General features: G+C 35.5%; 6 protein-coding genes across 6 annotated transcripts; 2 read left to right on the top strand and 4 right to left on the bottom strand.

The window, feature by feature from the left end:
- Positions 1 to 1,455: 1,455 nt before the first annotated feature.
- Positions 1,456 to 2,388, bottom strand: LOC130042607 (olfactory receptor 4C11-like). The gene has a single exon (XM_056134766.1). The coding sequence runs from the start codon at positions 2,386 to 2,388 to the stop codon at positions 1,456 to 1,458; it is 933 nt and encodes a 310-aa protein (XP_055990741.1).
- Positions 2,389 to 15,417: 13,029 nt separating this feature from the next.
- Positions 15,418 to 16,347, top strand: LOC130044787 (olfactory receptor 4P4-like). The gene has a single exon (XM_056137420.1). The coding sequence runs from the start codon at positions 15,418 to 15,420 to the stop codon at positions 16,345 to 16,347; it is 930 nt and encodes a 309-aa protein (XP_055993395.1).
- A 12,630-nt stretch (positions 16,348 to 28,977) lies between these two features.
- On the top strand, positions 28,978 to 29,913 carry LOC130044837 (olfactory receptor 4C46-like). The gene has a single exon (XM_056137494.1). The coding sequence runs from the start codon at positions 28,984 to 28,986 to the stop codon at positions 29,911 to 29,913; it is 930 nt and encodes a 309-aa protein (XP_055993469.1). The 5' UTR covers positions 28,978 to 28,983.
- Positions 29,914 to 37,928: 8,015 nt separating this feature from the next.
- LOC130042599 (olfactory receptor 4P4-like) lies at positions 37,929 to 38,858 on the bottom strand. Its single transcript, XM_056134759.1, has one exon. It carries the CDS (start codon positions 38,856 to 38,858, stop codon positions 37,929 to 37,931), a length of 930 nt encoding a protein of 309 aa, XP_055990734.1.
- Positions 38,859 to 49,567: 10,709 nt separating this feature from the next.
- On the bottom strand, positions 49,568 to 50,503 carry LOC130044694 (olfactory receptor 4P4-like). Its single transcript, XM_056137328.1, has one exon. It carries the CDS (start codon positions 50,501 to 50,503, stop codon positions 49,568 to 49,570), a length of 936 nt encoding a protein of 311 aa, XP_055993303.1.
- Positions 50,504 to 65,741: 15,238 nt separating this feature from the next.
- On the bottom strand, positions 65,742 to 66,677 carry LOC130042587 (olfactory receptor 4P4-like). Its single transcript, XM_056134751.1, has one exon. The coding sequence runs from the start codon at positions 66,675 to 66,677 to the stop codon at positions 65,742 to 65,744; it is 936 nt and encodes a 311-aa protein (XP_055990726.1).
- Between the last annotated feature and the right edge of the window lie 5,412 nt (positions 66,678 to 72,089).

Genomic DNA, 72,089 nt, shown 5'->3' with positions numbered 1-72,089 from the left:
AAATGAAACAGAAGTATTTACATTTTGAATGTTTTGATGCTTCCACTTGTCTATAGTTTCTTCATTTATAAAATAGGCCTAATATAGCACCTGAAACTTTATACAGGCATAGATATCATTGTCAGTACCAAAAATTATTAGTTATTACATATTTATTATATATAAATATATAGAGAGAATATATGTTTTAATATATAAATATATATAAAACAGCGTCAGGCTGTTTTCACTTAGGTCACCCCAGAGGGAGGAGGGTGAGAACCCTCCCCACTCCAAGGAACCCAGCCCCAGCAGCCGACCTCCACTACCCAACAGCTGCCATGCTTTAGGCAGATTTCTGGATGCTTGGGTCAAACCTCACACAGGAGTGAAGTTCCACAGAACCCAGGTAATGTGAAAGTTTGTGACCTTGGACTCTGGACTCAATGACTGACTCAGGAGCAGTGATCTCTGCCTGTTTTCCCCAGTCTCCAGCGACCCAAGGGTCACACCCATAAACCATATCCTGCCCAAACAAGATAATCTCCTCACCATCACCCTCCAGAACTCATGGCTGCTCCTCCCAGATGGGAGTATAAAAGGAGACCCCCATAAGCATGTCACTGGACTCCATACCAGGCTGTTTTCACTTGGGGCGCCTCAGAGGGGGACAGGTGAGAGCCCTACCCACCCCAAGGGACCCAGCCCTAGCAGCTGACCTCCACCACCCAATCGCCACCACACTCCAGGCAGTTTTCTGGATCGCGACACATCACAAGACACCTCTTACCCATTTTCCATAATTACTATACCATGTTTGATGGAGTTCAGACAGTAGGCAACTATATATATATATATATATATATATATATATATATATATATATATATATCGGAGAGTATCCTGCATGCATGGGCAGAGCCCTGCAAGCTACCCATGGCATATTCGATAGGCCAAAACTAATAACTATAACAGTTCTCATTTTTCAGACCTTGAAAGAGCCTCCAATTGTTGGGGAAGATGAGTAAGAAGAGGCTGCTAAAATCTCAGGGCTGGGATGAATAGAGATATTACTGGCGCACACTCAAGTAAATCGATGAACAATGGGATGACGGCGATACAGTGATACATTTATTAAAGTAAAAGCATATGTTTTAACACACATAGATGAAACAGGTAGAATTTAGTTTTGAGCTTTTTAAAAATATTTCAAGCACACAATATGTATTTCATAAAACTTGTCCAATTTACTTAACCTATTTCTGCTTTATTAAATGCATCAATATTTATATCAGTCACCATAAGTAGTTTTTGCTGAAATGATAAAATTATACTGTTTTGCTCTCCTTCAGATTAACTGAACTCACAGAAATGCAAGAAATACATGTGTATTCTATTAAGTTGCAGGAGGATTCCGAATTTAAATAGCCATATTTGAAACCCATACCTTCATGATTAATGAACAAGATCCTTTATTCATTCTTTACTTGCTGAGGTAGTTTCAACGAGCCATAGCTTTCTCATGGCGTTTTTCACCTCTGCGTTCCTCAGTGTGTAAATGAGTGGGTTGAGAAAGGGTGTTCCGATAGTATAAAAGACTTCTACCATCTTGTCCGCAGCAAAAGTGATGGGAGGACGTGTATATATAAATATACACGGACCAAAAGATAATATCACTACAGTGACGTGGGAAGTACAAGTGGAAAGAGCCTTTTTCCTCCCTTCTGCACTGTGGTTTCTCAGTGAATGCAAGATAACAAAATATGAGAACAAAAGAAACACAAGTCCAATTGTGCAAAGTGCCCCACTGTTAGACACCAACAGAAGGTTTATCTCATATGTATCCATGCATGCAAGTTTCAGCAAGGGTTGCAAATCACAGCAATAATGATCAATCTCATTAGGTCCACAAAAAGGCAATTTCAAGGCCAGTATAATCTGAGCTATAGAATGTATAAAAGAACCTATCCATGAAAGAATAATCAGGATGATGCAGACCTGCCGCCTCATAATGGTTGGATAATGCAAGGGTTTACAGATGGCCACATAGCGATCAACAGCCATGAGAACCAGGACAAAGATTTCCATGGCACCAAACAAATGAAGTGCAAAGACTTGAGTCAAGCACTCATTATAAGATATGAACTTTTTGGTCGACAGAGAATCCACAAGAAGTCTTGGGGCAATAGAAGTTGAAAAGCAAAAATCAACCAGGGACAAATAAAATAAGAAGAAGTACATGGGGCTCCCAAGTGTTCGACTAAACTTTATAGTCAGAATAATAAGCAAATTGCCTATTACAGTTCCCACATAGAAAATGAAGAAGATTGCAAATACCATCTTCTGTCTTACAGGATCTTGGGTCAATCCTAATAGTATAAATTTATTTACACTGCTGTTTTGTTTCATTGTTTCACTTGATGATAAAGGAAGTACAGGATACAAATAGTTAATCCTGAAAAGAAAAAAAATGGAAGAATGCTAAGTTTGGAATTTATTTTTGCATCATACCCAGTAATGCACAGGAGTTACTCCTGCTCTGCGTTCAGGAATTAATCCTGGCGGTGCTCAGGACACCATATGGGATCTTGGGAATCGAACCAAGGTCAGCTGCATGCAAGGCAAACACCATACCCACTGTACTATAGCCCCAGCCCCAAGATTGCTACTTGGAGATCCAATACATATGCACAATCATAAAAGCATCATTTGCCAACAGTAATCACTGAACACCTGTGTTGATTTTTTTAGTACGATGGATATTATAATATATGTTTGATTTATTTACCTGTTATTAAACAATTATTAAGATATTAAAACAATTACACATATAAACATTCAAAAGAGAAATTATTCTGCAGACTGTCTAAACATTACTTCTGGATATTAGGCATGAGTGGTTAATATCTTGAGCTGTACATTTTTGGTTTTTAATAAGAACCCTTTGATGTATTAGAAAAATAGAATTTTCTATACATAAATTGCTAGTTTGTTTTTTACTTAACATTACTTGAATCTGGTAGTTCATTTATAAAGTATCTTCTAATGAATTTAGAACACTTAAGGAATAGAAGTAGTAATATTTGAAAATTTGTAGTGTGTTTTGTAATGAAATCTCACTACATACCCGCAATCAGATGAGAAAATATGAAAAGGAGAGGGAGAGAGAGCAAGAAGGAGAAAGGGAGATAACAAGTTGCTTATTTCATAAATCTTTTTTCAAACTATTTAGAGTTTCTTCTTTCCATTTTACCCCTCTAGTATTTTCAGTTGCTTGCAATTATAAAGTTAGATTACATTCTTAAAAGCCTTGTATTTTTAAAATTATACTGTGGTTGTCATAGTTAAATTATTACTTTATTTATTATATTTTAGTTTTTCAACTTATTGGAGTGGGAAGTCATGCCTAGCTGTGCTCAGGGCTTACTCCTAGCTCTGTGCTCAGGGATTAAGCCAGACATTACTGATGCAAGGGATGTGATATTCCACTGAGTTATATTATAGCCCCTAGAAGATTATTTTATATACCTACTTTAGATATTTCTCCAAATAATATCTTCCTTGAAAGCATAAGTGCTGAAATAATGACATGCATACATGTGTCAACACACATGTGCATAAATAGCTATCAGATAAAGATATTCTTTAAACAAAAATATTTACATAGATTAATTTATAACAAAGTGACATAAATAAGGTGAAAACTGAAATTAAATGAAATATTTATTTTAAAAGGGAAGAAAGTATGCACCAATAATAAATTTTACTTATCAATGATAAATTTTACTTATAATTAAATATATGTAATTTATAGTTAGATTTTTTCATCTGTCATATTAATAAAGCGATCTTTGTGCTAAATGTGCTTTAATATTGAATAAATGGTGAAGCAAATCATGTGGCAAACTATAATTCCCACAAATATTTTCTGTAAATTTAGAAAGGTACAGTTCCTTGTGGTGAGTGATTTGGAAACAATAAAATTGCAACTAGATACAGGTTGATTGAATTACAGCAAGAAACAGATAAATTGCATCTAGATTACAAAAGAATCAAAGGTTTAGTGATTCCATTTGTTACAGATAATTTTAATCAGAGTCATAAAAACCATCACTAAAATCTTTATTTGTCATCAAAAGATAAGAAACAACTTCAGGGCTAAACATATACTACACAGGTAAGGTGTTCGCCTTGCTCATAGCCAACCTGGGTTCAGTCCCTAGCATCCCATATGGTCCTTTCAACATTACTAGGAGTAACCCCTGAGCATCATCGGATGTGTCCTCCAAACAAACAAACAAACAAAAACCAATAGAAGTCAAATAAACAAACAAACAACAAAAAACCCTCAATAATAACGAGCAACTTCAGTGTCTAACATGTTTAAATCTGAGGTGGTACTTTAACATCATTAATAAAATTCCCGTGATGTATTAGATATGCCAAACACAGTAACAACAAGTCTCACGATAGAGACGTTACTGGGCCCACTCGAGCAAATTGGTGAACAACGGGAGGACCGTGACCGTGACCGTGGAATAAAACTGAAGCAAATACATATGCAATTGCTTCTAGTTTTGGGTGGTTGCACATTTAGTAGTGCTCAGGTCTTAGTCCTGCCTCTTTGCTCAGCAGGGGATCAAACTAGGATATTCGATAAGCAAAGTAAGACCTATATCAACTTTCAGGCCTAGTAAATTGCTTCTAAGTTTCTTTTCAGTTTGTTGCAAAATAAAACAGTTCATAATTGAACACTAAGGAAAGAAATATTTCATTAATAGAGAATAATACACATCACTGACGCATATAATTTATAAAATAAATGGTTTCATGAGATAACAAAGATAGAATATTTGTGTCTCCAATATGTTAAATGAAAATTTTGGTTATAGAGTTGGGAGGATGACTTACCTTATATTTCTTTTGAAGGATATTTGAAAGATGTCATAATCACATTGCCTTAACCATAGGGCTTTTTAAAGCCTTGTACTTGATCAATTACTCATCTTGACAATTTATTGATTCTTAGCACAAAAATTTTGAACTAGACTGTAGAGAAAACAAAATTTTTACAGCACATCATCTTTTAAGAATTTGAGTAAAATAATGTCAACTATAGAAAGAGTACTGGAACTCAGTAATCTTGATGATCTTAAGTACACCAACATACTTCAATTAACTACAGATTAAAAGGCAATCTTAAAATTTTTCCAAATGTGATCTTTGACAAAACTCATTCAAACAGAACTAACAGCTCCATCTTTTCTAGCAATTTAATTAGTACCAAAGGTTTGTCTTTTTTATCTATAGATATTCATCACCATCTTTCTAATTATAATCTCACTTATAAAAAAAATCAAATAAATTGAAATAAAGGCACTTTCTAACTTAAAATTTCTATAGAAATGTAGTTGTTTGACAAGAATGGTCAATTGAGTTACTGTAGTTTTTAGGAAAATATCTCAATCTATATAATTCAATGGTATTACAACTAGTAAATTCTCACTAACAAAGAAAATAATCATTGAAAAGAGAAGCCTGCATCCTACTACATCTCAGAAAGACCATTGCCCATGGAACATATATAGTGGAACACTCAGATATTTTCATTTTCCTGTTGTTCACATCCCCATCTACTAGTTACTCTTATGTAGCTGTGACCGTCTTACCAGGATCTGCTGTGAAAGTCTTTTCTTTCCATCTTCTCAATGTTGCAAAACATTACTGGAAAATTCTCCACTCTCTTCCTTTTCTGTGTTAGATGCATACCTTACTACTGATAAGATTTAGTTTCTCCAAGTTAAATATAACTAAGCTAATTGCTAATATAAATCTTATCACTTTTAGTTAGAATTCTTGCAAAGTTTAGGGTGTTCAGTTGATTTTCTCCCTAAGATATTCTGGACACGCTTTACCCAAGGTGATTATAATATTGTTTAATTATTGAGATCCATGAAATCTTTCATCCCACAAAGAGGCTTGAATTCTTATGTGCAGGCTAGACATTATGTTAAGAAGTTCCCAGAATCACCACATATAGTTTCTTTTAACCTACCCTCATAAAGGAATTTAACTGGAATGTGCTTCTCTTTGCCTTCCCTGGAGAAGTACTTAAGGTTGAATGATGCAGAATATAGGAGTCTGGGGAAGATCATTCCCTAAAGTATCTCTTCCCTTCCAATTAACAATCATAAGCAGATGTGATAAATAATTTAATCTTTAATTTGTCATTATATTATTAAAGAAGTGGCTATTTCTTGCAATTAGAGATGTTCATATGAGCCCTAAGACACACTACAGTTCACTTTACTTTTGAAAAGGTGATGCTTATCTAAATCCTTTTTCCAATGAAATAAATCAGGACTTCTTGAAGAAATAATTGATTTTATCATTTATTTATTCAGGTCTTGGGTGTTGAATGGATAAAACAAACAAGAGACTCCAGCATTACTAGACAGTAAGGGAGTAATAACAGACACAGCACATACAAAGTGATGAGATTATACTAAAAAATATAGGCCACTCAAAAGAGCCATCAAAACTCAAAGCTGAAAATTGAACAGTGAGTTATAAACACAGAATGGATGACATAAAACAAAGGAAAAAATTAAATGACCCTAAGTTATCATGTATTATTAATTGTGGAAATCACTAGAGGGGGCTAGACTAAAATCTTCCAAACATATATGTGTATATATGTATATATATGTGTATATATATTTATGTGCTCTCAAAATGTTCACATATGTATATATATGTGCTCTTAAAATATTTTCATCTTAATTATAGACTAATATTTTCTAAATATCACAATATGGTGTGGGGTTAGGTTTTAGTAAATTAAAAATGTCACCTGACTAAGCTTATATCATCAGTGATAAGTTACTAAGTTATATCATAGCATGTATCCACAAATAAGATATGATGAAAATGGCACTTCATTCCTGTGATTTTTTTCCCAGTGACACAAAATAATTTTGAGTCAAATGTCAGATAAAACCAAATGAGACATTTCATACAAAATATCCTTCTAGACCTCAAAAACATAAGGCTAGAAAAAGAGGAAACATTAAAGCTTTCAGTATTTTGGGTTGACAAAGAAAATGTGAAGGCCCAATGCAATGTGACACCTATATCAGATACAGAAAAGAGTAAAAAACTTTCATAGAAACGTTTGTCAGTGCATCTGAAATTTTTTCAATGTCATATTGCTTTAACTGATGTTGACTTTTAAATTTTATTACTATAACAGTTGTTTCAGGCATTCAACTTCCAAACATCAATCCCAAAACAAATGAGACCTTCTGTTCCTACCTACTGCCCCAGCTTGTCCCCTTAGCAGGTACAAAAAAATTTACTTCATACTGCTTGTGACAGTACAAGGGAGAGTGGAATTATAAAACGATTGATCAACAAAAGTTAATATGTGATGTTGTAGTTCAAAATATTACTAAAGCCATCGTCTGAGAATTTACTAGGCTAGCTGTTGCCAGTTTAATCTTTTTTTGTAACTGTTTATCTCATAGAGCTTGGGGGACTTCTATTCAACCTTCCTTCATATTTGCTGTGGTTCTACTGGGAGAGCAGTATTATGAAATTTTGAAGTGTCATGGAGCTGGAATGATTTGGTGGACTGATGAAACTTACTTGTGACACTTGGCTGTTTCTAAGGCAAAAGGTGTCAGGTGTGGTTGCTGCTTTTAAATGAAGCTTGAAATCTGGAAGCATGATATTTCATTTTCTTTTGTTCACTAAAAATTGAACAAATTGTTGCCATTTTGGACACTGGAGAAGAATCGTTCCTTGGAACATGCAATAAAAGAGGTGTCGGAGGCGTCGGTGTCCTTGTCAACACAAACTTGGCCATGAGCATTGATTGTTTCGAATGCCTAACAACTGGAATCAGACGTTTACATTTGAATAGATGTGGCTCGCTGCTGGCAGTTTCTATCTATCTACGCACCAACATCCAATTATGATGAAGGAGAAATTGAGAAGTTCTACATGGAGCTGGAGAAGTTCTATAAAGAAGACCCACCTTTTACAAGATTATTGGGGGTGATTTTAATGCCAAGATAGGACCGAGAAGATCAGCCAAAGAACTTCACATCGGGACCCATGGCCTAGAATGGAACAAACAGGATGAGAGACTGTCTGAGTTTATCATGTCGACCAAGACCATCCATGTTAACTCACAGTTCCAGAAGGCCGAGTCTAAACGTTGGACATGGGAGTCTCCCTGTGGATGGTTCCACAATGGAATAATAGACCATATCATATTCAATCGACAGTTTTGCCTGACTGATGTTGCTGTTGTCCCAAAATTCCAAAAGGGATCAGACCACCAACTCCTTCGTGCAAAATTCTACTTCACAGATCGGGGTGAAAGGCCTGCAAAGTTTAAGAAGAGAACTCCCAGAACGACCACCAACTGGGAGCTCTTTGCACTTTTGCTGCAACATGGGAAGATGCCATTGTTGACAACATTGATGAGGAATACGATCAACTGGTTCAATAACAAACTGGTTCAATAATCAACTGGTTTAATAACACCAAACATTAGCCAAGTGGCACAAATGCTGGCCGACTTTGAACGTGAGTGTGGAAAGGTCGGACTACAGCTGAATCTTACCAAGACAATGTTTATGAGAAACAGCCTCGTTCCTGACACTCCATTCGCTCTCAACGGAACGACCATCTCTGAATGCTACGGTTATGTGTACCTAGTCAAGTAGTCAACATGATGAATGACCTGGCACCTGAGCTGCGCAAGAGGAAGAGAGCGGCTTGGAACACCTTCAAGAGCGTCAAAGAAATAGCTAAGAGGACGAAGAACCTCCAGCTCTGGGCACATCTCTTTGATTCCACTGTTCTTCCTGCATTATATACGTCTCAGAGACCTGTGCCCTAAGCAAACAGGATGAGAACACTATTTCGGTCTCCCAAAGAGGAATTGAAAGAACTATGCTTGTAGTATCATGTTTCACTCAAATGAGAGATAGAATCCGGAGTTTTGACCTCCATTGACGATCAACAATCAGAAATGCTGTCTCGTTTGCCAAGGCATCAAAAATCAGATGGGCTGATCATGTAATGAGATTTAGAGATGACTGCTGGACTAGAGCTGTTACAACTGGATTCCACAGGACGTCAAAAGACCACGTGGCTGCCCACCTACCAGATGGTCGGACTTCTTCATCAAGATCATGAATGATCGGTTTGAAGCTCTTCGTGGTCCTAGAATGAACAGATGTCATTGGGCTACACTAGCACGTGACAGGGACATATGGAGATGTTACTGGTGCCCGCTTTAGCAAATCGACGATTAACAGGAAGTCAAGTGATCAAGTGATTACTAAAACTTTTTATTGTGTGGGTATTTGTAGCCCCTCATTGGTCATGGTCACTGTCCTCCCGTTGTTGATCGGTTTTGCTTGAGCGGGCCCAGAAACATCTCCATCGTGAGACTTATTATTACCGTGTTTGGCATATTGAATACATCATGGGTAGCTTGCCAGGCTTTCTGAGAGGGGCGGAGGAATCGAACCCCACTCGGCCAGCCCAGCTGCGTGCAAGGCAAATGCTCTACGATAGCACAGTGGATAGGATGTTTGCTTTGCATGTGACCGACCTGGCCAACCCGAGTTCGATTCCTCCACCCCTCTTGGAGAGTCTGGCAAGCTACCGAGAGTATATTGCCCACACAGCAAAGCTGGCAAGCTACTCGTGATGTATTTAATATGCCAAACCCAGTAACAACAAATTCTCACAATGGAGATGTTACTGGGCCTGCTTGAGCAAATCAATGAACAACAGGAGGACGGTGCTTACAGTAGCCCCACATAGTTTTATGATATTTTGCTTTATTTCTTTAAAAATTCCGTTATAATTTTGATAGTTTGAGTAGTGGGTAGGGCGTTTGCCTTGCATGTGGCCAACATGGCTGACCTGAATTCGGTTCCTCTGCCCCTCTTGGAGATCCTGGCAAGCTACCGAGAATATCTCACCCGAACGGCAAAGCCTGGCAACCTACCTGTGACATATTTGATATGCCAAACACAGTAACAAGTCTCACAGTGTTATTGTGCCTGGTTGAGCTAGTCGATGAACAACGGGAGGACAGTGTCAGTGACAGTGAGTAGCAATCCAATTTTAAAAATTAACAAATTACCTAATTAGACAATTCCCCAAAGAAGATATCCACATATCCATAGATAGAATACAGATTAGAATAATTTATTATTAGAGACATGCCAATCAAAGCCATAATGAGATTATCTCTGGTGACAAAGGTCTATGTCAACAAGTTTTAAATACTAAGTGTTGTTTAGGATGTGAAAAAAAAATAAATCTAGCACATTATTGGTAATGTGAATTGGTGGAGCCTCTGTGGAAAACTGTGTAGATTTTCCACAAAAATTCCAGAAATGAAGAGCTGTATGTCATAAGAAATATCATGCATATATAACACCCCAGGTTTGATATTCATACCCATATCACACCAAGTAATTCCTGTCATGGCCTTGAATGCCCCTTAGTAAATCAGCAAAGAAATTCTGCTTGTTTCCATAATAATTCTGTTTAAAAAACAGTATCAGTCTTATGTACTTTTCCAAAACATAATGAAAACACTAAATTGAAAGGATACCTTTATCCCTAGATTCATAACAGCATTGTTCACAATAGCCAAAATATGAGATACCTAAATAGTCATTGCAAACTACAGGATAAAATATTGTGGAATTGTGGCATATATGTGTGTATGTATAAATATAATTTTTAAATATAATAATGTTATGAATTTAAATTTGAAATTGTGTCTTTAGGGACAAGTATGGAATAAGATTATGAAAAGGGGAAAACTTGACTGTTGTGGATGTTATTTATTGGTTGAGCTAGAGTGTAGAAAGATCTTGTTGAGTCCTGCCTTTCATAACTGGGAGATAGAGAACTATAATTGGAAGCGTTGGCTTAAAAATAAATCTACTTTAAAACAGGTATGTTTTATGGTGACTTTTAAAATCACTGGCAATTAGGTCCTGCTGCTACTTCTTGTGACTTCCCACTGGAGCACGGTTGACCGACTTTGACACTCAACAGCCAATCCATGCTCCTCCTTCATCTTGCTCTCTCCCAATTTCAGCCTCAAGCCACTGCTGTGCTCTCTCATACCAGTGCCTTTGTGACTAGTAATCTGCACAGCCAATGTTATGGCAGCAAGACGCTGAACACAGATCTAATTTCATGGAAAATCTGTGTAGACATGCCTTTGACACACTCTTGTCACAGACATAGTATTTATGTGCCTTAATATCTAGGCACTAGTATTTCCAGAATCACTTGATCATAGATAGACCCAGAATCTCAGAGCACACAAAATCACATGGCAAGAGGAATCCCTTAGTAATCATCTTTCCCATGGACCAAAAAGAACAAGAAAGCCAATTGACCTTGCTTCAAAATAGAACTTAATTATCATTGTTACCCAAAAGATTTCTGTTGTTTTGGACACATAAATCTCCTATGTGACTTTGATGCCAGCGATGGAGCTCCATGGAGCCTATGCTGTGATTTCATGGGATATCTGCCTTATCGGGTACGTGAGGCCTTATAACATATAAAAGACATTGTTTCTCACTAAGTCAGTACTTTTGGCATGCATCTTTTTTGCTATAATTGACATTAGAAGTATCTCCTCTATTGGTGATTGGATAGATACTTGACAGTAATATCACCAAACAATTTGAACAGCACAAAAAATAAGATAATTTTCGATCTATTATGACCTGTTATGCAATTTATGAAATTAAATACATTGAATCTTGATGTAGTAGTTACACTCAATATTATAAAGGTTCTACTTATGAAGAAAAATCATACATATTCTTTGTTGTATGTTTCATTATACATATATATGTGTATTTATACATATATATGTATAATATATATGTATATATGTATGTACCTGTGTACCACTGTCCCCAAAGAAAAGTCTGTCCTCCTGTTGTTCAATGATTTGCTCAAGCAGGCCCAGTAATTTCTCCATTGTGAGACTTGTTACTGTGTTTGGCATATCAAATACGTCACGGGGAGCTTGCCAGTCTTTGCCGTGTGGGCGAGATACTCTCGGTAACTTGTCAGGCTCTCCGAGAGGGGCAGAGGAATCGAACTCATTGCTGGCCAAAGAAAAGTATATTATGAAAAAGTTGGGGATAGTACTCAGTGGTCAGGTGCACATTTTGCATGTATGAGAAACGCGTTTGGTCTTCTGCACTATAAAACCAAATTTAAAAATAAAACTTTAAAGGAAATTTTTATGGGGTCATGAGGATCATGTGCTATGAACTAAATGTCACAATTTATTAGGTTCAGTTTAGTTTCCATTGACTCTCCTCTCCTCTTTCTGAAGGAAAAATTAGACAAAAAAGAAAAACACAGAAAAGAAAAATATATCAGTATTATTATTTATGTGGCATGTTCAAATTTAAATCAGTACCATTATACCAAGCAAGATGTTATAACACAAAATAGATAATGATAGTCTAAATGTTCACCATACATTAAGTATATAATATGTAGACTGATAAACTTCAACAATTTTATTTGTAGAAGAAATTATTTTAGAAGTGAGTGTTAGACAAATAAACAACAAATAGCATTTCTGTTATTAAGAAGTATTGAATAACTCGGTTGATAATTCTCAAGAGACACATTATATAATAAGAAAGTATCAAACTAGTATAAGTGATCTTTGGAAGAATATTAGTTTTATTTCTATAATTATAACTGTATACACACTGCTGCCATAACTTTCCTGTGGGAGTTGTTCCCTCTGTGACCTGGGTCTTTCTATTCAAGTTATTGCCACTGACTTATACCTAAAAGCTTCTTATAGGTGTAAAATCCATCAGAGTATCAAAGACTCTCTCCATCGATTTGCTGTTCAGATGTACAGATGCAGGAAAACATAAGAAAGAAACCAGTGTGGAGTTTGGACTTAGCATTTTTAAGAAATGTAAAATTCTACAGTGAGCTCTGTGCTATATGTGGAGGGGGTTAGGACATGTTTGAGATTATTAAAAACACATATATAGAAACAAATGATGTTGGTGAAGTAAAATCTTGTTTAAATTATGCTTAATAATTTTCCTTATGCCAATTTTCCAAAAAATATTTTTGAAAAATATGATGGATGGTAATTAGAAGATACAGTAATAGTTCTAAGCCAAATCTGGCATTATGTGAAAAGTCATTTAATATAGTGAGATAAGTCTAAAGTTCCCAAATTATACAAAATAAATTATATACAAACTTAATGTTAGACTTGCAAAATTTCCAGTGACAGTTTCTAACTTGCAGAACTAGAACAGTAATAAATAATATCTACTTATTCAGGCAATATTAAAGATTAACTGGCTGATACTGAAAAGTTTTTAGTAAATGACTGGAATATATAATTATTTAGTGTGTTATCTTAACATTGCACTCTAAACATGATTCAAAAAACAAAAACCATATCAATGGGCCTTGAAGTTTTTGTACTATGTTTTTATTCTATCTCATGTTCTTAGTCTGTTTAAATGTCTATGAAAAATGTAGTTTCTTATGTCTGTCCAAACAATTCTAATTTTTTTCCTTAGAGCTTAAAGTTTAAGGAAGATATTCTCAAGAGAAAATCTATCATAAAGGTATGTAAAAATATTGACTCAAATTTAGTAATTAAAATTTTTCCCTAAATGTATATTTCTGAGATTATATGAGTGTTGTATATGTGACACACACACGGAGAGAGAGAGCAAGAGAGAGAACAAGAGAGAGAGAGAGAGAGACTGAGAGAGAGCAAGAGAGCACAAGAGAGAGAGCAAGAGAGAGAGAAGAGAGAAGTAAAAGAGAGGAGTCAGGCACAGTTATTATGTTTTTCTTTAAAAATTAAGCCAAAGGAAGAAAAAATGATTTATGAATAAGATGGGCAGGAGATATTTCTTCATGAGGCTTTTTGATATTTTTTGCATGTAGAATTCACAAGATTCTATAGTTACTGACTTGAAAGTTTTTACCTTTGGTTCATTCATTATAGTTAGAATAGCACTATACTAATGTTTAAGATTCTAAGACTTGCACAATATTCCAGAAATATTTTAAACCAAGAATTTGTATATTTTAGTTTTCTAGCACTTTAGAAATTATGTTTCTATACTATTTAAACAAAAATTATTCTCATTAGAATCTTTTTCTCCTATTGACTGATCCTATTTCACATAAATATGATTGCAATTTGATAATACCAATGCATATTAAAACTATTTTTTTGCAATCTATTTTGAACCCTCAACAGACATTGCAACACACATTTTATCATTTATATAGTTTATGTGTGCCTAATAGGTTATTCATTCTTCATTATCATGCTCAGAACATATAATCCACAGGTAAAACCATGTATTACTAAAAATGTTAGCATCTATTTCATAGAACAATTTCTCTGCAAAAATTTTTGAGAATGTGAATTTGATAAGGTAAAATCATAGTCCTTTCTACAGTAAATATCATGATGTATACATTTTTCATAAATTGACTTGGTCATAGAATAGGCAAGTAGATCTCTATTACTAATTACACTTACCTGGCTACAAAAATTGATCAGGGACTCATAGGTCTGAGCCAGGGTTTGATCCCTGACATCAATGTCCCCCCCAAGTAGCTTAACAAAAGAAGGAAATGGAAAGAATGAAGGACTTAATGATAACCAAAAGGAAAGTTGCTTAAAATAATATGAACTCATTAAAACATTTCCGTGCCTTGATTTGGAGCCTTGCTTTTGCTTTTTCTTTGATTCAATATTTAGTTCCACTGCACATTTATAATATATCTATGCGATTTCAAACTTCATTGAAGTTCTCATATTCATAAGAGGGATATGTTGTGCAGGATATTATTCAGATAATGAAATGGTAGAACATTGTAAAACATGGTATCTTTTAGAGAAAAGACACAAAGAAAAGTCTCTTAGAAATAACAGTGAAAAACATCGGGAATGCAATCAGATACAGATATATATTTAGCTTAATACTTGATAATGTAATTATTATTACACTATATTTGATTTGTATATATCTATGAAATATAAAATGAGTACTAGAACTCCTACAAGATTTTATGTGTTGAATGCAGGTAAAACTTTCAAAAATTACATACAAAAAGCACGTTCCCATTAAAATACCATTTGTTACATAACAACTTCTTTACTCTAAAATAAAATAGGTTTGTAATAATGTGATCTTCAGTAAAACAGGTTTGTAAAACATAAATCCTACATGATCCATACTTTTTTGTTGTGCTAATATTCTAAAACTTAAGATTTGCTCTTGAACATGGATTGCTTTCTATATAATTTCAGATGAACTGAATTTTTGCTGTCTTCCAACTCACCTGTATCTTATGGAAAACACGACCAATGTCACGGAATTTATTTTTATTGGACTGTGGGAAAACAAGCAAATTGAGCTCCTGTTCTTTTTCTTCTTCCTGCTGTGTTACCTGGCTGTCTTGCTGGGAAACATCATTGTCTTACTGACAATCATTTGCAGTCACCTAATCCAACAACCAATGTATTATTTTCTCTGCCACCTCTCCCTCATGGATCTCAGCTACACTTCCAGTGTGGTCCCCAGGCTAATCAGGGACTTAGCTGCCACGAGGAAAAACATTTCCTATGGTGGCTGTATGACCCAGCTCTTCACTCTCCACTTGCTGGCTGGGGTTGAGGTATTCATCTTGGTGTCCATGGCTTTTGACCGTTATGCGGCTATTGTCAAACCCTTGCACTACATGGTCATTATGAACAGGCAGCGGTGTAACCTGTTGATCTTTATGGCCTGGGTTTTGGGTTTCTGGCACTCGGTTGCTCTCCTGTTGACATTACTCAGTTTACCTTTCTGTGGTCCGAATCACATAGACCACTACCTTTGTGATGTGAAACCTCTTTTGAAACTGGTGTGCAGAGATATTCGCGTTATTAACATCTTAATGATTGCAAACTCGGGGATAGTGTCGATTGTTGTTTTTCTTGTCCTCGTTGCTTCTTACATAGTCATATTATATCATTTAAGGAACCACTCCTCGGCAGGGCGCCGCAAAGCTCTCTCAACCTGCAGTTCCCATGTAATGGTGGTAGTTCTCTTCTTTGTCCCTTGTATCTATGTGTATGTTCTACCTGCAGGCGGGGAGAACATGGATAAAGAAATCTCCGTGTTTTACACAGTGATCTCCCCTATGCTGAATCCTCTCATCTACACCCTGAGAAATGTGGAGATGAAAGTCGCCATTCAGAAGGTCTGGTCGAAGATAACACACACTGAATTAAAGTGAATAAGATAAACACTTTCATTCGTGGGTTCTATGTATCCTTTCAGATGTTAGAGTAAAATCTGTAATTTTCCTTGGGGGACTGGAGCCAATGACCATGTGTTAGATGAACTAAGAAGAAAGTGACATTGATTCAGATTGCCCTGCGCGAACTTAAAGAGTTTTAAAGTTCACTTTATTTCTTTTGTGTGTGTGGTGCTTAGAATAACTGGATGAGAAATGCAGTTTTATTTCTTTATTTCTTATATTTTGTAAATTGAATCACTGTGAGATAGACTTACAGAGTTGGTCGTTTTTGAGTCTCAGTCATACAATGTTCCAATACCCATCCCTTCACCTTTGTACATTTCCCACCATCATTGTTCCCAGTTTTCCTCCTACTACCCTACCCATTCCCCCAACCTCTCTCCGCCTCCCCTGACATACATACTTTTAAGAATTGATCTAGTTCCAGGTGACATCTGAAATTTGATGATTGCAGATAAACCCTTCAAGACTAGTTCTCTGATTATAACACTCTTCTCTCCAAAAAAAAATTGTGGAAGCCTATTTTCCTTTAAATAAAATTTGATCTCTTCCTTAATTTACCAGATATGTCCTCTAATTGGTCCAACTTGAATATGCTAATCTTACAATTTGCTCTTTAAATAAAAATATTGTGTTACAGTGTAAATTTTTGACTCAGTAATTTTTAGGTAATAAGTGACTCTATGTTTTTATTAGTGTGGATATATTTTTTTTAACAATGTGCACTTGCATTTTCCAAAATCTACAAAATGAGTAATATTATACATAATACATATGTGCCACACAATACTTTAGCTCATAGATGTAAAATTTTAGGCTGGCACATGATAACAAGCTCCTCATATTAGGTATTAATTCTCTTTTTCTTCTTTTTACTTCTGTCACTGCCTGCATCCTTTCATCTTGCTAAACTGGGTCATAAACATTCCTAATACATACTGAAAATTCTTTCTTGTGTTTTATGATCCACATGAAAATATCACTGCTTAAGTGCATTTATGCCTGAGTAGGTTCTTGCGTAGAACATGACAACTCTGCTTACCATACTCCAGATGTTATAAAGTTATAATTATTAATTTGACAACATTAAGAGGATAGTTTTGGATCACTGAGGTTTATGTTCAGGTCTCACACTGGTTTCATGCTGGTTACACACTTCCCATTTACATCATCCTTCTTAGTCCATTATCCTCTCTAGATGCTCTGTCACTGGTGTTCTGCAGTCAGTCACTGGTACTGCGTAGCCTCCCCTTGCGGCCTATGACCCAGCGACTCTCTGTCCTCTCATCTATGATTAGGCTTCATCCACATCCATTTGGGTATGGGAGAGAACTGCCTCACTTATTTTCTTTCAGAGCATAGATAAAGGGCAAAGAAAGACTGCCTTCCATCGATTATGCAAATGGGGTAAAAGAGGTAGTTGCTTAACTAGGGTCTTCTTTATATGATACCCCATTTTCCACCCAAGTCATCCCATTATTTATTTTGGCTGAGACCTCTTCATTGAAATATAAAAAGACTGATTTAATTAGATTACCTGCTACCTCCCATTTGCTCCCATCTCAACATCCTCTGCAGATCCACTGACAAAATCAGTATTTCTAATCCTTCCCCGACTTCTAATTTTGATTCAACAGTATGACCTTATTTCAGTCATCTCAATGTTTGTGCTTCTTCTTGTGTAATTATTTCAATATGCCACTGTCATAAAACTAAAGGGGATAATGGCTTTGTTATTTGTATACTTATGTCAGCAATAAAATGAAGACGTAGTTAATTAATATAATTTAAATATGTTCTTTTTTGTTTGACTGCATACATTATTATCCCATATTTAGCAATTTATTTTTGTACACAATAAACAGGAATAAGGAATAAAATCAGTGGGCTGGAAAGATAGTACAGGGATTAAAGACCAGTTTGCATGTTTCTGATCTTGGTTGGATCTCCAGTACCAAATAGGTAAAGGTAAAGGTAAAGGCCCTCCCGTTGATCGTCGATTTGCTCGAGCGGGCCCAGTAACGTCTCCATTGGAGACTTTGTTGTTACTGTGTCTGGCATATCGAATACTCTCGGTAGCTTGCCGGGCTCTCCGAGAGGGGCGGAGGAATTGAACTCGGGTCGGCCATGTTGGCCGCTTGTAAGGCGAACGCCCTACCGCTGTGCTATCACTCCAGTACCAAATATTTTCTCCAAAGCGTCACCAAATGCTGTCTTGAAGGCCCCTAAGACCTCTGGGTTGGCCTATGTGGCCCCAAGTGCCATAGGGCTCATATTGGCGCCTTTGTACTGATACAGTATCCAAGCTATATGAGAATTGTTGGGAGGGACCACCAGGCTTCCTAAGCACTGCTTAAGAGCCATCTTCTACCAAATAATAAAATGAATAAAATCAGAAAGGGCAAAACTTGAGCTTATATCATCATGTATATATGAGAAAGAGAAAATCTGGAGAGTCTCAATTCCCTATAATTTATTTTACTTATTTATTTTCTGCAGTAAGGTAATTAAGGATTGCAAATCTAAGTGTCAATTCTGTCTCTCTCTATATGTGTGTGGAAATATGTATACAAATATGTACATAAACAGATATGCATACATATACTTGATATTTGAATCTTGGGAATGTATAAATAAATACTTAATGTTTTATAAGTTTCATAAATGACAAATAGAATTTTAAGAAACTCATTCTTTTAGATTGAGTGAAAGAAATTTGAACTCTACAAAACATGAGGCGAAAGATGGTTTAGAGATAGAGACGTAATCTAATTCCAGCACAGTTTTTAGTAAGTAGTTGAAGGGAAAATTAACATTAAAAACATAAATATGCTGGCATAATTTGAGAATTTATCAAAGAATGGCGTACACAGTGACTAAGATGTGAAAATATTATGAAGGAATTGGAGAAAATGTAGCTCAGTGACACAGTTTATATCTGAAGTTCCAGAGGTCTAGATTCAATTGTTGACTAAATCCAATAACCTCAAACAAACAAAAGCACACTGGCTTTCCATTTCTGTATTCTCTCGTATAGAATAATAATAATATTAGTCATAACAATAATAAGTGTGAGTATACATTACAGTTTAATATAAATATGTAAATATATACCAAGAAAACATGGAGTACCAATATAGGAGTATATTATGAGCTGAAAGAAAATAAATACACATTTACATTAAAAAGTAAACTGCTAAAAAGCAACTTTTTAAGATAATAAAATATGCAATTCTTATAGGAAAAAGATTGATCTTGTGTTAAAAATATTAGAAAAATAAACCAAATAAAAATGTATAATCATTTTTAAAATTACAAGAAATTTAAATTTTTATTTCTATAGAGATCCTGGGCTGGAGCGATAGCACAGTGGGTAGGGCGTTTGCCTTGCACGCAGCCAACATGGCCGACCCGAGTTCGATTCCTCCGCCCCTCTCGGAGAGCCCGGCAAGCTACCAAGAGTATTCGATATACTAGACACAGTAACAACAAAAGTCTCTAATGGAGACGTTACTGGGCCCACTCGAGCAATTTACCAAGAAAGGTTAAAAATAAAGAGAATGAGGGGCTAAAGAGATAGTAAAGAGGGCAGGAAATTTATTTTGCACATGCCTGACCTGAGTTTGATCCTTGAACAACCCATGTGGTTCTCTGAGCCCCATTAGGGGTTATGTCTGATTGCAGATGTAGGAGAAAGCCTAGAACATTTAGAAAAAGAAAAATACTCCCAAAAGAAAATATAAATAAGCTCAGATCACATTTTGTATAAGAAATAGCATAGCTGTATATGCAATCATGAGGAAATTTCTAAGGCCCATAAAATCCAAATGGAGCACAAATTCTTCAGATTCAACATGGAGAAATTAAAAGTAAAAACAAAAATATCAAAAATAGTTTAAAAAACAGATACTTACTTTGCTAAATATACAGAAATAATGGTTCACATACAGAAAGCTGAATATTATTATAATGTGAATTCTAACCAAAAATAAAACATGTTAAACCAATTAACAGAAATAACAAGTACATGTTTTTTTATAACTGTCCTCCCGTTTTTCATTGATTTGCTCGAGCAGGCCCAGTAACGTCTCCATTTTTGAGACTTGTTGTTACTGTGTTTGGCATACTGTATACATCACGGGTAGCTTGCCTTGCAGGTGATATACTCTCAGTAGTTTGCCAGGCTCTCTGAGAGGGGCAGAGGCATCGAACCTGGCTGGGCAAGGCTGGCTGCATGCAAGGCAAATGCCCTACTGCAATGCTATGGCTCCACTGGTCTAAAACTAATATGTAAATTCAAGGACCTAAATTATTTTTTTATTTTTAAGAACCTCAATTTCCATTTTCTAATCACCTTCCAAGAACCCAAATTACTTTTTAATTTTAAGAAATAATAAAATGGGAGAATACCTGGAGCAATAGCACAGTAGGTAGGGTATTTGCCTTGCACACAGCCCACCTGGCTTTGATCCCCAGCATCCCATATAGTTCCATGAGCACTGCCAGGACTAATTCCTGAGTTCAGAGCCAGGAGCATACCCTGTGCATCACTGGGTGTGACTCAAAAAGCAAAAAAATTTAAAAATAAATAAATAAATAATGAATAAAATGGGAGCATTTAAACTGAAATAAAGACATACATACTATGAAGATTTCTATTAAAAATGATAAGATAGTTTTTAAATATATACATTTTCTGTACTCTTATATTCACCATTGACCTGATTATGCTATCAAGATGTGTACATTATAAATATAAAAAAATTCATACGATTAAATCATCAAAATTTTTTTAATGTATTCTTGTTAGTTATTTCACAAGGAATTATTATTTTTTATTTTTATTAGTGAGACATCATGAGGTACAGTTGTAGACTTACAAGTTTTGTGCTTGGGTTTCAATTATACTATGATCAAATACCCATCCCTCCACCAGTGCCCATTTCACACCACCACGGATCCCAGTATCCCTACCAACCCCCATCCCCCCCCATCCCAACCTGCCTCTATGGCAGGGTATTCCCCTCTGTTCTCTCTCTCTCTCCTTTTGTTTGGTTTGCAAAAGAGGCATTGAGTGGCAATCATGTTTGGTCTACTTTCAGCATGCTTTTCCCATCCTGGGAGGAGGATCCTAACAACACCCTTTATTTGGTGTTCCCTTCTCTATCTGAGCTGCCTTTTCCCCTAGCATGTGTGGCTGGCCTCCAAGCCATGGAGCAAAATTCCTGGTACTAATCTCAGCCATTCTTGGGTGTTGGTCTCCTATTTTGTTACTTTATGTTTCCCCGATGAATGCAATCTTTCTATGTCTATCCCTCTCTTTCTGACTCATTTCGCTTAACATGATACTTTTCATGTAGTACCACGTGTATGTAAATTTCATGACTTCATCTTTTCTAACGGCTACATAGTACTCCATTGTGTAATTGTACTAAAGTTTCTTTAACCAGTCATCTGTTCTCGGGCATTCAGGTTTTTTCCAGATTCTGGCTATTATAAAGAGTGCTGCAATGAACAAACAAGTGCAGATGTCATTTCGACTGTACTTTTTTTCTTCTCTGGGATATATTCCCAGGAGTGGAATTGCTGGGTCAAATGAGAGCTCAATTTCTAATTTTTTTGAGAATCATTCACACTGTTTTCCAAAAGGGCTAAAACAGTCAGCATTTCCAACAGCAGAAAGAGGATCCCTTTCATGCCACATCTGCGCCAGCACTGGTTGTTTTTGTTCTTGTGGTTGTGGGCCAGTCTCTGTGGTGTGAAATGATCTCTCATTGTGGTTTTGTTCTGCATCTCCCTGATGATTAATGATGTGGAGCATTTTCTCATGTGCCTTTTAGCCATTCGAATTTCTTCTTTGAGAAAGTTTTTGTTCATTTCATCGCCCCATTTTTTTTATGGGGTTGGATGTTTTCTTCTTGTGGAGTTCAACCAGTACTTTGTATATCCTTGATACCAACCCCTTGTCGGATGTGTATTGGGCGAATATCCTTTCCCATTCTGTAGACTGTCTTTGTATTTTGGTCACTGTTTCTTTTGAGGTGCAGAAGCTTCTTAATTTAAGATAGTCCCATTTGTCTATCTCTGTTTTCACTTGCTTGGCCAGTGGCATGACATCTTTGAAGATACCATTAACTTCAATATCATGGAGGGTTTTGCCAACCTTGTCTTCAATGTACCTTATGGATTCTGGTCTGATGTTGAGGTCTTTAATCCACTTTGATCTTTCTTTTGTACATGGCATTAGGCAGAGATCTGAGCCCACTTTTTTGCATGTAGCCGTCCAGTTTTGCCAGCACAATTTGTTAAAGAGGCTTTCCTTGCTCCACTTCACTTTTCTTGCCCCCTTATTGAAGATTAGATGATCATATGCTTGAGGGGAGATGTCAGTATATTCAACCCTGTTCCATTGGTCTACAGCTCTGCCTTTGTTCCAGTACCATGCTGTTTTAATTATTACTGCTTTGTAGTAGAGTTTGAAGTTAGGAGGTTGATTCCTCCCATTTTCTTTTCCCCAAGAGTTGCTTTAGCTATTCGTGGGGGCTTATTGTTCCATATAAATTTCAGGAGTGTTTGCTCCATTTCTTTGAAGAATGTCATGCGTATCCCAATAGGGATTACATTAAATTTGTACAGTGCTTTAGGGAATATTGCCATTTTGACAATGTTAATTCTTTCTATCCATGAACAGGGGATATTTTTCCATTTCCTCGCATCCTCTTTTATTTCCTGAAGTAGCGTTTTGTAGTTTTCTTTGTATAGGTCACTTACTTACTTAGTTAAGCTGATTCCTAGGTACTTGATTCTCTGGGACACAATTGTGAAAGGGATTGTTTTCTTCATGTCACTTTCTTCTTTTTCACTATTTGCGTATAGTAAAGCCACGGACTTTTGGGTATTGATTTTGTAGCTTGCAACTTTACTATACAAGTCTATTGTTTCTAGGAGTTTCTTGGTAGAGGTTGTAGGGTTCTCTAAGTATAGTATCATATCATCTGCAAATAGTGAGAGCTTGATTTCTTCCTTTCCTACCTGGATGCCCTTAATATCTTTTTCTTGCCTAATAGCTATTGCAAGTACTTCCAGTACTATATTGAACAGCACTGGAGAGAATGGACATCCTTGTCTCGTCCCTGATCTTCGAGGGAAGGCTCTCAGTTTTTCCCCATTGAGGATGTAGGCTTGTGGTAGATGGCTTTAATTATATTGAATAAAGTCCCCTCTACCCCCATTTTGGCGAGGTTTTTTTATCATTAAAGGGTGCTGGATCTTGTCACATGCTTTCTCTGCATCTAATGATATGGTCATATGATTTTTATCTTTTCTTTTGTTAATATGATGGATTATGTTGATTGATTTTCGACTGTTAAGCCATCCTTTCATCCCCGGGATGAATCCCACTTGGTCATGGTGTATGATCTTTTTGATGAGTAGTTGAATTCTATTTGTTAGTATAGTTCAGTTAGGGGGACGAAGAGGAAGAGGCAGATGCTCAGAGCTGTTTTGTCTCTTAATGTCCGAGAGGATGCCTGGGGGGCTGGCATGGAGAAATCCAAGTCTTGGGTTCGAGAAGCAGAAGATAAATTGACCTGGGTGGGGGAGAGAAGACCAGCTCAGCTTGGGAGATGAAGAGGAAGAGCTCACAAGGAATTTTGATCTGGCAGTCAGGTTTATAGTTCAAAGACCTGAGACAAACTTTGCATAAGAGACCTTGGTTTTGATGTTCAGCAATGACTCCTATAAGCACCACAGAATGTAACTCTGGTAGCCCCCAGAAGCACGAGACTGGAGTCGTACAGGGTCAATGGTCTAAGCACTAAACCATCCATTTCAGTTCTGAACACTAAACCATGTATTTCAGTTGTCTGAGCACTAAATCATCCATTCTGGTTGTCTGAGCATCACTAGGAATGGTTCCTGGTCCCCTAATCATTGCTTGTTAGCCCCCACCCCCATTTTTCTGTGTTGAGAATTTCTAAGATTTATTCCTTTACAACTTTCACATATTCATTTATGGTACTATTAGTTATAGTCATTAACATGAATTTATTACATTACTAGGAATTATTTATTTTATTTTATTTATTTATTTGTTCAATTTTTTTTTTTGCTTTTTGTGGCCACATCTAGTTGTGTAAGGGTTTACTTCTGACTCTCCATCTGTGATCACTCCTAGAAAGTCTCAGATCATATATGATGCTTGGAATAGAACCCACGTTGGCTGCATGCAAGGGAAGCACTCTACTCACTGTACTGCATCTTTTGCCCTAGAAATTATTTTATATTTATCTATTTGTACCATTAGTTGACCTTTTCATTCCCTACCTCCCTTTAGTTGCATATCCCCAGAAATATCCTTCCATTCTTTATAACCACTAGTTCATGTTTTTTTTTTTCCAGAAAGCAGCCTTCACTTTTATGCTCTCACTAGTTTAGCTCTCAAGCAATTCAAAATGAATTAATATTGACAATAAGGTAGAAGTTTGTTCATTGTTAGAATAATTAATTCCTAGGAGAGAAAGTAGCCAACGCAAAATCAGGTCCCTGACCTTTGAGGAAATTTCTTTAAATACCAATGCATGTGAAGTGACACTGATTTTTGCTAATCACAACTCTGGAAAAAAAATTAACCCTCAGTACAATGACACATTTTAATGTTTTTCTTCCATATGGACTTTCTATTGACAATGGAAACAGAGTTATTTGTAAAAGATTATTATACCACAGTGACGGTCACTGTCACTGTCCTGCCATTGTTCATCGATTTGCTGAAGCAGGACCAGTAACATTGTGAGACTTGTTGTTACTGTTTGGCATATCGAATACCTCACGGGTAGCTTGCCAGGCTTTGCAGTGCTGGCGAGATACACTAGGTAGCTTGCTAGGCTCTCCGAGAGGGGTGGAGGAATAAATTCATTCTCAGTTCAAATTCCAGATTTATTCTGAAAATGTGTTGAGGCTTTTGCTTAGAAGGAAAGCTTTTTATTTTTAAAATGACTGTTTCTTAATAAACACTGATGTGATACCAAATTATTTGCACCGTGTCTAACAAGTGTCATAGATATTAAATGCTGAAAAATACTTAGAAGAAGAGAAAGTCAGTTGGGCGCAGGGATTGTTTCTGAACATCTCCAAACAACAGTATCACCATCGACAACTATAAGGTTAGTTTTTCTGTAATGTTTATGTTTAATAGATATTGTTATTTTGCACATATAATGACATTTATGTATCAGCATCTTCAAATATAATAAGAGAGCATTTCATTGTCACCCCGTCTTCAAAAGATATTTGGCGAATATTATGCACCTCATTTGATATTTTGAAGACATTGAGACTCATTTAGGTTAAGCATAAAACTTCGTTTTCTGACAACAGGTGCCATGAAAAACCTCCTCTTGTAATAAAGCCTGATCGGAAATGAAACCAAAATCTAATATATTTTATACCCAGAAAGTGGGTGAGTGTAATAGTAAATGTATACCTACTAGAATTTAGTCTTAGCCCAAATTGTGAGAAAATTTTCTAAAGATACCTAAATGGGCAACATGACATTTTATTTATTTTTTTAATATTTTATTTTTGTTTCTGGGCCACACATAGCTATGTTCAGGGATTCCTCCCAATTCTGCCACAGGGATCATTCCAGGCAAGCTTGGGGGCCAAGTGGGGTGCCAGGGATAGAACCTGGATTGGCCATGTGCAAGGCTAGTGCCGTATTCATGAACTATTCTAGACCCCAATATGACATTTTAAATAGTATAGATAAAGAGATCTTAAGCTTAGTTTCTAGTTAAATTTATACAAGTATTGTCATGTAAAATATCTTATTTCTCTGAAGTTGATATGCACAAAAGTTCTCTGTGTGTCCATACACTGGGCTAGACATGTCCATGCTTTTTAAAGCAATTCTCAGAACCAAACAGTGCATTAATATTATTAATTCTGTTTTTTAAAATTATTTATAATTTAACTTAATCACAGTGAAATACAGAGTTACAAACTCCTTTTATGATAGAGTTTCAGTCATATAATTTCTAACAACTTAACCAGTGTAAATGTCTCTTCACTAGTGTACATTCCTCACCATCAATGTCTCCAGGCAGAATACCTCTTGCAGTCACTTTTCTTCTTCTTCTTCTCTCTCTCTCTCTCTCTCTCTCTCTCTCTTTCTCTCTCTCTCCTATAGGGCACTATGGTTAGCAATACACATACTGAAAGATTATCATGTAGGTAGGTATCGTATCCCTTTACCTACTTTCAATACTCAGCTCTTGTCCAGAGTGATAATTTCCAACTCTTATTGTCATACTTGCACTTCTCTCTCCTAACTGCCCCCTGCTCCCCACACTTGTGACAAGCTTCCAACCATTGAACACATGACTCTCTTTTATAGATTATTAATCTTGCTAGGATATAATGTGGTAGAAAATGTTTTCCCCATTCCCCCAACGAAAAGATACAACTGGGAAAGAATCAGGATTCTAGTCTGATCTGGTTGAGACTTCAGTCAAAACACTGAACCATTAGTGGTCATTTTTATCATGCATGAGGCACATTCTTTGGAAGAAGGAGAGGCAAGTTGGCGGAACTGGATTTGAAGAAGTGAAGAAAGGGTAGCTTTCAGTAAATACATACCACATTTTATTTGATATGAAAGAGTTCAAGCATGCCATTATTTGCTTACATGTACATGTAACTGGTGTCTATTTGTACTTAATGTGAAGTAGTAGTAAAGTGATTATAATTATTTGTTTCTATAAAAAAAGAGAACTGGCTTTTCTCTCCTCTGAAGAAGCCTGTGTGTTGTCTTGAACATGTCTCTCTCTTTCTCTTTTTCTTTTTATCTCTATCCTTGCATCTCTCTATATTCATTTCAGTAGAAAATATTTTTCTTCACTAAGAAAAGGCAGATGCAGCTGGTGAGATGGTAACAGCAGGTAGGGCACTTACTTGCATGCAGTTGACCTGGATTAGATTCTTTACATCATATATGGTCCCCAGAGCACCACCAGGAGTAAGGGCAAACCATAACCATAGTTGGATGTGACCCAAAACTCAAAAAGTAAAATAGGGAGAAAAATATGTAGTTTAATGTTTATAATCACAGTAATATAATGTAAGGGTAAGAATTCTGAGTAAAGACTCAAGTTTTTTTCCTACCTAATCTTTGCTCTGTCTGTAATTAGACTGATCTCAAGAAAAAACCCTTAACTTTGCTCCTTGCTTAAATTTTGTAAAACATAAAATAGGCATGAAATTGGGAGTGGTAATTACCTCTAAGTTTTTGGTTTGGGATGAAGTTGAAGAGGCAATGCAGTGGTAGGGTGCTTGCTTTGCATGTCCCAGGTTGGGACCCTATTACTCTGGATGATACCTTAGCCCTCTAGGAGTGATCCCTGAGCACAGAGCGAGGAGTAAATCCTGAGTACTGTTGAGTGTGGCTCAAAAACAAAAGGAGAAAAAAAAAAGGTTTGTAGTAGGAACTAAATCAACCATAGCCTACAAAATTTCTGGGATCACATCAAACATAGTGTCATCACTACTTTCATGCTATTATTACTATCAACACAAGTCTCTGATGCTTTTATTCTTCTATTTGACAAATTACATGTTTTTTCAATAGTTTAACATTATAGTTATAATATTATAGTTAACATAAATAGTTATGTTGTTAAATAGACCTAGGTGCAAATCACTTCCTTCTCAGATTTGTAACTAGCAAGCAGTGTTTGCATGTAATTTATTTCATTTGAACTTACTTGATTTAAGCAATATGTATTAAAATATTTTAAAGAACTTTCTATAATTTGTCATTGCATTTCATCACCAACACTCTGTTACTCTTTATGCCAACTTAAATGATGTCTTATGACTTTTTTTTCGCCTCAGGCTTCACCCAGTTTCTGAATCTTAGGCAACTTCAATGAAACCGCATATTAAAATCTACAGTATGTTCATCCAGAAAGTCTTGTTATCTTTCTACCTAAGCTCTCAATTTTGGTCCAGGCATTCCAATTTCTTATGGATAAAGCAAAACTAAAAATACTTAACACCAATAATCTTTATATCTGCTTTTTTGCCTCTCTCTTCTAACTCGACCCCCACTCTGTATTCACTCTGCCTTATCCTGCTAGTCCTTGCTGTTCTCTGATTGTCAGTATTCATTCATATGGTCTCCTCCCTGTTTCTTACAAAAACTCCTTATATCTCTTAACAAAAATTATTCTTATAAAAGAAAATTTTCCAGGAGAAAATTTAAACCGTGATTAAGAACTCAGCATCTCTTCAGACTCATTTTTTTAAAGGCATGGCTGTGCTCAAGGATATAGCTTCCAAAATTGGAGCACATACTTGGTAGGGAGCCCACTGAGTATCACTGGGAGTGGACCCCAAGCACTCAGCCAAGAGGAACCCCTGGAGATCTACTGGCAGACCAGAGGATACAACAAAACATCAATAGCAGTAATAGCAGCAGAAAACAACTCATAAGCATCCCAAGTTAAGAGTAAAGACATTTAATATTTACAAGGATGCACACATTTAATATATTCACTGTTATCTTAATGAAATGCTTTTTTTCCAGGCATATTTTGGCATAGCACGGAATTCATGGAGAACAGGAACAACGTGACAGAATTTGTTCTACTGGGTCTCACAGAAAACCCAAAGATGCAGAAAATCATATTTATTGTGTTCTTTTTCATATATTTCATCACTTTGGTAGGTAATTTGCTCATTGTGGTCACCATTATTGCCAGTCCATTATTAGGATCCCCCATGTACTTTTTTCTGGTCTATCTCTCATTTATTGATGCCTGTTACTCCTCTGTCAATGCTCCTAAATTGATTGTAGATTCACTCAAAGAAAATAAGACCATCTTATTCAATGGGTGTATGACTCAAGTGTTTGGGGAGCATTTCTTAGGAGGTGCTGAGGTCATTCTTCTAACTGTGATGGCCTATGACCGCTATGTAGCCATCTGTAAGCCTTTACACTATACAACCATCATGAATGGGCGATTGTGTGGTCTGCTGATGTGCGTGGTGTGGGTTGGGGGTTTTCTTCATGGAACCATTCAAATTATCTTCATCATCCGATTGCCCTTCTGTGGTCCTAATGTCATTGATCACTTTATGTGTGATCTCAACCCATTGCTCAATCTTGCCTGCACTGATACCCACACTCTAGGGCTTTTTGTTGCTGCTAATAGTGGATTCATTTGTGTCTTAAACTTCCTTCTCTTGATGGTCTCCTATGTAGTCATTCTGTCCTCCCTAAGGAACCAAAGTTTGGAGGCAAGGCGCAAAGCTCTCTCCACCTGCATCTCCCATATCACAGTGGTTGTCTTATTTTTTGTGCCTTGCATATTTGTATATATGAGACCTGCAGTTACATTATGGATTGATAAAGCAGTTGCTGTGTTCTACACTATGATAACTCCAATGTTGAATCCTTTAATCTATACTTTGAGAAATGCCCAGATGAAGAATGCCATTCGAAAGTTGTGTAGTAGGAAAACTATTTCAGACCACCAATAATAATGTTTGGATCCCCTCATTGATTTAACTATGGAAGATTTAAAAGGAAACAGTGAACAATCTCAGTAGAGAATTCTTATGGGATAAAGAAAGCACCTACTTGCTGTGAATATAGATTCTGCAATTCACTGACTAGATTTAAGTCTAAAAAACAAGATATCTGAACCAGAGGATATATTTTGCATATTTAAAATTCTAATAAATTGGAGTTTAATTTTCCATCTTTTTATATAAATTTGTAGGTTTTTCTTTTAATAAAGTATGTGTATTTAAAAATTATGCTAGTGATAAAACAAAAATCCTTACAATGTTCCTTAGAGATGGGAACTGCAGTTTTTCTTGTTATATGTGATGAAATTGACAGAGATAGATGATAATCAAAACATATGCTGGAAAGATAGTAACCAGAGTGAGATCCATTAATCCAGTTATATTGATACATAAATCTTACAATTCCAATCGAGGTAAAAATGTTTAAAAATTATGTCAGTAATCATTTATTTAGCCAATGATTATATGCAACAAAATTACAGATTTTTAAATAATTATGCCTATTTAATTCATAAATGATGCCAACATGTTGCATATCACATTATGTAATTTAACTGATTTACATTACAAAGGAATAGCAATTAACCAGTTCTGGAGTATAATGCCTATGCCAAAACTTCCATGGCTCTAGGGTGAAGCCAGATTTAAAAATGGGAACCATATCCTTATTTCCCCTACTACAATTTTCCTCAACATTTAATTTTCAATTTTTTAATAAAAACTTTCATCTCATGGTCTTCATATGGATAACCAATCATCAAATGGACAAGTAAAGAGATACAAAATATATTTAGAAGTTTCAACTAAATTTAGAGTAAATAACAGAGGAGAGATGGATGAATTCCAGGTTTTGGGTTTGATCACTGCACGAGGAACTGAGACAAACGGCACAGTTTTTGTCAATGAAGAGTATTCCTCTGTAGTCAAGACAATATCTCCTTATTCTGAAGTTGCCCTGAATTCACTGAGGAAAATGAGTCAGTTTCCAGTTACTTGAATTTCAGCCAGGATCTGTCTGATGTGTGTGTGTGTGTGTGTGTGTGTGTGTGTGTGTGTGTGTGTGTGTGTCTTTATATATATCTATATATTTATAGATATATAGTAAGTAGATATTGGAACATAATGTTCATCAGAACACAGGCACAGAACTATTTAAATTAAATCAAAGAAACTTTACTGTGTGTTTAAAAACATTGGGAGTTTATATATTTTCTTTTAAACTTGTAAAGTAATCTGAAATTTTAATGAAAACTAAGACTTCTTTCTGCGTCTGAAAGTATATTTCTATATCATTCCCATTTTAGTTTTACTTCTTGGTGCAATTGTTAGAATATATGACCAAACATTTCTGATCTGAAGTAACTTTGACAAAAACTGGTCTAAAATTTAATGATTTACTTTCCAATATGCTTATCTGTTAATCAATAAAATAATAGAAAATTTTATATTTCCTGTGTTTATTATATAGGATTGATTCATATTATTTAACTGGGAGTTAACTTATTTGATCCTCCAAAGGTTTTGATTATTTTTTGTACAAAGATAAAATAGATTTGTTTGTGCAAATGTCAATCAGGAATGCGAGCATACAGTTAACAGGCCACAAAAAATTCCGCAAATTAAATAAAATATTAGATCAAGAGATAGAAATTGCTAGAAATAAGTGAATTTCTAGCAATTAGAAATTTAGAGGACTCGATTTTGAATCTGACTTAAATTGTTTTACAAATCTCTTGGGAAAATAAAGTTTTCCTAAATTTATTGAGTACTTAAATAATTTTTCTAAAATATTAATTATTTTACTTAATTTACCTTAAAATCTACATTCCTAAACCTAATCAAGAGTATCAAATTGTGTTTTAATAAGAAAGATAATGAATATGAATGTTTAATGTATGCTAGAGGCAATTAAGAAAACGTATGATAAGAAGTAAAAAGGACTATCTCATGTAACTAAGAAAGCTAAAGGCGCCCAGATATCCCATGCTCACCAACTTTCAAATAAAGAGAGAGTCAACTACCAGAAGATGCTCTGTGAATAGACTCTGAGCTTATTTCACTATTCTACTCATTAAGCCCCAAGTACACATGAACTTCAGCCCGTTTGGCTACATAGTTAGATGACAGTGATGCATGTGATACATGAGCAAGCAAAATATTAGACACATATTTTGCAACTGCTAATTATATTACTCATATTCATCCTATTAGGTATTCTTCTCACATTTAGATTACTTTTTTAAGATTCTTGCAACAAAGCCAATGCACACATGACTCTTCTTTGAGGGGGTCTCCCATACCATATCTCAGGCATTTGCTATTTCTTTTTGGATCACACCCGGCTATGCTCAGGAGTTACTCCTGGTTCATGCACTCAGGAATTACTCTTGGCGGTACTCGGGGGACCATATGGGATGCTGGGAATCGAACCTAGGTCAGCTGCATGCAAAGCAAATGCCCTACCCGCTGTGCTATTGCTCCAGCCCCACATTTGCTATTTCTTTAATTCATGTCTTTACTATTATCTTCACTGTCTTGTACTTGAATTCTTTTTTTCCAACAATGTCAAACTGAGGTGTGGAAAGTCTGGCCCTGTATTCTACATATGGGTGAAACTTTTGTTGAGGACAAAGAAGAAATTCTGAGGGCCTGAGCCATAGTACTGAGAGCAGGGTGCTTACCTTGCATGTGGCTGACCCTGTTTTGATCTGAGCACTTCTTATGGCCCCCTGATTTAGGAGTAAGGCCTTAACGCCACCAGTTTGTGGACCCTACCCCACCTAAAGAAGAAATTCTGTCATAAAAATAAATTTATTGTGAAACGAAATGAAGAAAAATTATAGGATAGAATGCCAATGAAAAAGAAATATGTAGAAATTTTTAAAGGAATGGATTTCTATAGCTCTTGGAACATCTATTGAATCTCAGTTTATTGCTAAATAGAAACTGAGTGTATATTTGAAATAGAAGAGGATGAGAAATGAAAAAAAAATTTATTGTCCATTTTCCTAGAGAATCTAGTAAAAGGGGAATCTATTTTCCAATCTGCTGCCTCTCTTCCTCCCTTTGCCCTTTTTTGGGCTGTATTTATTGCATTCAGTAGCCTATGTATGTAATAACTGACACTGGGTTTTGAAACTGGGCTAAACAGTTCAATATTAGACAGCAGAAACCTTGACTGGCTACAGACAGTATCTGTTTCTTCCTCTTTCCCCAAACTTTAAATATAAAAATAGTTGTCATTTTAACCTTCCAAAGCCCACCTCTTGCTTTGTTTATGTTGCAAAGACGAGTGAGTGTGTCTTAGTGACGAGCCTTGGAGGGAAATATTAACTCTGGCACCTACTAGTCTACACCCCATCCCCTATAAATCCATGCTTCACCTTTCTCTTCTCTGTAAAAGCTGATTTTGTGATTGGAGAGGTAACACAGGGCTAATATACTATCTTTTTTGGGGGGCGGTGGGGTACACCCAATGATGCTCATGAGTTACTCCTGGTTCTGAACTCAGGAATTACTCCTGACAGTGCTTGGGGGGATCATATGGAATGCCAGGGATTGAACCAGGGTTGGCCATGTGCAAAGCAAACGCCTTATCTGCTGTACTACCCCTCCGGCGCTAATGTGCTATCTAATATGCTTTAATACCAGAGATTGAACCAGTTTGAACCTTGTGCACAGAACTGGGAGTGAGCCCTGAGCACCGTCAGTGTTTTCAGGCGAGAAATTAACCAAGAAGTCTTGAGCACACTTGTTAGCCTAATTGAGGAGCCTCTATTCACCGGCAAGGGCAAAGCCTGAGAGCAAGGGTCTCAGTGCTAGATACATCCCTGAACCTAAGTCCAGGCAAAATTTTTATCCATTCTTATCACATCCTGCTTGGCAACATCAATTGGTTTTCTTCTAACTAAACAATCAAGCATAGTACAGGAGTCAGAAGTTGCCATTAGCCTGGAGTGGTTCAAAGCTTTCTACTTGGCAGCTGAGAAGAACAATTAACTACTTAGTGTAGACTCAGGTTATTCTCAGGGCATCCTGTCCCTGGGTTCTCAGAATGCATCCAGTTTTTCAGCAATTCTTTTGAGTCACCTGCTTTCTCTGCTAACTTTGAGTCACCTCATCACACCAGATGCAGCCCCAAAACACAAAAACAGAATAAATGAAGCCAAATATTCTTGCGACTATGCAGACAAAATGGTTACTTAGAAGATTGGAATTCACCCCCTTCCAATCTGCAGACCTATTGCCAATAAAACTCTTTCTCAACTCATCACCAAGTCTCTAGATTATTCAGCTTTCAAGCAGCAGCATAACCAAGCCCCCACAATTGCATAATGCATACAAAATTCAATATCTATGTTCCTTATAATATTTTGAGATTATAGTGGTACATATATGATAGCTACAACATTTTAAAAATTAGTGTGCTCTAAACCATGCCAACTTTATTTGAAATTCATAACTCAGCTCCCAGGGGGAAAGCTTAAAATATGGAGCTATAGCCTTGCGTGAGGGGGAGCCAGTGATCTATCTCTTGATCCCACTGGAACTGCATTGCTGGGTCTCAAACACTGAACTTTTGGGATTCCAAATACTACCTTCACAAAGTAAATTATTTCTTGCTTTCTCTCCAGTGTCATTAAATTGTAATTAAGCTTCAGATAATTAAAACAAAGTAATTATCAGTTATAGAATCTTTAGCAGTATGTAATGGCTAAATAATTGTTAAGAGTTAATAGGAGCTGAAGAATCACTAGCTATATCCAGTTTATTGTTACTTACACTGAATCTTTGTGTATAAGATGGAAATAACATCAATTTTTAAGATAGTCTGTAGTAGCACTGCACTGTAGTACTGTCTTCCCTTTGTTCATCGATTTGCTCAAGCGGGCACCAGTAACATCTCACAACATATCCGTTGTGAGACTTGTTGTTACTGTTTTTGGCATATCGAATATGCCGCGGGGATCTTGCCAGGCTCTGCTGTGCAGGCGAGATACTCTCGGTAGCTTGCTGGGCTCTCCGAGAGGGATGGAGGAATTGAACCAGGATTGGCCACGTGCAAGGCCACGAACACCCTACCCGCTGTGCTATCATTCCAGCTATCGCTTCAGATAGTCATTAACTAAAAATAGAATTATGGGATTATAAATGTAGATTTTGAGTTCTACATACTCTTGTTTACCTGAGTCTCTCATTACAAGAGACTCATATAAAGAAAATTTAAATTATTTCTCAGAATCACAAAATAATGCACTATGTATGAAAGAAAAAAATCCAATTTCTTCCTCAAACTTTTCATGTATCAGAACTGAGAGGGATGGAGGAAGAATATTATTGAGGCTCTATGCAGGCATGCAAACATGACATAGTGATTGATATCAATTACTATTGATTGAGAAATATAAATAGATATAACTTATATCTGCATTTCGGTGCAAAAGATATCTGCACTGGCACAGAAGTGTCTAAGTTTTATCAATGCTGTCCCTTTTCTTTTCTCCTGAAGAGGACTCACATGTGGATAGATTTATGTAGCTAGATATCAGTAGATATGCAATGTTTATTTTGAAAGTTATAAAAGTCTAAATATTAATACAGGATTTTCTGGGCTGGAGAGATAGTACAGCAGGTAAGGCACTTGCCTACATGTGACCAACCCGGGTTCCATTCCCAGCATCCCATATGGTCCCATGAGGATTAATTCCTGAGTGCAGAGCCAGGAGTGACCCCTGCACATCACTGGGTATGACCAAAAAAAGCCAAATAAATAAATAAATAAGTAAATAAATAGGATTTTCTGACATTGAAGACAAGCACTTCTTCCTGCTTCTCCAAGATTTTGCTGTTCGAATGGGAGATGAGTGACTGAATTCAGAGACCTGTGAGAATAATGCCATTATTCTGCTGAGCTAAAACACGTACTTTGTCAAAGAATTTGGACTACAGATGGGAAACACAGAACTGAGATTAGATTATGTGATTCTGTGGATATAAACAACAATCCAAATAGTGCACTTTTTATTGCAGAAATAAAATTAGTAAAAGAATTGAGACAAAATCTGCCAGGTTTCATTTCTTTTATAATAAGTACATGTGGATCTAAGTTAAAGTTTTATTCTTTGGGATATTATTAATTTTCTGTTAGTCCAGGATTGTCAATTATAAATTCAAATGGTCAATTTTCACCAGGTTATTGCTAAAATAACTAATAACACCAAACATCAGCCAAGCGGCACAAATGCTGAACGACTTTAACCGTGAATGTGGAAAGGTCGGACTACAGCTAAATCTTACGAAGACAATGTTTATGAGAAACAGCCTTGTTCCTGACACTCCATTCGCTCTCAATGGAACCACCATCTCTGAATGCAACAGTTCTATATACCTAGGTCTAGAAATCAACATGATGAATGACCTGGCACCTGAGTTGAGCAGGAGGAAGAGAGCGGCTTGGAATACCTTCAAGAACGTTGAAGAAAAAACTAAAAGGACAAAGAACCTCCAGCTACAAGCACATCTCTTTGATTCCACTGTTCTTCCTGCATTAACATATGCCTCAGAGACCTGGACCCTACGAAAACAGGATGAGAACGCTATTTGGGTCTCTCAAAGAGGAATCGAAAGAGCTATGCTTGGAATATCATGATTCACTCAAATGAGAGATAGAATCCGGAGTTTTGATCTTCATCAATGCTCAAGAATCAGGGACGCTGTCTTATTTGCCAAGACATCAAAAATCAGATGGGCTGGACACGTAATGAGGTTTACAGACAACCGCTGGACTAGAGCCATTACTGATTGGATTCCACAGGACATCAAATGATCACGTGGACGCCCACCTACAAGATGGTCAGACTTCTTCGTCAAGACTCTGAATGATCGGTTTGAGGCTCTGCATGTTCCTAGAACGAACAGATACCATTGGGCTACGCTAGCACGCAACAGGGATGAATGGAGACGTTACTGGCACCCGCTTGAGTAAATAGATGAATAACGGGGATTAAGTGATTAAGTGATAAGTGATATTGCTAAAATAGATCTAAAAATCATAGTTTATAGTCTTCTGGTTCAATCAAATTGGTGAAGTTTTCATTAGAAAACATAAGTATTGGATATGGGAATATGTTGAAACATACAGTTGAATATCAAGAAAAGAACAAAGAAAGAGTGTAAAATACTGCTTATTCTGATGGTTCTGAAAACTGTGAATTATTGTAAGCATGGAACATAAAATATAAAGGTGGGTTATTTAAAATTCAAAAGGCATAGAATTTTGACAGTGTTTGAAGAATGTTGATGTCTTAGTCTGGGTTGATAAAAGGCTTCAAACAAAATAATCCACAGTGAAAAGATAGGGAAAAATAGTAAAATATTTAACAAGTTTTCTATTGTAATAACACCATGCTGAAACTTTATTTGTGAGCCATTGTGTTGTACTGAATGTATCTACAGTATTAGCAGACTTTGGAGAAATAGAGATGCACATAATTGAAACATGACAGAGAGGCAAATATTGGAGATACCAGTTACCTCAAAATTGCAAAGTTCGTAGTTATTCACTCTAACACAATATTTTCTAAGTACACAGTAAACTGTGAGAATAGCACATTGAATTGGGACCAGTTTGCAAATATATCTGATAAATAAGGAATTTGAATTTTATTCCTTGGAAAACTGGGATTCTACAGAAAACATTGTAAAAGTAGTGATATACATATAGATATAAATTTTAGAAGAATATGTCTATATTTCGCATATCTCAGTGATCACTCGAGTTTGCTACAACCTACTAAAGTGAAAAATCACAATTTGAATCACTGAAACATTTTTTTCTTGGCTTATATATATATATTACCATATACTCCAGTCCTGAAAAGAAAGATCATAATACTCACTATAGCATCTAAATTGATGCGTGTCCTCAGGGCACAAGGATACAATCACAATGGGTGGTTTCCTACTTAATGAAATTTAGAATATGCAATTTTAGACCATACCTTCTGAATAGCAATTTTCATCTCCACATTTCTCAAGCTGTAGATGAGAGGATTCAGCAAAGGGGAAAGCACAGTGTAAAATACTGAGATTTCTTTGTCCTTGTTCTCATAGTCTGGAGGTAGAAGATAAACATAGATGCAAGGTCCAAAGAACAGGAGGACAACCATGATGTGAGAGCTGCAGGTGGAGAGAGCTTTGCGGCGCCCTGCAGAGGAGTGGTTCCTAAGATGATATAATATGACTATGTAAGATGCAAATAGGACAAGAAAAACAATGATTAGCACTATTCCTGAGTTCGCGATCATTAAGATATTGACAATCCGAATATCTTTGCACACAAGTTTTAAAAGAGGTTTCACATCGCAAAAGTAGTGATCTACCTGATTAGGACCACAGAAAGGTAAATTGACTACCACCATGAGTAGAGCAACTGAGTGCCAAAACCCCAAGCCCCAGGCCACAAGAATCAGCATGCTACACCTCTCCCTGTTCATGATCACCATGTAATGTAAAGGTTTGACAATGGCAACATATCTATCAAAAGCCATCGACACTAAAATAAAAATTTCCACTCCTGCCAGCAAATGAGCAGCAAAGAGCTGGGTCATGCAGCTGTTATAGGAAATGTTTTTTCTTGCTGCAACTAAGTCTCTGAGTAGCCTGGGGATGACAGTCATGGTGTAGCCGAGGTCCATGAGAGAAAGGTGGCAAAGAAAATAATACATTGGTTGTTGGATCAGGTGGCTGCAAGTGATTGTGAGTAAGATGATGAAATTTCCCATTAAGATAGCCAAGCAACAGAGCAGGAAGAAGAAAAAGAACAGCAGCTCAATTTGCTTATTTTCCCACAGTCCAACGAAAATGAATTCTGTCACGTTGGTCCTATGTTCCATGAAGGTTGAGGTGAGTCCAAAGAGAGTAGAAACTCAATTAATCTGAAATTAATAGAGAGATATAATATGTCTTCAATTACACATTTTAATCTTGGATTCTTTGTACATCAATAAAAATATGGGCTTTGAAATATGTATTCTGATGTTATCTTCTAAAATCATTTTGGAGTAAAGAATTTTTTTATGCATCAAATTATATTTAATAAGAATGTATTCTGTCTGAGATTATTATATACCTTTTGCGTGCATTTAATTATAGCAACCCAATAGTTGCTATTCTGATATCTATTTTATGTCATATGAATCAAAAAGTAGTCATATTATGAACTAAAACATTAAAATAATTTGTATAAACCTACAAATACGAACATATATCTAATGAGTTGCTCATGCTCTTCAACACCATGACATTCACATTATTCATCGTCCAAATGAAGCTCCAATTGTTTCCACTATGTAAAATATCTCTGGTTTTACTCTATCTGCCATTATATTCCAAGTATAACATAATTCAAAATGCTTCCTTTTTATGCACTTAAAATTCTAAATGAATTTAAATGACATGAATATATTAGTTATATCCAATAGAACTAAACATCCATTCCTGATATAAAAACATATTCAAAGCTTCTAATCATAGCAGAAAAATAGCACTAATGAGTTGATTTTACTTTCAGTCATTGAAAAATTATTTGGTGCAAAAATAACCCTGTCCTATTGTATCTACAAATCATTTCTGTTTTGGTCTTTGTTAATCCATAAGAAAAAGCAAAGAACAAGAAACAAAACAAAGCAAACTACCTTTTATCATTCTCCCTCTCTTATTTCACTATGTCTCTTTTATGTCTCTTTGTCTCTTTCAACACACACACACACACACACACACATACACACACACACACCACTTTTATGACCTCTCATTTGCTTCCTTAGGTACAAAATCTTTTTTTTTTTAGTTTATCTTTTTACATACCTCTGTTTTAAAGAGTTGCTTCCAAAATCTCATCTTTAAACTTTAAATTCCTAAAAGAAAAAAATGTGAAAAATTGGAAGGATATGTCAGCTATAATTTTCAAAGAAAAATAATTTTGAACTAAAAATACAAGAGTAAATTGGATAGCATAAAAACTTGTCAGTCTATTTGAAATGATCACATTGATAACAAAGAAACTTTCTAGTCACTTTATCAAATTAAGTCATTGTATCAAATATTTAATTTTTACTGTATCATGGTAAATTATATATTACTTTGATGTATTGGTTTTGCAAATAAATAACAACCAAAACTTAATGGTAAGTTTGTACCTATATTTTTGGTAGTTCATTTTTGTCTATTATGCTTAATATGTTTGTACAAATACAACAAATAAAGGTTTGCAATCCTCAGTTTTCCTTCCACTTGTCTATATTTTCTCTTTTGCTCTTTGTTGAAAATCATTACTAATGTAATTGCAAAAATAATTTAAACTTTGAATTTACTGAGTAAAGTTTGAACTTACTGAGATTAAGTAATATGTGTTGCTCAAAATGCCCATTATTCATACATATCCACACATCACGGTCCTCACAGTCCTCACACAATTGGTTACATTTCTCTGAAAGGTTAAGGTGCTGCTCCAAGTTGAATCTTTTCTTCTCATTTTCTATGACTATGCATTGAAACATATGGACTCATTGTGAATCTTGCATCAATAAGAACATTTCAGGAAAACACCAGTGGGGATATCTTAAATGAAAATGCACAGGTTTTACCGGAGGGAAAATATCCCACAGGAATTTTTACAATAGCCAATGCTTAGATATTTTAACTATAGAAATAGCTACTCTATCATAAAGGCCATTCAAGTGATTTGATGTCAATACCTTTTGAAAATTTATCTCTAAAAAGTATTATGTGAGTGATTGAATACTTTTGTATTATTATATGCTACAATAAAGTACACTTTATTAACTTCTCTTCTAAAATAATTTCCTAAACAACTAAAGTTTCTAATGTTTATCATGGTACATAACACATATTTAATGTGTGTTGAACATTTTAGAATATGATGTTGCTATACTGTGTCATTGAATAATCTAGTATAATGTATTAGATTTTGGAAATACATGCATTATAGTTTTATAAATATTTTAATTTGTCTTTTTTCTGTCTCTACCAAGACAGAGAGGGCAGGAGTGTCAGTGGGAAGTAGAGAGCAAGCAGAAAAAATTGTACGTAACCTCTATGTTCTAACACATGATCCTAAAAGGTTCTTCTTATATTTTTCTAGTTTTATTTTATATGATAATAGACTTCATTTTCTTGTGTTTTTCATTTAGAATTGTTTTCACCAGACCCAGGTTTATGCATAACTTTTTTTCATGTAATTCTATTTATTTTTTTTTACTTTTTATTTTTTTTATTAGTGAAACACCATGAGGTACAGTTGTATACTTACAAATTTTTGTGCTTGGTTTTCCGTTATACAATGATCAAATACCCATCCGTCCACCGGTGCCCATTCTCCACCACCACTGATCCCAGTATCCCTCCCACCCCCCACCCCCCCAACCCACCCTTCCTCTGTGGCAGGGCATTTCCCTCTGTTCTCTCTCCTTTTAGTGCTGTGGTTTGCAAAAGAGACATTGAGTGGCAATCATGTATGGTCTATAGTCTACTCTCATCACGCTTCTCCTATCCTGAGAGGAACCTTCCAAAACCCTTTATTTGGTGCTCCCTTCTCTATCTGAGCTACCTTTACCCCTAGCATGTGTGCCTGGCCTCAAAATCATGGAGTAATCCTCCTGGTACTTATCTCGGCTATTCTTGGGTGTTAGTCTCCTATAACGTTCCCCAGATGAATGCAATCTTTCTATGTCTGTCCCTCTCTTTCTGACTCATTTCACTTAGCATTATACTTTCCATGTAGTACCACTTGTATATGAATTTCATGACTTTATCTTTTCTAACAGCTTATGCATAACTTTTGTACTTTCACGTATTCAACTATTTCTTCAAATTCATTTAAAAATTTTGTTTCTGTTTAGTCACAATTCTTTTACAATATTGTCAATTGATAAGATTTCATGCATGGCACATCCCAACACTGCGCTCCCCACTAGACTGTCTGTTTTCCTCTGCTGATGTCTCAGAGTTCTCAGAAATTCCCCCTCACCCTCACCTCCCCACAACTTACTTCCCCTACAATGCCTCACTTCCATGGTAAGCTATTTTCCATAGTCCAATTATTAGACTCTTCTGCTTTTGACCATACGATCCTTCTTTATATCCCGCATATCAGAGACTACATTTCTCTCTCTCTCTCTCTCTCTCTCCCTCTCTCTCTCTGTCCTTCCAGTTGACTTCACTCACATGATACTCTCCAGTTACATCTACAAGGCAACAGATTGCATGATTCTAAGTTTTCTTATTTCTGAGTAATGTACATGTAGCACAGTGGGTAGGGCATTTGCCTTGCAAACGGCCGACCCAGGTTTGATTCCTCCATCCATCTTGGAGAGACCAGCAAGCTGCTGACAGTATTCTGCCCACACAGCAGAGGCTGGCAAGCTCCCTGTGGTGTATTCGACATGCCAAAAACAGTAACAACAGTCTCACAATGGAGACATTACTGGTGTCTGCTCAAGTAAATCAATGAACAATGGGAGGACAGTGCTACAGTGCTACTACATTTCTTAATCTAGTCCCCTGCTCTTGGACACTAGGATATTTCCAGATACTTGATTTTCTTTTTTGATTTTTGTGCTATACCTCTGGTGCTTGGGGCTTACTCTTCACAAAGTGGCTGAGATGACTACTGGTGAAGTTTGACCATATGGGGTGCCAAAGACAGATCCTAGAGAAAGCTAAGCAAGCGCTTTATTCACAATATCTCTCCAACCCCAGATTTTGTCGATTGTGATGTGTTGCAATGAACACAGGCATGCAAGTATCCCTGTGGAATGAGATATTTGGGCCCTTGAGTTACGTGTCAAGAAGTGAGATTTCCAGGTCATCTGAAAACTCAATTCTTAATTTTTTAAAAAGGACCCAAATTGTTTTCCAAAAAGATTAAACTACCCAACATTCCCTCCCTCTGGTAGTGGGTGAAGAGTTCTTTTTCCTCCATAACCACACCAATACTGGTTGTTTCAATTTTGTTATGTATGCTGTTTTCACATTAGCCCCAACAGATTGCATATCCCTTGTAGTTTTTCTATAACTTTCTATTTTTTGAGAATAATATCTTAAAATGTTCCCCTGAAATAATGTCTCTTGACTCTGTCCATTGCATGGTTATGATTCATATATGAACATAGAAATAAACTTCCAGCATGCATGAAACAAAATTAGATAAGCCCACATGAGGACAAGTATCAATCCAGTTTCACAGTGGAATATTATATTGTTATTTTTTTCTTTTATAGATAGCAAAACAGATCATTCAAATGGTATATTAGCTGAATAAGTTAAAAATATTATGACACATATATAAAATTAAACATGATACAAGGTATTATTTTCATGTATAAATGCATTACTTATATCAAATGTCATCATTTCAACATGTTTTGACACTTTTTAAAATTTTTATTTAATTTTTATAAAGTTATTTACAATAATTTATTACTTTTAATATTCCAACGGACCGGAGAGATAGCATAGTGGGTAGTGCATTTGCCTTGCACTTGGCCGACCTGGGTTTGATTCTTCTGCCCCTCTCGGAGAGTCCGGCAAGCTACCAAGAGTATTCTGCCCACATGGCAAAGCCTGGCAAGCTACCCATGATGTATTCAATAAGCCAAAAACAGTAATAACTAGTTTCACAATGGAGACATCACTGGTACCTGCTCGAGAAAATCGATAAACAATGGGAGAACAGTGCTACACTGCAATATTCCAACACCAATCCCACCTTTCTACCACCATATTTTAAGTGTTTCCACCTGTTACTGCTTTTGGACTATCGAATATGCCAACGGGTAGCTTGCCAGGCTCTGTTGTGCTATTATTTAATAGGAAGCTCGAGGTAAGGTAAAGGTAAAGGCCCTCCCGTTGATCGTCGATTTGCTCGAGCGGGCCCAGTAACGTCTCCATTGGAGACTTTGTTGTTACTGTGTTTGGCATATCGAATACGCCACGGGGAGCTTGCCAGGCTCTGCCGTGCGGGCGAGATACTCTCGGTAGCTTGCCGGGCTCTCTGAGAGGGGCGGAGGAATCGAACTCGGGTCGGCCATGTTGGCTGCGTGCAAGGCAAACGCCCTACCGCTGTGCAAGAAAATATTATGCTCCCTCAACCTAAGAGTTTAATAGAAGTAGCAAAGAAAGATATAGACACATAGAGAAATGTACAAGAAATTAATTATTGAGATTCTTGGATTTAAATTGTGTTTTTATAGTAGAAAAATCCGAATAAAAAAAAAAACTACTTATATAACTCTTTCTAATAGGCAGAGTATTTTTATCCTGTTTTTATGTTTTAATTTAGCTCTTTGGGGTTGGTATAGAGAATATAAAATTCAAGCAATGTTGGTAATATTGAACATTAATATTGTTCACCAATTATGTTGTATTGTCCTTCTATATACATCAAAAACTTTAAGATATCACTATGTGGAATTTATTTTGACTGCTTTCAAAAATTTAAATGAGGGGCCAGAGCAATTGATAATACAGCAGGTAGGGCATTTGCCTTGCACACGGCCAACTGGGGTTTGATCCCCAACATCCCATATGGTCCTTTGAGTACTATCAGGAGTAATTCTTGAGTTCAGAGTGAGGAGTAACCCTGGTGCAATCCTAAATGTGAACCCCAAAATTAAAAAAATAAAATAAGATTTAACCATTCCATGTATGATATATTTATACTTATTGTAATTTATCTACTTTATTTATTTCAGAAGTATGATGAAAAACATAGAAGTGACATAAAATGATTCAATAGCGTATAACTTTTCAGCACATCACATCTGTAGGTTGAGGAATAGTACCAGGATTAAGAAGCTTGTCTTGCATACAAAAATCATTGACTTTATACCTGGCATCAAATGGTCCTCCAAAAACGACCAGGAGTTATTTATAAATTCAGAGCCAGCAGTAATCCCTAAACACCACTTGGTGTGTCCTAAACCCTCTACCTACCACCAAAGTGGCCAGTGAGATAGCACTGGTATAAAGGCACTTGTCTTGCATATGCTCAACTCCAGTTAGATCGCTAGTACTACGTGTGGTCTACTGAGCATTGCCAATAGTGATCCCAGAGCACAAAACATAAGGATACCCTGAGCACTTCTGAGTGTGACCCCAAATTCACTATCCCTCTCAAAGTTCCCAAGCAATGAATTCACTTAGTCAAATCAAAAAATAAATGAGCTATTTGAAATTAATACAAATAATTTTGCCTCCCAAGTGGTGCTCTGGACGTCTATGATACACTGATTCTTGGTCAAGCTGTATTGAAATTCAATGGGAGAACCATGGATGTGATGTTGCTTTCACCCAGTGATTCTGCAAATTCCCTGGATCACTTCTGAAGCATCCAGGGTTGCATTCAGCAATACTTGGGGGGCCAATAGGTGCCTGGGAGTGAACAGGGAGTGTTCGCGTGAAAGTCATGTTCCTTATTCTGTCATATTGCACAATTCCCCTAAATTAGTGTTTTTAAATACCCAAGTGTTGAATAGACCTCTAGATTCTTATATGTGCATTTCAAATGTGTGGGGCTGGAGCAATAGCACAGCAGTAGGGCGTTTGCCCTGCACGCAGCCAACATGGCCGACCTGAGTTCGATTCCTCCGCCCCTCTCGGAGAGCTCGGCAAGCTACCGAGAGTATCTCACCCGCACGGCAGAGCCTGGCAAGCTCCCTGTGATGTATTCGATATGCCAGACACAGTAACAACAAAGTCTCCAATGGAGACGTTACTGGGCCCGCTCGAGCAAATCGATGATCAACGGGAGGGCCTTTACTTTACTTTACTTTACTTCAAATGTGTATATTAATAAGTGCCCAAAGTAAGTTTGGTATTCCAGGAAGGAATAAGATTTAATATGTGTGATTAAAGAACAAAGTCACATAAATCATTTGTTCATTATGTTTTAGGTCTCTGACCTTTCCTTTGGCCCTCTTCCAACAATTCAAAACCCTTTAGATGTCTGATATGCCGGGTGACTCTACAAAATCACACACAGCCTAAGTAATCTTAGTGTTCATTACGAGGTTGCAATTCCTTTACTGAACTTTAGGAATTTTCTTGGTGTGCTTCTAAACTTTCAATAAAATGCTATAGTTATGAGTTCAATGATGTCACATTCAATGATGTTATTTAATGAATGATGATGTAGACAATATAAAACAGTCAATGTTCAGCTAAGCTCATATATTCTTTTGGGTTATTTTTGTTGTTGCTGTTGTTTATTTGTTTTGGTGTTTTGGCCACACAGCAATATTCAAGAGTCTGTGCTCGGGGGATCATAATCAGTGTTGGGAATCGAACCCAGGTTGGCCATGTGCCAGGAAAGCAGCCTACCCACTGTATTATCACTTTAGTCCCTAATGCTTATATGTTTTTGAGAGAAAGACAAGTAATAGTTTACTTGCTGGTTTTTCTCCATTGATTTTTTTGTATGATCTCTATGTGATCTCACCTAATACTCCTCATACTATACATTATTCTCACCCCGTCTGACAAAATCAGCCACACAAAAACATATTATTCTTTACCATACAAAGGATAAATATTTTATGAACAAACAATAATTAAATCAAATAAAAATGAAGGATATAACTAGCTGCTCAGATCTAATTCCCTTTATTTGCTCTGAGTGATTACTTCTGCTTGTAGATTCTCCCATGGGTCCAGAAAATAAAAGTATGTAGTGGTGTAAAAAGTCCAGTAGGTGAAATATCACAGAGAACTTTCTGGTAGTAAAGGGAAGGGATTTGGGGACAATGGTGAGCATTTTAATACTTGGTGATGGTGCATTAACAAAGCATAAACATTATTGAAAAACCATGATACTTCGACAATATAATAATAATAGTAAAGAATTAAGGACACATAGAAAAATAAAGAAAGGATAAAAGGAAGGGTAAAATACAAGGACACAGAGGAAGAATAAAATTAAGGGGAAAGGTAAAGAATAAAAGAAAGTGAAAGAAAGAAAAAGAAAAAAAAAGAAATGAAGGAGGAAAAGGAGGAAGTTGCAGCCAGATCTGTAAGCCAGTTTTCATGACTTCAGAATGTTTATAATCTTTTGTCGCATTTATTTTTTAAAAAAAATTTAAAAGTATTTTATGTACTCTTCTTGTCATAAAATTCTATTATCTAATCCTTTTTTTTTTAAATATGGTATTTTCTGTGTAATAAGAATTTCAATCCCAGGGGCTGGAGTGATAGCACAGTGGGTAGGATGTTTGCCTTGCATGTGGCCAACCCAAGTTCGATTCCCAGAATCCCATATGGTTCCCTGAGCACCGCCAGGAGTAATTCCTGAGTGCAGAGCTAGGAGTAACCCCTGTGCATCGCCGGGTGTGACCACCCCCAAAAAAAGATTTTAAATCCCATAAACCTTTTCTAAGAATTTTACTTCTGGTTTCCAAGAAAATCCTTCTCTGAAGCATTTTCTTTTCACATAGTAACAAAGGCTGTGATTTGTTATATCATACTGTTCTTTCTAGTGAATAAGCTAATTTTGAGAGAAATTCCAGAACACTGTTACTGTCACTGTCCTCCCATTGTTCATCAATTTGTTTGAGCGGGCCCAGTAACATTGTGAGACTTGTTACTGTGTTTGGCATATCTAATAGGTCATGGTTAGCTTGCCAGGCTTTGCCGTGCTAGATAAAATATAAAATAGTTCTCACATATCCATTGGCCCCACAGAGAAAAACAGAACCATTTACAATAAGAGATTTAAGCCAATTTAAACTACATTTATGTGTTGCTTCTACCAGACATGTATTATTTACATGAGCTGTCACTCTTAATGTATAATTTATGGATGTGAACATTTATAATGACAATATCCAAAATTGTGTTAAACACAGAACAATTTCATGGTCTTATATATACTTTATGCTTCACATACTCACCCTAACCTTAATCTTAATTACTCTCAACCTACTTTTTATTTTTAATTTATTTTTATTTATGCCACATTTTGTTAGGAGGGTGGACCTTGAGATTTTAATAAATGCCCCAGCAGAACATCTTGTCCACATTTTAAATTTTAAAAATGTATTTATTTTTGATTCAATCACAGAGAAATACATAGTTACAAAGTTGGTCATGATTGGGTTACAGTCACATAATGTTCCAACACTGCCCTTCACCAGTGAATATTTCTTGCCACCAATATCCCCAGGCTCCCTCCCCACCTGCAGTTCCCTGCTCTAGGGCAGACACTTTTCCTCTCTCTCTCTCTCTCTCTCTCTCTCTCTCTCTCTCTCTCTCTCTCTCTCTCTCTCTCTCTCCCCATTCTTTCTCTCTTCTTTCTCTCTCTCTCCTTTTGGTCATTATGGTTTTCAGTAAAGCTACTGAAAGGTTATCATGTATATCCCTTTACCTACTTCCAACAACCAGTTATTTTCCAGAGTGATAATTTCCAACTATTACTGTCATACTAGTCCCTACAGTCAACCTACTTTTGAGTCTTCAGGTTTTGAACTTTCACAGCGTATCCCATCATTAAAATCATAGAGAAGACAGACTTTTCAGATTGTCTTCTTGAGTGTTATAAAAGGCTTGCTCTTTTAGCACTATATGGCACAAAATTGTTTAAATAAACCACGGTTCATTTTGTTTTGTTTACTACCTAGGAAGTTTACTATTTCCAATATTTGACAATTATGAATAAAGCTGTTGCAAATATCCCTGTTAAGTCAAAATTCATTTTGTGACATTGATTATTCTAGGACACAATTAATATTTTTCTGCTTTTACTATCTCCTTAGAGTTGAAAAGAGTTTTGGTTCTTAATCCAATAGCTAGGATTTACTCATGATGGGTCTATGCTGATATTTCTTTATGTAGTCATGAGTTTGATATGAAATGCTTTACAAATCTTCTTAGTGAAACATCATTACATTTGTTTTGCACATTCTGAATTTTAGAAGCTCAGACTGTCTTCAATTATTAATAATTATTAGTGGTAATATAAATTAATAATATTTTAATGGGAAATCAGGATCATTGGATCTCATGAAACCATTTAAACTCAGGTTCTACTTTTAATATTTCTTTCATATATTAATTACTGAATGACATTGGCATTCAATTGTATAATTGAATATGCTATGAGAAAATGTATTATCATTTTGTTTTAACTACCAACTTCTCCAAATCAAATTATTGATTTTTCTATGTGAGCTGTCACTATGCCTAGATTTTAAACTAAATTATGCTTGATATTAAGATTGTTACTATCAACATAGAATGATGTTGATAACTATCAACATAGTGCTACTTTCACATTACACTAAATCCAAAAACTCATTTGTTTAAATTTTATAGTTGTTTGATGCAGATAAACAGAGGTATATAAAATTGTAAACACTCCACAAGATTAAAGTAAACATCTGCTGTTCAAAAATCAGTATTCAATTATTACTATAAATTTAGGGTAATGTACATCTAAATATAGAAATGGTATATAAAACATGCATTTCTTAGCTAATGTGTTCACATAAATTTCTTTCAGGAAGTTGGTTAGTCAATAAGCTCTTTCAAACTAATTCTGTGCTCCTTTTGAAAGTAACGTTCGACACCACACTTTTCTCAGTGTGTTTTTCATCTCTGTATTTCTCAGAGTATAAATTAAGGGATTGAACATAGGGGCGACGATGGTGTAAAAGAGAGCAAATATTTTGTCCTCAGGAAAAGTAGTAGGAGGTCTACAATAGATAAAGATCGCAGGTCCAAAAAATAAGATGACCACAGTGATATGAGACCCACAAGTCGAGAGGGCCTTACGTCTTCCCTCAGCTGACTGATTTCTTAGAGTATATAGTATAGACCCATAAGAATGAAATAAGACAACCAAGGGAAATAAAGCTTGTGTACCTGAAAAGGCAATTACAAGAACACCAGTCAGGTAGGTATCAGTGCAGGCAATTTCAAGCAAAGGGTATAGATCACAGAAATAGTGATCAATTTCATTAGGACCACAGAAGGGTGAACCAATTACCACACCGAAAAGAGGAAAGGCATGGATAGCCCCACCAACCCAAGCCGCTAAAACTAGGAGATTGCACTTTGTCCTGTTCATGATGAGCATATATTGGAGGGGGTTGCAGATGGCAATGTAGCGATCATAAGCCATGGCAGTGAGAATGAAGATCTCGGTGCCTCCAAAGAAGTGCATGGTAAAGATCTGTAACATGCAGTTGCCATAGGAAATGGTCTTTCTTTCCACAAGCAGGTCAGCGAGTAACTTGGGTGTAACAGTAGAGGTATAGCAAATGTCTATTGAAGATAAGTAGATGAGGAAATAGTACATTGGTTGGTTATATAGAGGGCTGCAGTGAATGGAGACAATGATTAGAAGGTTTCCTCCCAGCAAAGCAACATAACAGAGTAAGAAGACCACAAAGCAAAATATTTGTACGTTGTGGCCATAAGAGAGTCCTAGAAGGATGAATTCTGAGACGTTTCTATAGCTCTCCATTTGAGTTTAGTGTATGTTAGGCACGAATGAATTATGTACCTGAAAGAAATAAAAGATAAATGGTAAATTAAATTAACAGTAAATTCTTATTACTAATTTGCCAAAAACAAAAGAGCAAAGTTCATAGTTTAATTTAATTGAGCAGCTTTTCATTGTGTTATATTTTGAGTTTACCTTTATATTTATTTAATTTAGTTTAATTTTGTCTTGGGGTCCACACCCACCAGTGCTCAGGGCTTACTCTTGAGTCTAAACTCAGGGGTCATTCCTGGCATGGCTCTGGAGACCAGATCTAGTGCTGAGGATGAAACCCAGGTTGATCATGAGCAAGACAAGCATCCTACCCACAGTACTATCGTTCCAGCTTTTCTGCTTTGAGTTTTCTTGCGACTATTGTGAGATAATTTATTATATAATAGCACTGTCCTCCCTTTGTTTATTGATTTGCTCAAGTGGGCACCAGTAACATCTCTATTGTGAGACTTGTTGTTACTGTTTTTGGCATATTGAATACACCATGGGGAGCTTGCCAGGCTCTGCTGTGTGGGCATGATACTCTTGGTAGCTTGCCGGGCTTTCTGAGAGGGATGGAGTAATCAAACCCAGGTCGGCTGCATGTAAGGCAAATGCCCTACCCGCTGTGCTATCATTGAGTAAATTACGTATCTATAATTTATTTATAATTATAAATATATAATTTATTATATAAAATGATAAATGTTAATTTACTCGCTATTAATGATGCAAATTTACTGCATTTGAAGATGAATTTTACAATAAAACATTTTATTCTTGACAGTTGTATTGTTGTTTCCTGTTCATAATTTAACAAAGCAAGAAAGATTAGTTGCATGCTTTTTATGTCTATACTTTAAATAGCATGTGGATTTTATTTTTCTTTTAAGTATCTGACCAAATTACTTAAATTATCTAAAATTTTTTCCTGAAAAAATGCAAAAGTTAAATTCTATAGATATATTTGCATACTATTTATACAATTCAATATTATCAATTGCTCATGTGAAGCCAATAAAACTGTTCTTGTATTTTAAAATACATAAGGCTTGAGAACTATACAGTACAGCAAAGAATGACAATAACTCAGTTGTTAAAAATGAGCATCAAATATGTTCATTGTTTATATTTATATCTCATATTTTAAAGTTTATTTAACAGTAAATATACCATTATTAAAAATTGTGATGTCAATTAGTAAAGGAAATAGAAGATGATTGAATTTTCCTAGGTTCTTTTTGTATTTGCCCTTGAATTAAAAAAAAAAAAGTTAATGTTTCATTCTGTTTACACTCTTTTTGAACAAAAGTAAATAATATTGGTGGAAAGAAATATAATTTTATGGCTTTTTTATTCTGGTGGTAGCACTGTCCTCCCGTTCATCGATTTGCTCAAGCAAGCCCAGTAACATTTTCATCGTGAGACTTGTTACTGTGTTTGCCATATCGAATACATCATGGGTATCTTGCCAGGCTTTGCCATGCCGGCAAGATACTCTTGGTAGCTTGTTGGGCTCTCCTAGAGGGGCGGACGAATCAAACCCGGGTCGGCTGGGCTAGTTGCATGCAAGGCAAACGCCCCACTGTTGTGCTATCGCTCCAGCCCTCTGGTAGTTGTTACAATAATGAATAAATTGAAAGGTAGAAATTTGAAAGTTTTATATAATTGTATATTTTTACTTTTATTTCTTTATTATTTCTTGTTTTGATTTTTGGGGCACACCTAATTCTGTACTCAGAGATTACTCCTGGCAGTGCTAGGGATTAAACCAATGTCCCTCACGTGTAAAATAAGCAGTTTAATCCCTACTCTATTTTTCTGGCCCTGGTACATCTTAAAACATCACTTAGTCAATGTAAAAGAGAGTTAAATTCCAGGAGCAATTTTTATTCACTGGTGATGGATTGCAAAAACTACCTCACCATTTACCTTAGTCTAAATCTTAAGTAATAGTCAAACCTGAACCCCACGATTTCTATTTAAAATCACAAAACACTCTTATTAAGATATTTGTAGCATATTAGTTCTACTGATTCACATATCCAATATTTGTCATTTATAATATTTTAGGAATTTTTATGTAAACAATAGAGGGCTATGGTTTTTAAACATTTGATACTGTGGTATAGCTACACTATTTTGAAGTACAATTCAAAAGTCTAAATTTAGAAAATATAAATAATGTGTTTGTCATAGCTGTTTTCAGTTCATTGAATCTGTTTTCAATCTCATTTATGAAACAAAATGATTATCAGTCCTAGGGGGTTTTGCAGTTAACCATAATGACTTTGAGGAAAGGCTCATTGACCTCCTTAGAGCAACCAATATTGATTCTTTGTTTAGAATGTGGCTAATGGTATTTTTCTAGGTCTACAAGAAAAAATATTAGAAATATCACATAAATAAAGCTATGAACCTCCTAAATGTGGAAACCACTTGTCTAATCCAAATATCACTTTAAGTAGAAGCTCAGATTAAGAAAAACTAAGTCATATTTTACTACTTTGAACCCCCATCTGCATAAAATATGTTAGATAAGTTACCAGACACTGAAGTTGTAAATTTCAGTGTTTGTCTCTGTAAAATATAAGGAGTATCTAATATAAAGATATATTTAAAAATTCTTTGATCACAAACATTTAAATCATATTCTACAATTTTTACAAAATTATAAATTCCACAAATCATGATTTTTGCATTTTCTAATATATTTTTGGCTTTTAATCTATCTACAATAGTTTAACTTCTCCTTCTAGAGAGTAGCACTGTAGCACTGTCTTCCCATTGTTCATCGATTTACTAGAGGGAGCACCGGTAACGTCTCCATAGTGAGACTTGTTGTTACTGTTTTTTTGGTATATCTAATATGCCACGGGGATCTTGCCAGGCTCTGCAGTACAGACAGGATACTCTCTGTAGCTTGTCGGGCTCTCCAAGAGGGACAGAGGAGTAGAACCCAGGTAGGCCGCGTGCAAGGCAAATGCCTTACCCGCTGTGCAGTAGCTTCTAGAGAATATGTTTTATAATTTGTGCACTTAGAAAGGAGAGGAAAAAGAAATAGAAAAGTGAATTAGAAATATTATGGTCATAAAATAACAGTGATATTAAGAAAGTAATGGATGAGAAAATAGAAATCACTATTATAGTAAGAGTATGTTGGGCAGTTACTGAGCACATGTTTAGAACAATAGAGGAGAGATAAAAATACATAAGACTTATATAATTGACTTGTGTGACCCTTAAGCTAGTTGTTTAATCTCTTCTTAATCAGTGTTCTTTTCTATACATCTAACATAGCTTAGAAATTAATGATGCATGTGAGTTTACATGGAATACACCATCATATATGGATAAAACCATTATCTTCCCCCCATAGTCTTCCATAGTAAATACATGGCTTACTAATTGCAAAATTTTCCATGCACAAACTTAAAACTAAGTATAATGGAAAAGGAAAAAAGGAAAAATCAAGGTCAGAGCATAAATTGTGAAAATTTCAATTTCAGCAATCGGTTAGTCAAAACCTGCTATTTGGATGATACAGTAATTTTTAGGATATATTTTAATACTATCCCGTAGAATAATTTCTATTTGGTGGAATTATGTTATTCCATTGATAGTACTGAATAAAAATGATGTATATGTTTTAATTATGCTTACTGCATATACATAGAAAGTCTTACTAAAAATCTTTAACTGGAAGTTTCTGTCACACATTAATTTTTCTCATAATGTAGTATTCTGCAAACTTACCTTAGATGTCTCATAAAATTAGTCTAGGATAACAAATATTTTGAAACAAACAAGAATTTTTAAAATATTATATGTACATAAGAAGATATTTTTTAGATATTAACAGTGGGATGCATTCAAGTTTAAATTTTGGACAAAATTTACTGCAAAAATAGTAGTTTAATTCTTCATTTAACAGAGCCCCTTGGAAATATTACACAATGAAAAGTGTATTATGATAAATTATTTTATAGTCATCAGACATCAGATTATATGCTTGAAGCAAAGTTACAAACTTTCTATTGAAATGCTATAGGATTTCTATAAAGAACTCATAATTGAGTTAGCGTATAGTTATTGAAAGCCTTCCTGATTCAAGTAAACCTGGGTGATCAATACCCATTAGCTTCTGGTTTTCAGGTTGAGTTGCACTAGGACGTGCTTTCCCAGTTAGTCTCCAGTGCTGAAACACAAATGAAAATGTATATAATTTTAAAGCAGTAATCCAAATCAATCCAAACCAATTATCTGAAAATATTTTAGAAATCTTAGAATATCTTAAAACTTCTAAAAGCTTTCAAGGAAAGATTACTCAAACATTTTAATAATTATTACCTATATAAGATACTTATCTTTATCAACCTCAAGAGAGCTGGATAGAAATGTTGAATGCAAATTATCATCTTAATACTAACTCAGACTAAATGGTAATCAAAAAGTATTTTTAAAGCCTTCTGCAGAAGTAATACAAGGGTTTAGGTCCAAACAAACACCTTTTTATTCCTATGTCTGATGCAATTGAGTTCAAAGAGAAGATTATAAACTGAGGTGACTACACAAGCATTAATAGGTCTTCTAAAGCTTTGGGAAATTATATATCCTCAAAGGCATTCTAAACACAACCGGGCCAAAAGTTTATAAACCCTCTCCATGGCAATGTCCCTTGCTATTTTTCATCTTTTCATTAATTATCATGCCTCAGACACTATTTCCTTGGAGTCTAAAAGACAACAGTCAGAGAGACAGTTCATAAAACTCTGTGCTGTGTTCTTTCATCTTTTTGAATTAAGGAGGGAACTAATGGTATTAGGCTATTGACTCAGAGAATCTAAGAGGAGTGAAGAAAAGAGAAGCAATCATTTAGAGTTCAAGCATGCGTAACCATTAGAATTAATTGTGTGTGGAGCAAATAAATTAAAGAAATCCATTACATATAATATATTTGGGTACACTTGCCTTATAACTATGTACTTTTTCTGGAAGGGTGCTCACTTAACATTGTTCATTGCTTAATCCTACCTCTGAGTTCAGGGATCACTCCTGGCAGGACTTGGGGAACCAGATTGGGTAGTAAGGATTGCAAGGCAAGTGCCCAGTCTATTGTACAATCTCTCTGGTCTTGGAACTAATATAAAGGTAAATGTAAAGGCCCTCCCGTTGATCGTCGATTTGCTCGAGCGGGCCCATGAAACGTCTCCATTGGAGACTTTGTTGTTACTGTGTCTGGCATATCAAATACTCTCGATTAGCTTGCCGGGCTCTCCGAGAGGGGCGGAGGAATCAAACTCGGGTCGGCCATGTTGGCCGCTTGTAAGGCGAATGCCCTACCCGCTGTGCTATCGCTCCAGCCCAGAGGATAGCTTGAGGGAAAGGAGAAAAAGAAATGAAAGGTAAAAAAATCTTTTATTTATTTCTTTATAAGTTTTAAGATAAAGAAAAAATGATATGGAAAATCACAAAAAATGCACTTAAAATACACAAAACTTACTTTTTTTACCTCTCATTGCTTTATTCTGTCATTGAATATAAAGTTGTTTAGACTCAAATTTATATGTACACACTAAATCAATCTAATATATACTTATCTACAGAAAGCTTCATAGAACACTAAAATACAAGAAAATCTGTTTTATAATATAAAATTTTATTCAAATGAAACTGCTTTGTTAATAATTCTATTAAAAATTTTCTGTGGTTGTTTGTTTAGTTTCATTATATTGTTTAATATTCATATAATAAGTTTATTTTTCATATGTATCATTAGTTCTGGGCTGGAGCGATAGAACAGCGGGTAGGGCGTTTGCCTTGTACGCAGACAACATGGCCGACCTGAGTTCGATTCCTCCGCCCCTCTCGGAGAGCCCGGCAAGCTACCAAGAGTATTTCGCCCACACAGCAAAGCCTACCAAGCTACCTGTGACATATTTGATATGCCAAAAACAGTAACAATTGTCACAATGGAGACATTACTGGCCTGCTCGAGCAAATCGATGAACAACGGGAGGACAGTGACAGTGACAGTGATCATTAGTTCTACCCTGCAGATTAAAAATTCATAGGATGCTAGGGGGTTAAATAACTGCTGAAATAGTCAATAATCTACAGAAAATAGAGAGTGAGTATTGCTAAATTTGATGCTTGCTTTCAGGTTTTGAATGTTTAGGAACACTAGCTAGAGGATGGCCTGCAAGAATTTTTAGCATAGAGAACATCAAAAGGCAATCTCTCAGTGGGTATCCACTTCAATAAAATAACCATTGTTGGCCAAACTTTGCTAAAGATATCCAGTATCAATCTTATAATATTGTGTCATCTGTTCCATAAACAAAGTATTCTTTCTATCTACTATTACATACTATCAACATTTTTAACTCTTAGCTAATATGTATTATTCAAATCTTGTCATACTAAATCATAAATGTCATTGTTTTCCAAATGGAATTTGAAAATTTAATTTCTGTTTTTCACTCTCTGGTGGATATTATGAAGTTAATTTATGTATATTTTATATACTGCAACCATTAAACTCATGAGTAATTAAGTGTCTTGTATTTAATAGTAGAAAAATTTCTTTTTTCACAATAAAGTGGTAGGCTTTACAGTAAATTTGAAGGTAAGCAAGGAAAAGTTAGTATAGATCTATTAATTGAGATATGTTATACTTATAGACTTATGATTAGCGGGTAGGGTGTTCGCCTTACAAGCGGCAAACATGGCCGACCCGAGTTTGATTCCTCCGCTCCTCTCGGAGAGCCCGGCAAGCTACCGAGAGTATTCGATATGCCAAACATTATAGGCATATTTGCTAATAAATTATTTCTAAAAGAGTTTATGTAGATTAAAATTTCACCTTTTTATTTTGCATGTTTCACCCTTGAAGTTGCCAAGACAGGATACACTAAACAATTAATTAAATTTGCTTAGGATACAGAAACTGTTGAGAATATCTTTTAGTTATTTTAACCAGGCTTATTAGTAGTTTATATCATCTAAAAAATATTTTCATTCTGTTCTTGAAGTTATACTTATTGACATTAGTATAAAATTAGTTTTATTAAAATATTGGTGAAATATAGAAAGTACACTAATATTACAGTTATGAAATGTGCAAAATGTACTAACATTGCAGTAAAAGTATGTATAATGAGCAAGTATATAATGGTATCATAGTAATAAGGTCTACAAATTTGGAAAAAATGTGTCCAAAAACATGAAAATACAGACCTAAACTCTTAAGAAACTAAATTGGCAAAAAATATTACATATTTTTTTAAATAAATCTAAACCTTGGGTCTCTAAAGATTAATAAAGGTCAAAGTACTAAATAAAGATTAATAAAAAGAGAGACAATAACCTTGTCATATTGAAAGAAAAATAACCTTCCAATATTACAAATAGAACTAATCTTTTCATGCTAAAGATAAATAAAACTATTTTTTCTCTGCTTAAGTGTAAAATTGCAGAGAGGTATTGAAATAGCTATTGTTACAATGTATATTTGAATCACAAAAAACTGGTTGACACCAGTAATTATATTTCTAGACATACAATTTTATTGCCATAAGATTGCATAAGCAATAGCAAGTAATCTTAAAATAATTTTGATACAGCATCATCAGTCATGAATAATACCTGGTCAGGAAACAATATATTGCATGACCATAGGATTCACTCTTAGAAACTGTCAGACTTTATAATGGATTTCAAAGAAAATGTGAATTAATAAAGCCCCAAAGAGGGGATGTTAGCGTAGAACAAAAACCTGTTTCCAAATGGTTGTCTTTTCTCTTATCAAAGGTGATTTCTGGAAATATTCATAAATAAATGTTGTCTATAATCTTTAAGTAAAGGTAAGTTTTCATGAGGACAATAGGACTTAGATGAACTTGTCACATCAGGTTGTAAAATGACTACTCTGAATAACTTGAAAACCCTATCTGAATCTTCTCAATAAGTATCCCCCTGATATTGTAGCTCTGTTAGAGTCAGAAATCAAAACAATTTTAAGGCCAGTATTATAATATGCACCATTTGAGATAGATCATATAGATCATCTAGCAAATTGGACAGGTCAGGCATTGAGACTAGTCTAACCCTCCCAAGAGTACTTGCAGTGAAACTAATGATTTTCCTGTAAGCACATCGAGTTAGATTAGATTGAATTAATTCAATAGAATATTTTTATTATCTGGAACATTAAAGATTGAGCCTCATGCAGAACACATTGCTAGAAAACGAAATTCAATTAGAAATGGAAATACTTTTAGAGGAGAAGTTGCTGAAGAAACCTAAAGTAGTAATGGGAGTGGGGATGGAAGCAGTGTGCCTAGATCACCCTTGAATCCAGAGTGTATGGAGGAGAAGGACAGAGAAGGAAAGAAATGGAAAGGGAAAGGAAGAAGAGAAGTGGAACCATCAAATTTTAGAATGGAGAGAACATGGAAACACCAGTCAAGGACATTGACATTGGTGATAGGATTGGTGCTGGAATATAAAAATAATAACAATAATTAAAATAAATTAAATTTAAATGCCTAAAAGTCAACTACAAATAACTTTGTAAATTATGGTTCTTTAACGAAATAAATGATTTTTTAAAATAAACATAAAAGAAAGAAATACTTATCACACTAACAAGAATTTTGCAGTTGCTCAAGGTCAGGGACCACTAGTTAAGATACTTGACCAGTCAGACTGGTATTTGAGTGCTAATGTCCAAATTTGCGATGCTCTTTGGAACCTCTGATTCTGTGGAACACCAGGAAAGCTTAGGGGACTCTATAGCAATAAATGGTGATGTTTGGGGTACTATGTAGTACCTTAAGAAGCTTGGGAATCAAACCTAGGTCAGGTTACCTTGCATGAGCCATTACTCTCTGTACTATCTCCCTGTCTAATTCTTTTAGGTTTTCCACTTCCATGAAATAAAGTTGTTTGACGTCATCTCTTAAAAACCACTGTATTCATATCTTAAAATATACTGATCTCAATCACTGCACAGTATTGCATAATGACTGTATCATAATTTAATAATATATACATGCTTATATATACCTAGGTCGAGAAATCAACATAATGAATGACCTGGCACCTGAGTTGCGCAGGAGGAAGAGAGCGGCTTCGAATGCCTTCAAGAGCGTTGAAGAAATAACTAAGAGGACAAAGAACCTCCAGCTACGAGCACAGCTCTTCGATTCCACTGTTCTTCCTGTATTCACATATGCCTCAGAGACCTGGACCCTACGAAAACAGGATGAGAACACTATTCGGGTCTCTAAAAGAGGAATCGAAAGAGCTATGCTTGGAATATCACGATTCACTCAAATGAGAGATAGAATCCGGAGTTCTGATCTCCGTCAACGCTCAAGAATCAGGGACGCTGTCTCATTTGCCAAGGCATCAAAAATCAGATGGGCTGGACACATAATGAGGTTTACAGACAACCGCTGGACTAGAGCCATTACTGATTGGATTCCACAGGACATCAAAAGATCACGTGGACACCCACTTACAAGATGGTCAGATTTCTTTGTCAAGACCCTGAATGATCAGTTTGAAGCTCAGCATGTTCCTAGAACGAACAGATGTCACTGGGCTACGCTAGCACGCAACAGGGATGAATGGAGACGTTACTGGCACCCGCTCGAGTAAATCGATGAATAACTGGGGGTCAAGTGATCAAGTGATCAAGTGATGCTTAAATTATTTGCATATCTAGTTAATAATGCTGAAAAATTCCCACATACAATTGACACTTGTCTTATTTTCTTTATAAGAAAATAATTCTGTTATTCAAAAAAAAAAAAAACAAACCAGTGTATTCACTGGTATCTTTTAAAACTTCCTTATTTCAAATTATATTCCTACTCAATTGGTTTTTCTAGCGTTTTATTTGTGAGACTACTTATGACTTCTTTAATTTTGTTTATCTTCCTCCTCCAAGAAGCAGCTCTTGGGGGAGGAAGAGATGACTCACTCTACTAGAGGTCATTCCTGGCAAGTGAAAGTTGTGTGGCTACATCTCTAGGAACAGATGACGTCTTGAGTACTGCGTGATGTTGCTGGTGGCTGCCAAACACAATTAAATAATACACTACTGACCTCTATTTCCTCATGTAGAGATAGCCCCAACCCATCTCATTCCCAAAGAATTTCAGTGACTTTTTTCTCCATTTGAAGAAAATAAACATCAAGTCATATAAAATTTATTTCACTGAAGTAAACTGCAGACTAGTCCTGTGCCTCCAGAATGAAAAACGTCCTCTTCATTTCCCTTTGTTCATCCAAAGGCTAAGAGCACTAGTTACCTGAGCTCCTTTTACAAAGCACTTCTGAAGCAGAAAGGCTGCTAGTGGAGAATAATATAATAATACAAACTGTAGCAGATACTTTTCTAGTTTTCTGAATAACAAATAAATACATTCACTAATATCTTCCATGCATCTTTAATTAAAAGAATAGTAAGTATAAGCACATATAAAATATTTATTAGTGGGGATTTAGTTAGGTGGTCAGAGTGAATTAATTAACATCCTTGAAGCTGTACTACCAAGATAGTTCTCCCTTATTTCTTCCTTTTTTTCCCCTCCTCTGATTACAGAGTATAAACTCCTGAATAATATATTTCTATACATCATATTTTTTAGAGTGGCTAAAAATCTTTGTGCAAAATAAATTTTAATATCTGTGGCTATAAAATGTTGTTTTCTTTCTTTCTTTCTTTCTTTCTTTCTTTCTTTCTTTCTCTCTTTCTTTCTTTCTTTCTTTCTTTTTTTCTTTCTTTCTATTGAATCACTGTGAGATAGTTACAAAGATTTCATGATTGGGTTTTAGTCATTCAGTGTTCCAACACCCATTCATCCACCAGTATACATTTCCCAATGCCAATATCCTCAGTATCCCTTATGACCCCACCCCCAGTTTGCCTCTATGGCAGGCACTTTTCTATTCTCTGTCTCTCTGTCTCTTTCTGTCTCTGTCTCTGTCTATGTTTCTGTCTCTGTCTATGTCTCTCTCTTTTTTTCTCTCTATTCTTTTGGGTATCATGATTTGCAATACAGATACTGGGAGACCATCATGTTTGATCCTTTACCCACTTTCAGCACACATCTCCTATCAGAGTGATCCCTTCCAACCACCGTTGTTGTAATGGTCCCTTCTCTATCCCAATTGCCCTCTCTCCCAGGCCTTGAGGCCGGCTTCCAACTGTGGACCAATCCTCCTGGCCCTTGTTTCTACTGTCCTTGGGTGTATATATACATAGTATGAGACTTAGTTCATCCAAAGGCTAAAAGCACTAGCTACCTTAGCTCCTTTTACAAAGGAGCTCCACTCGTCCCAGTCCTGAGATTTTAGCAGCCTCTCCTTATTCGTCCTTCCCAATGCTGCCCTATTGGAGACTATTTCAGGGTTGGGGAAATGAAGCTTGTTATTGTCATTATTGTCACTGTATATCTATCTGTTATCCATCCATCTATCTATCTATCTGTCTGTCTGTCTGTCTATCTATCTGTCTGTCTGTCTGTCTGTCTGTCTATCTATCTATCTATCTATCTATCTATCTATCTGCACAAGTGAGTGCAGTCATCTATGTCTGTCCCTCTTCTGACTTATTTCATTCAGCACGATATTTTCATGCCCATCTATTTATAAGCAAATTTCAAGACTTTCTATTTTTTTCTTTTCTTTTCTTTTTCTCTTTGGATCACACCTGACTATGCTCAGGTGTTATTCCTGGCTCTGCACTCAGGAATCACTCCTGGCAGTGCTCGGGAGACCATATGGGATGCTGGGAATCGAACCTGGGTTGGCCACGTGCAAGGCAAATGCCCAACCCAGTGTGCTATTGCTCCAGCCCTGAAACTTTATTTTTTTTCTAACAGCTGTTTAATATTCCATTGTCCAGATGCACCAGTTACTTTAACCAGTTGTTTGTTCTCGGGCACTCTAATTGTTTCCAGATTCTGGCTATTGTGTACAGTGCTGCAATGAACATACAAGTGCAGTTATAATTTCTTCTGTGCATAAAGTAAGGTGTATGAACCACGCTGGGTTCTTTACCAACCCCCAGCCTGAAGTCAGTCACCCACATAAAGGAAATTCTAGCAGCTGCATCCTGTAGGTTTCTTTCTTTTTTCTTTAAGCTTTGTGATTACACCTGGCTATACTTAGGGCTTATTACTGACTTTGCCCTCAGGACTCACTCCCAGTGGGGTTCAGGGCACCATATGGATGCTATAGATCAAGTTGGGTTGCTACCAAGCAAGGCAACCCCCCAACCATCTCTTTTTAGCCCCTGTGGCTCTAAAATGACTACTGAAATAAAATTTAGGTGACAAAATATAATGGAAACACTAAATGAACAAATTTCCTGATTACATGGAATAATTTTATGGTGAAAGTTCCAGTACCTTTAATTTAAAGTTATTCCGATAAAGCATTCAATTTTAAAGATAAATTTGGTAAAGTCAGTATGTTCTGGGAATGTTTATGATTTAGATTCTGGCAATCTTATGATGTCTCATGTTTCTAAGATTTAAGGAAAAACTTAAACAAAATCAGTCATCATTAACATCTTTATTTCTTTTATATTCATTAGTGATTTGGGACTTCTAAATTTTTAATAAAATGATACAGCAATGGGTTACATATATTAGTTATATTATGAAATGTTTGATTTATAGCCATAAATATTGAGAACACTTTGTGTTATGCCCAATTTGAGTCAAACAATTGATGATATTTCTGACACATTTATTTAAACATATTACAGATATCATGCATTAAGTATAGAGAGAAAATAAGCAGATATGTAAAGAGAAGAACCATTAACAGGATGAAACATAGCAAATATATCATCTTAATAAATTATGGTCTGTGGCCTTAATATAAAATATAAAACATAAACATAGTAAAAAGTCAATTCTGCTAATAAAATTTTGTTATCTATTGAGGAAGAAAAAAGTTTTAATTGTCTTCTTGGCTTTGGTTTATGTTTTCATTCCTGGTAGAAAGGGCTTTTATGGGAGGCCTTCATCAAAAGCCTAAACTTCCTAAATCATACACAGACGAAAACTATCATGTCATATTCTATTGTATCATTTCATATCATGTTCAAACACTGCTATGCATAAATAAAAATTTTCATTTACCAGCAAAAGCCTACATAATGTATAGAAATATAATTAAATCAATTAAAATGAAACAGTATGAAATTAGGCACTCGTATTAAGTTTTTTTTGCATGAATAGAATGATTTTTCCTAATATACAGAGGATTCCACGCATCAGAATAAGAAAAGTAAAGACTCTAAGAAGTACAATATCATTAAGTAGTTTCTTACCCTAATGTATTTCTCTGTCCTGTATTATCCTCTTAACATCACTGACTTATTTGAATTCCCTTGACCACAATCTTCTCATCCATTCTTTTTGAAGTATTCATAATTTTGAACTTCATGCATATGAATCACAGAATACTGTGTATTTCAAATAGAAAGTCAATAAGATATTGACTTTTCAGATATATTGACTGCTTTTTCTTGGTCATATGCTTTTTCTCCTTTTTTCAGTTTTAGAACATTTATTTTGTAGGATGTACTCACATAACCCAAGCAGTGTTCAGGGCATCTGGGCTCATTATCTAAGACATTTGGCCAACTGGCCAGCCATTCAGTGTTAGGAAGGCCAGCTGATTCTTTCCAATATCTGACAATTAAGATTACATACATTACAAACATCCCTGTGTAGTCCAAGTCTACTTTTTCTTTTGGCTTTGTGTCAAACCTGACAATGACAAGGTTACTCCTGACTCTGCACTCAGGATTTACTCCTAATGATGCTTGGGAGACCATTTGGATGCCGGGAATCAAACCCAGGTTGCCATGTGCAAGGCAAATACCCTCCCCACTATACTATGATCTGGCACCTATTTTGATTGTTGATTTATTACATTGTTTCTTTTTGGACACCTTTAATCTGTTACTGTTCATTAGAGAAGCATTGGTTGTTTGTTTCTGGATCCAGAAGCTAAGGATTTACTCAATAGTATTAGTCATGTAGAAGTGGGCCACCTTGGTATTTTGTTATAAAGTTCCTTGAGTTTGGCTGTTAATAGTAAAAATTTCTACTTAGAAAAATGACAGTACAATTGTTCTAGCTTTTTGAATCAAAATTATCATTCTTCTTTCAATACTTTAATAAGTAATGACATAGTAATAGTATTAATAGCTATTATTATTTCAGTGATGGGTAGGATTTTGGATATCCAGAAGGAAATTTAAATCATACTTTAAACTACATTTTATGCATATCTTCTGATTGATATTAATGTTGTTTTATCACAAACTTGATGTATCATTTTTATTTACCAAATTCTACATAACCTATGTGTATGTGTGCCTTGTGTTCAGCCCTGATCTATAAGTAGATTTTAGTATAAAATTATTCTTTACTTTTAGATTCTTTAAAATCATTGATCTATATAGCATTGTATTTAATTATACCCACAAGGGGGGGGGGAGAGAGAGAGAGAGAGAGAGAGAGAGAGAGAGAGAGAGAGATTGTCTGCCATAGAGGCAGGGGGAGGGTTGGGAAGGGAGAGGTGGGTAGGGATACTGGGGACATGGGTGGTGGAAAATGTGTACTGGTGGAGGGATGAGTCTCCTGAAAAAAGGAGAAAAAGCATATGACCAAGAAAAAGCAGTCAATATATCTGAAAAGTCAATATCTGATTGACTTTCTATTTGAAATACACAGTATTCTGTGATTCATATGCATGAAGTTCAAAATTATGAAGACTTCAAAAAGAATGAATGAGAAGATTGTGGTCAAGGGAATCCACAATTCAGTTTTCAATTGAAACTCAAACATGAAAATTTTGTAACTGTAGCTAATGGTGATTAAATTAAAAAATTACATTATGATAACTAATTCAATTACCCAGGACTCAAATCCTTTTCATGCAGATAATCCAAAATATAGAAGCATATTTATACTACTAAATTTAGTAGTATAAATTTAATTTAGTTCCAATCACTTTTAGTATTTATTTAATTGTTACCATAGATTTGAAATCCTACATCTCTCTTCACAATATCAGATAACATACAAAATCTACAGAAGCTAGTTATTTTATTCATAGATAGAATTTTCTTTATACATATTTTTTAGAAGTTTATATCTATGAATATAAACTTCCAAGCTCTTTTGAACTAAGTGTGTGATTCTCTAGATAGGCAATTTCGACACCACACTTTTCTTAGTGTGTTTTTCATCTCAGTGTTTCTCAGAGTGTAGATTAAGGGATTGAACATAGGAGCAATGATGGTGTAAAAAAGGGCAACTATTTTATCTTCAGGAAAAGTAGTAGGAGGTCTCAGGTAGATAAATATATCAGGTGCAAAAAATAAGATGACCACAGTGATATGAGACCCACAGGTAGACAGGGCTTTTTGTCTTCCCTCAGCTGACTGATTTCTTAAAGAAAATAGTATGATTCCATAAGAAAAAAATAAGATAACAAAAGTAACTAAGGCAACCATACCAGAAAAGGCAATTATAAGGACACCATCAATGTAAGTGTCAGTGCAAGCAATTTTAAGTAAAGGGAAGACATCACAAAAATAGTGATCAATTTCATTTGGACCACAGAAGGGTAAACTGATGGCTATCGTGAAAAGAGGAAAGGCATGGATAGCCCCACCCACCCAGGCAGCGAGGACTAGGAGGTTGCATCTTGTCCTGCTCATGATAATCATATAGTGGAGAGGTTTGCAGATTGCAACATAACGATCATATGCCATGGCAGTAAGAATAAAGACCTCAACACCTCCAAAGAAGTGCATGGTAAATACCTGGAACATGCAGTTACTGTAGAAAATGGTCTTTTTCTCCACAAGCAGGTCAGCAATTAATTTGGGAGTAACAGTGGAGGTATAGCAGATGTCCATAGATGATAAGTGGACAAGGAAATAGTACATTGGTTGATTAAAAAGAGGACTGCACTGGACAGAGATCAGAATCAGCAGGTTTCCTCCCAGTAGGACCATATAACAGAGCAAGAAAAACACAAAGCAAAATATTTGTACGTTGGGGTCAGAAGAAAGTCCTAGAAGAATGAATTCTGAGACATTTCTATGGGCTTCCATTTGATTTGATGTATATTATGCCCAGTGGTTCATAAATCTGAAAAATAAAAAATAAATCAATTGAATATTATTAAAAAAGCAATTGAATATTATTATTATAGAAGTAATAAAATTAATTAAGATTTTTCTAAATATTTTATTTGACTCAATCTTTGAATATTTTAGAAATCAAATAAATTATTTTTAAATTGTGTCAAAAATTCTAACTAAAATTTAGAAGAGATATTTTTCATAAAATATTTCTTTACTCTGCCTTATACATAAGTAAAATTTATTTAAAATAGTTATCAGACAATATTACCTGAATTATGTAAAAATAAATGCAAATAAATGCAAAACTTTAAGATTCCTTGATGAAATTTCTAGGTTTCAAGTCTATTGATATAATTTGCACACAAATTTCTTCTGAAGATCAAACATAGTCAGTTATTCATATTTTACTGCTTTTTGGGTCACACCCAGCGATGCTCAGGGGTTACTCCTGGCTCTGCATTCAGGAATTACTCCTGATGGTGCTCAGGAGACCATATGGGATGCTGGGAATCGAACCCGGGTTGGCTGCGTGCAAGGCAAATGCCCTACCATTGTGCTATCACTCCAGCCCCAACAAAATGAAATATTATGTAGTTGCAGTACTAGATACTTTATTGCAACTAAATAGAATTGATACAACTTAAAAAAATAAGGATCATTGGCTTTACTTTCATTCTTTGTTTACTTAGTGCAACTTATTTTTAAATTAAATTTAAATAAAACGATGACAAAAATCAATGCATAAGTAGATTCTGAACACTAAAAGTAGAAAACACTTGCCCAATTCTTATATTTAATTATTAATAAATGATATTCAGAGAAAGAATATACATAATTTCTCAGGGTAGAAAATAGTGTACTTTTTCAGAATACTCTCCATTCCTTCTTCCCCTTTGATTTTCCTTCCAGAAAAAGGTGTCATTCTATGACAATTGAGGAAAGAGAAACTTGTTATGAGTGCCAGCAATCAAAAACCCTTTAAAACATTATTTAAGGAAAAAAAGTATGCAAAAGGTGATGGGCTAACATATACTTGGGTTCTCATTTTGAGAATTTAGTTATATGAATATAAAAGAATTATTTTCTAAACATCTTTTAAAATTACACAATTTGTAAACTTCTAAAATCATTTCAGTTTTGCAATCATATAACTCCCTAAGTCAGGATTTTTGCTTGTTTTCTAGATAATCATTGGCATTTAGGATTCAATAGCTGATTTTTATCATCTTTGCACAATGAAAATATAATTTACAAACTAGTATGAACACAGAGAAATGAAAAGAATGACCACAACATGGTTTAATAGCTGCGATTGGGTAAAATTCAATTTTCATAATTTTTTAGTGAAAAATAGTTGAATGATAGATTATCTTAGAATAGTTCTTAACACTTTCAAAGAAGGATACTTTTTACTTCAAAGTAATTGTTTTACATATTTAGAGAATTGAAAAAAATGACACTAATGTTTGTGATGTGTGAATTGCCTATAAATAGAAATTGAATACTTGAATAATTTAAGGAATTATTAATGTTTCTTGTAGTGTGTGTGATGTAAATTTACCTAAATTAACTCAGGTGCAATTGCAGTTCATTAGAATAGAGTAAATGTGAAATATAGGAAAGTTTTTATTATTGTAGCTCTTTTAACAATAAGAGGCTTATTCTGATAGTAATAAGGTAGGATATTTTAAAGAATACGTTTTGGAAAATCTCATAACAAAAATAAAAAAAATGTATTGTTTTGGAGCCATGGCCAGTTGTGCTCAGGGTTTACTCCTCACTTTCTTCTCAGGGATCGGTCCAGACAGTATTTGGGGAACCAGGTGCAGTGCACATCAACCTGGAGTTCACTGTGTACAAGGCAAGAACTTTAACCTGTGGAATATCTCTTTATCCTCAAAATGATAATCATTGACTATGTTTTTGTCTTTTTGGGTCACACTGAGTGATGCTCAGAGGTTACCCCTGGCTCTGCACTCTGGAATTATTCCTGGTAGGGCTCAGGGTATCATACGTGATGCCAGGAATCGAACGAGGGGTCAGCTGTGTGCAAGGCAAACACTCTACCCACTGTATTATCGCTTGAGTCCCCCATGGGCTATTTTTTTTACTAGACTTTTTCACACATAATTTACAATAAAAAGTAAACTTTACTCCATGGAGTCATAGTCATCAATTTTGTTTTTCCTGCTCAATCAATAACAAACTTTATAATGAAATTATATAGAAAAAGTGTAGAGTTTAATGTAATCATCCCAGCACATGGTTAGTAGGGCACTTTCCAAACCAAGCGGGGCTTAGGGAACTCACCATCAGATTTCAAGCTTGTCAGGTTGCAATAGGATTCACTCCACCCTCAGCACTTAGACACTTTTAGTCCCTAGACCAAAATTTACATGGAAAAGAATGATGAACTTATATTTCAAATGCATTCACACTACATAATATATTTTGGAAATATCAATTTGTCTTAAAACTCATAAACATTTTCTATGAAAGATCAGATAGTCACAGAAATTGTCAATGATACACAAGTTTATCTTTATCAACCTCATGGAAGTCAGCTAAATTTTTAATGCATATCACATCATAATTCTAATTCAGACTAGAAAGGATTTAAAGCATCTTAAAATTTTTCTGTAAAAGTAATAGAAGCATATAGGTTCTAGGAACCATATTTTCATGCTATGCGCTTTGGTTCTAAAGAATAGAATATAAGCTTAAGTGCAACGCAAGCATTAATAGGTCTTTGAAAGCTCTTGGTGATTATATTCCCAAGAGATCTTTCTCCTTCCATTCAGACCAAACATTGTTAAACCACTCTCCATGGTAATGTTCCTGGCTACTTTTCTTCCTTTCATCATCTTTCCTAATGCACTATTTCCTTGGAGTCCAGAAGTAGTCGAAGAAGAGCCATGGCTCTAGAAATTTCAGTCCTCTTACTCTCTTTGTTGCTGTGCCTGTTGCAATATTAAAGGCCACAGTCCATGGTGTTACTATGGGTTTCCTACCTTAGAAGCAGTACTCACACACACTTGGCCATAGTGGCTGGTGTTCATATACCTGAGCTGTGGAACTAGGGAATAAAGAAGTTTGTATTTCCAGTACCCCCCAGGACCATACCCAGTTTGTGGTGCACCGGCAACAGTGTAATTTTGACCTCATGCCTTCAAGGCTGGCATTTACCATGGAGCCAAGTGTCTGTCCTAAAATATTTTAACACTCCATATAATTCATGATATGTTGTTCATTCCAGAAAGGATGGACCAGTTGATATTCTCCCCCAACAAAGATTGAGAGTCCATTTTTCTCTGTATCCATACTAGCACTGATTGTTCTTGGTTCTTGTTCTTTTGGATGGGTGCCAGACTCTGTGGTGTGAATGGTATCTCATTGCTCTTTTTATTTCCATATGCCTGAGTATGTGTCTTGGAGTACTTTTATTTGGAGAGTCCCTGACCCCATCTTTTTTTAAATTTACTTTTGTTAAGACACTGATCCTAGAGTATAGCACTGCACTGTTGCACTGTCTTCACTATGTCCATCAATTTGCTCGAGTAGGCACCAGCAACGTATCCATTGTGAAACTTATTGTTACTGTTTTTGGCATATTTAATACGCCATGGATAGCTTGCCAGGCTCTGCTGTACGGGTGGGATACTCTCAGTAGTTTGCCAGCTCTCCGAGAGGGATGGAGGAATCAAACCCAGGTCGGCCACATGCAAGGCAAACGCCCTACCTGCTCTGCTATCGCAAAAGTATAGGAAGTATAGGGTTCCTATACTAGAGTTTAGGGAGGAGAAATACAGAGAAGGAAATAGATAAAAAGATAAGAAATAAGATAAAAAATGGAAGTAAGAGGGGAACAGGTGCCAAAGGCCTCTCTTTTACTGGTAATGTGGAATAATGGATATTGCAAAATGGTATAGCATATAAAATATAAAGTTAACAATACTCAAAACATAAGATCTAAACTACAACCACCAAACTTTAAAATTTTCCTGTCAATATGGCAAGCTAAGGGATAGAAGGGAATTTGGGAATGCTGATAAAGGAAAGAAGACATTGGTGATTGGATTGGTGCTGCAATATTGTATTCCTAAAAGTCAATAACTTTGTAAAAATTGGTTATTTCATTAAATAAAATGAAATGGTTCTTTTTCAAGAACCATTTTCTTGTTATAAGAAATAAAAACTTATAACACCAACAAAAATTTTGCAGTTGCATGAGGTTCAGGGACCACAATCCAGAGTACTTGGCCAGTCAGGCTGGTATTTAAGTGTTAATGCCCAAGTATGTCATGCTGTTAGGAAACTCTGATTCTGGGGACCACCAGAAAAATTTGGGTGCCTCCTTAGTCATTTATGGTGATATTTAGGGTAGCATTTAGTACCTTGAGAAACCTAGAGGTCAAATTTGGATCAGGTAACCTTGCATATTATAAACCATAATTCTGTAATTCCCTGATCCAATTATTTTTGGTTTCACACCTTAGTGATGTGAAGTTGTTTGAAGCCATCTTTTAGAAAGCATTGTATTCACTGGTATATTTTGCAACTTCATCTTAATTTATGTACCTACTTATTAGGGTTTTATACTATTTCCTTAGCGAAATTACATATTGCTTATACAATTTTATTTACCAAAAAAAAAAGAAGCAGCTCTTGGAGGATGGAAAGATGGCTCAGATCAATAGGACTTACTCTTAATTGTATTTGAGGCATGAATTTACATAAATAATGTCCCTCATTCCTCCTCCTGACCACCTGTCTTTACTTTAGTCTCCTCATAGCCTGAGCTTCATTAACTATAAAGATATTTCACCTCTGTAGGATTTAAGACAAGGCCTGAGTAATATCAGTGATCACTGATATTTGAATATCTTAAGTTATTCTTTTAATGCTCTTTAGCGATGGTGGACTATTAGATTTATAATGAAATGATGTAGAAAATTATGACATATCTTAGTTATTTTAATTTTTAATTTGTAACTATAAATATTTGTAAACTCTGTGTCATGATCTCCAATATTGAGTCAAATAATTGATGACATTTATTACACTTTTACTTAAACCTCTTTTTTTCACAGACATTATGCATTGAGTACAGAGAGATCAGTAGGAGATATGTAAAAAGCAGAACCATTAATTGGACCAAAGAGAGCAAACATAGCATATTAGTAAATTGTGGTTGTGGTCTTTATAGAAACACTTGAATATAAAAATAGTAGAACAGTCATTTCTGATAATAAAATTTTGTGACTGATGAGGAAAAAATGTTATATTTGTCCTCTTGACTTTTTCATGGTTTTCTTCCTGGTACAAAAGGCTTTTATGAGAGCCTTTATCATACGTCCAAATATTTTAAACCATACACAG

The sequence above is a fragment of the Sorex fumeus genome, unplaced genomic scaffold (genome assembly GCF_029834395.1).
Source record: "Sorex fumeus unplaced genomic scaffold, SorFum_2.1 ptg000007l, whole genome shotgun sequence".
Lineage (NCBI taxonomy): Eukaryota > Metazoa > Chordata > Mammalia > Eulipotyphla > Soricidae > Sorex > Sorex fumeus.
This window is presented reverse-complemented; position numbering and strand designations above follow the sequence as displayed.

What these genes read in the sequence shown, in the direction of transcription:
- LOC130042607 (XM_056134766.1), bottom strand. Translation starts at nt 2,388, where the DNA reads ATGAAACAAAACAGCAGTGTAAATAAATTTATACTATTAGGATTGACC.
- LOC130044787 (XM_056137420.1), top strand. Translation starts at nt 15,418, where the DNA reads ATGGAAAACACGACCAATGTCACGGAATTTATTTTTATTGGACTGTGG.
- LOC130044837 (XM_056137494.1), top strand. Translation starts at nt 28,984, where the DNA reads ATGGAGAACAGGAACAACGTGACAGAATTTGTTCTACTGGGTCTCACA.
- LOC130042599 (XM_056134759.1), bottom strand. Translation starts at nt 38,858, where the DNA reads ATGGAACATAGGACCAACGTGACAGAATTCATTTTCGTTGGACTGTGG.
- LOC130044694 (XM_056137328.1), bottom strand. Translation starts at nt 50,503, where the DNA reads ATGGAGAGCTATAGAAACGTCTCAGAATTCATCCTTCTAGGACTCTCT.
- LOC130042587 (XM_056134751.1), bottom strand. Translation starts at nt 66,677, where the DNA reads ATGGAAGCCCATAGAAATGTCTCAGAATTCATTCTTCTAGGACTTTCT.